Source organism: Eptatretus burgeri, chromosome 7 (genome assembly GCF_056783735.1).
Source record: "Eptatretus burgeri isolate ZD-2024b chromosome 7, Ebu_testis_v1, whole genome shotgun sequence".
NCBI lineage: Eukaryota > Metazoa > Chordata > Myxini > Myxiniformes > Myxinidae > Eptatretus > Eptatretus burgeri.
The window spans coordinates 16,511,782-16,583,870 of record NC_140967.1 but is presented as its reverse complement, the minus strand read 5'-3'; the positions used below and the strand labels follow the sequence as shown (position 1 = coordinate 16,583,870).

General features: G+C 44.5%; 1 protein-coding gene and 1 long non-coding RNA gene across 5 annotated transcripts; one reads left to right on the top strand and one right to left on the bottom strand.

The window, feature by feature from the left end:
* Positions 1-5,029: 5,029 nt before the first annotated feature.
* LOC147022741 (uncharacterized) lies at positions 5,030-11,655 on the top strand. 2 transcript variants are annotated; one of them, XR_015059888.1, is made up of 5 exons: positions 5,030-5,225; positions 6,035-6,177; positions 6,459-6,544; positions 10,344-11,002; positions 11,405-11,655. It is a non-coding gene; the product is annotated as an uncharacterized LOC147022741 (long non-coding RNA). The 2 variants fall into 2 exon arrangements; XR_015059887.1 differs by having other exon boundaries at positions 5,030-5,241.
* Positions 11,656-18,937: 7,282 nt separating this feature from the next.
* Positions 18,938-60,267, bottom strand: MOCS1 (molybdenum cofactor synthesis 1). Of its 3 annotated transcripts, XM_085887533.1 has the most exons (11): positions 60,024-60,267; positions 39,047-39,161; positions 38,500-38,667; positions 37,373-37,537; positions 37,214-37,275; positions 32,023-32,134; positions 27,234-27,346; positions 21,959-22,069; positions 20,682-20,802; positions 20,525-20,587; positions 20,376-20,414 (listed from the first exon to the last, which is right to left on the bottom strand). In XM_085887533.1, exons 1-10 carry the CDS (start codon positions 60,258-60,260, stop codon positions 20,532-20,534), a joined length of 1,260 nt encoding a protein of 419 aa, XP_085743659.1. In that variant the 5' UTR covers positions 60,261-60,267; the 3' UTR covers positions 20,376-20,414; positions 20,525-20,531. The 3 variants fall into 3 exon arrangements, with proteins under 3 accessions (XP_085743656.1, XP_085743657.1, XP_085743659.1); XM_085887530.1 differs by lacking the exon at positions 20,525-20,587 and having other exon boundaries at positions 18,938-20,414; positions 37,373-37,552; XM_085887531.1 differs by lacking the exon at positions 20,525-20,587 and having other exon boundaries at positions 18,938-20,414.
* Between the last annotated feature and the right edge of the window lie 11,822 nt (positions 60,268-72,089).

Here is a 72,089-nt window from a genome sequence, read left to right as displayed (position 1 = left end):
ATATCGAATTCGGCGAGTGACCCTATCTTGCGCGGTTAGACAATTGGCACGGCCGTGGTGGGGTTGAAGACCCACCCGTGACGGTTCTGGCGTTGTTCCAGAAAGTCATGACTGAATTGTCCGTCCGGTGGGCGACGCGGTCGCTATTAGTGGAAAGCTGCCGATCGCTCGCCGGGCAGGCGAGAATTCTACAACAATATAATGTTGTCTCACCTTCTTCAAATCCAACCTGCCCACCTCCTCCTCTTAGGTCACATCAGGTATGGGAGCATGCGCCAGAGCAGCGCGTCACTGCACCTACTTTATGCCGGTACTCCAGGGGCCTCCATCCGGCCATCCCCCAGGCAGATGCCCAGCCCATTCCCATCTTCTTGATATGCTGATCAACCTGATGCAACCATGAGGCACGTGGTCGGCCCATTGGCCTCCTCTGCTCACGAGGCTCCCTCGCTAAGAGAATCTGGTGATCAGGATCAGAGTCAGGAAAATGAACCACACGTCCATACAGCCACAGCTGACGCTCACGGACTGTGCAGGTAACAAATCTCATTTGTCTCTCTCTCTCAGCAACCGCTCGTTGGACACAAAGTCCGACCAGTGATCGCCAAGGATTCTCCGAAGAGACCTGGTACAAAAGGAATTAATTCTGAGTCTCAGCTCGCTGGTCAGAGTACAAGTCTCACATCCATAGAGCAAGACTGAAAGCACCAAGAACCTGAAGACTCGGACATTCATCCTCCCGCACAGGTACCGGCAGCACCACACCCCATGATCCAGTGGATCCATGACTCCCCAGCCCCGACCCAGACGTCTGTTGACATCTGCCTCACAGCCAGCAGAGACATGAATATCACTGTTGCCAAGGTGAGTGAATCTCTCCGTGACCTCTACATCCTCGCCACAAACAGGTACAGACAGGATAGCAGCATCCAAGATGTCAATGAAAGCCTGGATCTTTGTTTTGACCCAGGAAACCCGTAATCCCTGTGGCTCAGACTCCTCATTCAGCACCTTGAGGGCCCCCAAAAGGATATCTAAAGTCTCCGCAAAGGTGATTGCATCATCTGTGAAATCAAGGTTAGAGATCTTGACATTCTCAAATGATGCACCGCAGCTTGATCTCTCCGACACCCTCCCCAGAATCCAGTCCGTACAAGTGCTGAAAAGTGTGGGGGCCAGTACACACACCCTGACAAACTCCATTAAAAACTGGAAATAAGTCAGAGATGGTACCACCACATCTCACAGCACTCGCAGTACCAGAGTATAGTTCAGACATCAGATTGATCAGTTTTGGTCCAAGAAGAGTGACGACCAAGAAGAGTGACGACCACATGAAGACCAAGAAGACCAAGAATCCTGCAGAGGGCATCCCGATTCACTGAATCAAACACTTTGCAGAGATCAACATAGTCTGCAAGCGTGTGTGTGTGTGTGTGTGTGTGTGTGTGTGTGTGTGTGTGTGTGTGTGTGTGTGTGTGTGTGTCCGCACACACAGAGGAAGCACACTTACTTTCATTAAGCTGTCCAGTCCAGGTTAGATTCCCGAAACGACTGTAAACAGTCCGGATGGTGCTTTACAAGGAGGGTGTTGCAGCGCAGGTCGCGCAGACCCTCAGATGGTTGTGATGCCGGGTATCCCGTCTGCTAGCATTTATTTGCTTAGTTGGCATCTTTCTTGAAAATTTGATGAACGAAGATAAAGCTTTGGATCTGGATAAACATCTGAGAGTGTTGAAGTAAACGGCAGAGCAGAGAAGCATGATGGGATGGGAGAGACAGAGATGTCGAGGTAAAGATGTAGAGTTGCAGACTGTCAGGAATATTATGTAAAGTGTGAGGAAACAGAATGTGTAAAAGGTTTGTAAACATCAGTAAACACGTAAATTGGATGATAAATCAATGTGTCGGTCCTGTTCGGGGTCATACACAAAACATGTGACTCTCTTTTGACACACCCTCACGTGACGCTTTGCATGTGACCCCCTAAAAACACGTGACTCCAATAGAATACCTCCTCCTCCCTCCTCCAAAACACCTCAACCCAGATTATCCTTCCTCTCACGATGACGCAAAACATCTGGACTGGAACAGCACTCGGAAAAGAGCGCACACCTTCAGCAGACTGCGCCAGTACACCAATTACCTTTTGTATCCACTGACAGGCTGCATCTGTATCAGGACATGAAGCAACATCTCGTCGACTTGTTCTCGTCACACACTCAACCTGTCGACCAAGTTTCGTCCGAATCTGTCCATGTAGCGTTTTCAAATATGCTCACAGACAGACAGACAGACAGACAGACAGATAAACAGGGTTGAAAACATCAGACAACAATTATGAAATGTTTTCAATGTACAACGATTTATTCTGAATGAAAGCAATTTTCGACTGCAAATGTGTGAACAAAATCGAGATAAAAGGTCAAGTTCATCCTGATATTAATCCAGAATGCTCCTCCATCTTTCAAAGTGTGAATGGGAGTTCCACACGTAATGGACGCCATTTTGATTGATGGTGTCACGTGACCCTGGCACCGTCCTCTCCACACCCCCCCTCCCCTCCGTGACGCTTGGTGATGCTCAGGGAAACACCCACCACACAAAACGTCACGTGTTTTGTGTTCTACCCCTGATTGAATTGTTGAAATGGGGGTTTTCAGTCTGTTCACGAACGAGTTTGAAAAAAATTGGGTCTTTTTGTTATTTTCGTTGCCGACCCCTGATGAAGATAATCCTGCCAAACCGAACCACCAACACGAGGGCGGGAAATGAACTTTCGGGTTCACGGAGAATCAGCAAACACACCCAAACCATCACCACCACCATCACCACCACCACTGAGTTCAACTGTAGGGTTCATAGAACACAATACCCCACGCAGTGTTACTTTAATTCAAATAAAATGATATTTTTAACGATTGGTAAAAAAAAATTAAAAAAATCCGAAACTTTGTGGCCATTGGAGTCCTCCAGAAACAGTCCCGAACTTATACACCATCCCAATGAACGTTTATTTAATTTGAAGTAGGTCCTGTAAAAATGGATGTTCTTGAACTCTGATGACAGATGATTTGTGTAATTAAATTTAAATAAAATTAAGAATGTAAAAATCGTATTAATAAATAAATTCTCTCCAAGTGCTCAAGTGTGTTCAGTTTCCAAGCAGGCAGCAAGCGCTCGCCAAGCCTGCCGTTCCGTATTAACGGTTTCCAATGGAGTGCTTGCTTGAGTGCTTAAGCCACTTGGCGAGCGCTCCACAACAAACTCAGCAACTCAACACAACCTGCAAAACTGGAGGTTTTTGGAAGTACGATGGAAGTGATTTTTGTAATACAATTCAAATATATAATTATATTTAAATAAACGTTTAAAGAGGTTTAAATATGGATAAATAAATAATTTCAGGGTTTTACAGCCACGTTAACCAGCGTCTATTACACCACCCCAACGAGCATGTCACATGAGGTGTTCGTGCCTGTTATTTACGTCCTTCATGATCCCCTTATCAACAGTAAATTTGATTTTCCATTTTTTTGACTGTCACAGTAAAAATGTTATCTCACTGCTCTCTGCGCATGCGCGGTCGGGATGAAATGTAATCTGTGTTTTCATTAATGATTTCTCTGACTCTCTGGAAAATCCTCTTTATCTCTTTGCTGATGACTCCACCCTCTGCCATACCATCTGTCATCCCTCAGACCGGCAAGCAGCAGCTTCTTCACTCTCTGCAGATCTGGGTAAAATCACAAACTGGTCCAACATGTAAAACATGTCTTTCAATCCTGACAAATCTCACACTCTCACTATGTCTCTCCGAACGGACCGTTTGGAAACCCCCCCCTCTCCAAACCCTCATTTACTTTCTCAACAACTCTCTGGAAGAAGTCCTTTCTTTCAAGCTTCTGGGTCTCACTATCTACCATGATCTTTCCTCGGAAAGCCACATTTCCAACCTGGCCATTTCCATTTCCATTTCCAAAACCAGTCGCCGACGAGGAATCCTCCATCGTGCAAAGTCCTTCCTCGGACCACCTGAGCTCCTGACCGCATACAAAGCTTTTGTCCGCAGTCGGATGGAGTACTGCTCTCCCCTCTGGGCTGGTGCTCCTGCATACCACCTTTCTTGGCTTCACGCTGTGGAAACCAAGGCATTCAGGATCATTGGCATTAGGTTGAGTCTTTGGACCTCTCCCTCTCTCACCGCAGGCAGGTCGGTGGTCTTTCTGTCTACTGCCGTCTCCTCTCCGGTCTCGCCCGTCCCCCTCCCCCCGCTCTGTCTGCAATTTGTCTCCACCATATTTCCTCAGGGCGCTCAAGGTCCGCCAACAACCCTCTTCTGGTAAAACTACCAAAATCACAAATCACTGCTCACCTTCACTCTTTCATTCCTCTTTTTTCCCACCTTTGGAATAAACTTCCTCACTCTATTCAATCCCATTCTTCCCTCCAGACCTTCACAACAGCTGTTCACCACCACCTCTTATCGTCCCCCATCCAAATCCTCGATCTTTTCTACCCCCGTTAATCCACCCCAAACCCACCTCATTCAAATTCCCCGTTTTCCTTCCTGAAAGTCCCTGTGGCGTCCATCTTTTATTCCCCATGTTCCCCGCCCCATCCCTCTCCTTTCCACAGATCTAATGTCTCTGTTCCCCACTGTTTTGTCCTTCCCACTCCTGCCCCTCTTGTCTCATGCCCCCCTCGCTATGCGTTGTGTGTTAGTTCTCATACGAGCCTCAAAGTTATACAAAAAAACCCCCTCCATTCTTCTCCATACTTCTCACCAGTTGACCATTCCCTTTTCTTTATTTCCCTGTATTTACTTCCTAACCTTTTGGAAACTCTCAATTCACCTCCACATCACACACCTGAATCGTACATGTATATTTGTTCATTTATCAATCATCATGTATCACCAATTCTGAATATCGATGCTCCTGTGATTGTTCAAGTTTGTGGAGAGAAATAGTATATTTCCACACAAGTGTTCATCGACCATGAGTGATTTGTTTATTTTGCGATTACAGGTGGAATCAAACATAACAGAGAAGGAGAAAGAGCATCTGCAGAATCTCACCTGTTCCATTTTCCAAGACATCGCAGTTGCACCGCACAGGTGTCATCCCTGTGACCACTTTTTCTGTGTGTGGTGCCTGCGAGAAATGCACCGCCACGACTTTGGACAGATCCGCCGTGCGCTCTGTCAAAGTGACATTCAGCAGGTGATGTTCTGCCGAGGTAACCGTCAGTGATGGAGGATTACCAGTTGATGTAGTTACAAGTTCCTTGTTTTTATTATTACATTCATGAAAAGATAGCATGTTGTACTTCATAAACATATTGCACGGGTATCTGTGATTCTCAATGAGGATGTAAAATTAGGTGAAACGTGAAAAAAGGATCTTTGATAATGTGCAGTAGCTGTTGTTGTTGTTGTTGTTGTCATCGTGGCTGTGGTTGTTGTAGTTTGTGTGCTTCTGTACCCGCCACGCTTTATTTTAAAGGGTTCCTACCATCTTACCGTTGGAACTGCTGTGTTGAAGTTCCAAGTCATGCTTCTCCCTTTTCACTAACCGAAAGACAGGCTTTTAAAACAGACATTTTTAGAAATAAACGGATGCAAATCTTTGTTCCAAGAAAATAGATTTTTAGCTTTCTAACCAGTGGTACAAGTTATATCTTTTATTTTGACAGCAGGAACCCTTGAGAATGAAGTTTGATGCACACATGCACACACACACACACACACACTGCTGGAACACTATGTATAACACTATGGGATATAACAACAAGCATTACATAGGACTAACAGAGTATACAGGGGACTCTTCGGTACATTTTTAAGGGTACCTCATCATATTAGGACTTTTCCAGTGACGTCTTTTTAATTAATCTTTTCCAGGTTCTTTGATTTTCTCAGTGGTTATTCTTCTGTCATTTACTTGTGCTTCACAAGCACTCAGGTTTTTCTGAAATCAATATTCAGAGAACATTCGTGCCATGATTTATCGCCGCCTGTTTCCCACTTCAGACCTCGACGGAGAAGCTCGGGCAAGTTTCCCGGACGAGTACTTCGCCCGGTATGTTGAAGTCGCACAATCGACGCATCGCCTTGGAGGGGGATTCAGGGACGACCTGCACACGTTTCTTGCATATCGGTGGTATGTTCTCAAGGTGAGGTCCCATAAGAAAAAAAAAATGTTTGGATTATTTTACACAAGATACTTGTGGAGAAATAAGTTTGCTGATTGAGTTTTCATAATCTATTTGGTTGTTTCGGTAAGTAGAAAATCAGACTGTTAAGTGTACATATTAATGTGGAGATGAATAAGCATACCTGGGACAGACGATGTTCGTTATACAGATGAAACAAATGGGGGTGGGGGCACCAACAGCAGGGTTCATTTGTTCATTCCATCTCACGTATCCGCTATCATTTGTCTTTTGACCCACAGCGGACGGAATATCACAAGACGAAAACTACAAGATTGAAATACCAGTGAATGAGGTCAAGATGTAAGATGATTTTATCTCGTATGAGGTACGTTTTGGATATTTTTTGATTATTTTAAATCATTGAATTTTTCATCAGATTTGATACATTAGGAATGATGGAAGTATTTTTTGTACGAGTGTAAATACCAATCATGAACAAAGGAAGGTATTTGTGAAATCTTATTTTTACCCTCGCTGAGGTATCGTCCACCAGACGGCGGTCTCCTTGGGTTAACCTGAGGCGGTCCCTTCGGGTGGGTGCCTGGAATGTCCTATCCCTAAGAGAGGATGATCACCTGTCTCTGTTATCATCTGAGCTCAAGCGTTTGGACATCGGGATTGCAGCTCTCTCTGAGGTTCGGAGACCGGATTGCGGCGAGATAATGGTGGGTGGTTACACCTACTATTGGTCTGGTCGCTCTGATGGTTACCATACCCAAGGAGTTGCTGTAGCTGTGTCCAACAAGCTGACCCCAATGATAATTGAGGTAACACTGGTCAACAAGCGTATTATGAGATTAAGGATTCGTCACTCCTTAGGTGTCATTTCCCTGGTCTCTGTTTATGCTCCGACTGAGGCGAGTGATCTCACCGTGAAGGACACATTCTACGCCACACTCGAGTCTGTGGTTGATCAGTGCCCCAGACGAGATACACTTCTAGTCTTGGGGGATTTCAATGCATCGACTGTAACTGATAGGGACGGTTATGAGGTGTGTGTTGGTCCCCATGGGTCAGGAACTATGAACCAGAATAGCACTAAGTTCCTTGACTTTGCAAGAAGTCATGGACTTAGGGTGGCTGGTTCATGGTTTCAGCGCCCACAAGCTCATCGCTGGACTTGGTATTCCAACGCTGGCGGTGTGACAAAGGAGATTGACCATGTCCTCATTGCCGGTCGTTGGAGGATGATCCAGAACTGCAGGGTCTACCGGAGTGCTCAGTTCCTCAATACTGACCACAGGCTTGTTGTAGCAACTCTAAAGCTGCACCTTAAATCCTGGAGAATGGTACCATCCCAGCTGAGACTGGATGTTGCCAAGCTCAGGGATGAGAGAGTAGCTGAGGAGTTTGCGAACAGGCTGAGTGGACACTTGGGAGGTCTGGGTGCTTTGGGGGGTCCTGAAGAGTTGTGGAGCGCCTTCAAGACCACCGTCCTTGATGTTGCCGGTGGATGCCTTGGAGCTCACCGCAGGGCAAAGAAGAATTTTGTCTCTCAAGGGACACTGGATACCATTGACTAGAGTCGCAGGGCCAGGCTGAATGGCAGAGCTGAGCTGTTCAGGGAGCTGAGGCGTAAAACTGTACGTGCACTGAGGGTGGACAAGGAGGCCTATGTGCAAGGAATCTGTGAGGGCGTAGAGCATCACCTGTGGACAGGTGATTCTCGTCCCGCTTACAGGGGAATTCGCGCATTACGTTCATCCAAGCCCATCCCTCGGAGCACTACAGTTCGAGCAGAGAGTGGTAGGCTCTTGACAGAGGAGTCTGAAGTGAAGGCCCGCTGGGCCGGTTACTTTGAGCAGTTGTACCAGGCTGATCCCCCAACTGTCGAGTTCGACGTCAAGGGTGTTGCAATCCCTGTTGCTGACCCTCGAATCAACTGTGGTCCACCTACGCTTGTGGAAACACGGGCTGCGATGAACCAGTTGAAACGGGGCAAAGCTCTAGGGATCTGTGGCATCCATGCCGAACTTCTCAAGGCTGGTGGAAATGCTGCACTCGTGTTGTTGCATGCAGTTTTGTGCTCTGCCTGGAACACAGGCATCATCCCAACTGACTGGAAGAGGGGCCTTGTTGTCCCTCTCTGGAAAGGGAAGGGTGATCGCCAAGACTGCAACAACTACCGAGGGGTGACGCTGCTCTCAGTGCCGGGCAAGGTCTTTGCTCGGATAATTCCTGATAGGGTTCGCCACCATCTGCTTGAGCACCAGCATCCAGAGCAGTCAGGCTTTACACCAAAGAGGTCAACGATTGACCGTATCCTTGCACTTCGTGTCCTCACCGAACGCAGACGAGAGTTTCGGCAGGGGCTGCTTGCAGCCTATGTTGATCTCTGTAAAGCGTTCGATTCAGTGAATCGGGATGTCCTCTGGAGGATTCTTGGTCTTCGTGGGGTGCCACCAAAACTGATCGATCTGATGTCTGAACTCTACTCTGGTACGGAGAGTGCTGTGAAGTGTGGTGGTACCATCTCTGACTTATTTCCAGTTGTTACTGGAGTTCGTCAGGGATGTGTACTTGCCCCCACACTTTTCAGCACTTGTATGGACTGGATTCTAGGGAGGATGTCGGAGAGATCAAGTTGCGGTGCGTCATTTGGGAATGTCAAGATCTCGGACCTTGACTTTGCAGATGATGCAGTCATCTTTGCGGAGACTTTAGACATCCTCTTGGGGGCCCTCGAGGTGCTGAATGAGGAGTCGGAGCCGTTGGGATTACGGGTTTCTTGGGTCAAAACTAAGATCCAGGCTTTCGGTGACATCTTGGATGCTGCTGTCCTGTCTGTGTCTGTTTGTGGTGAGGATGTTGAGGTCGTGGAGAGATTCACTTACCTTGGCAGTGATATTCATGTCTCTGCTGGCTGCGAGTCAGAGGTCAATAGACGTCTGGGTCGGGCCTGGGGAGTCATGGATTCACTGGATCATGGGGTGTGGCGCTGCCGGTACCTGTGCGGGAGGACGAAAGTCCGAGTCTTCAGGTCCTTGGTACTTCCAGTCTTGCTCTATGGGTGCGAGACTTGGACTCTGACCAAGGATCTGAGACGGAGACTTAATTCCTTTGGTACCAGGTCTCTTCGGAGAATCCTTGGCTATCGCTGGTCGGATTTTGTGTCCAACGAGCGGTTGCTGAGAGAGACTCGGATGAGATTTGTTACCTGCATAGTCCGTGAGCGTCAGTTGCGGCTGTATGGACATGTGGCTCGTTTTCCTGACTCTGATCCTGCTCACCAGATTCTCTCAGCGAGGGAGTCTCATGAGTGGAGGAGGCCAGTGGGTCAACCACGTGCCTCATGGTTGCAACAGGTTGACCATCATCTCAAGGAGATGGGGATGGGCCTGGCATCTGCCTGGGGGATGGCCAGACGGAGGCCCCTGGAGTACCGGCGGAAAGTGGACGCAGCGACGTGCTGTTCTGGCACATGCTCCCATACCTGACCTGACCTGACCTCGCTAGAGGAGAGGACATTGCATTTGGGTCCTTTTGTCTGTTTGTTTGTTTTGTGGAAAAATAATTTTACCAAGTATGTGGGTCTGCAGGTTCTCTTTGTCTGTCTGATCAAGAACAGCAACACACATCTTTGGACAGGATCTGCATCCAGATCTGGACATTATAAATAAAGTGCTTCTTCAACATTGAGAAGCATGGCCAAAAATGATGAAGAGCACAATATCTCAAAAAGTTATGGATGGATTTGGTCAAAGCTTGGTGGACTGGTTGGTGTGCAACAAGGAATGATTGATTCAATTTTGGTGAAGATCCGAATCTGGATCCGGATGCGAGAATTAAAATTTTTTTCGTGATTCTTCACCATTGAGAGATGGGACCAAAAACAATGTGGAGTATTGTACAATAATCTCAAAAAGTTGTGGATGACTTGTGACAAAACTAGGTGGATCAGATGGTTTGGTGACAAGAACAAGGCGATTCGATTTTGGTTCAGATGCAGCCTTTCGATGGGATACAAAACGTCAACTGTTCAGTCTCATAGAAATAAGCGCTCCACCGAGTGCTGATTCAGTTTGTTCTCTTTCACGAGGTGTTGTTTTCCATTGGCCTGTTTATTTGTCTGTTTTTCACTTGTTTGTTTATTTTTCTGTTTGTTTGACTCCTTGCCTGCACAGAATGTGCTCCATAAGCTGCAATCGCCACCTCGTGGTAGTCAGGAGTACATGTTCTCCTGTTTTTTCAACCGACTCCATCTATAAAGTCTGTACAAGTCGAATGTGAGTACGTTTAGAAAGTATTACAATGAAAATATTAATAAATCTATGAAAATGTAAAGTATAACAATTATAATGTGAGTACATCTCTCAAGTATTGTTGCAGACGTTACCTCTGGATAACACCAAGAGGACGTTGTGTCTTGAGAGACAATGGATGCCGTCTGCAACCCTAAACTTTGGCCCGATCTTTGTGCCATCGGTCAGTTTATCATGACGGTGAAGGAAGTGAGGCAGAGGGGGAACCGTACCAACAACTACGCGGTGGTTATTTAATTGGTCGAGTGAACCAACGCACCGTGCCACATTTTGTAGGCTCCCATTACAATTGTGAACTCGGACCATTCGGTCCTGGGAATGCTATTTCTTTCAAGACCCAACACCAAGCAGGATAAATCAGGACATGAATCAACTCTTTATTGAATTTAACACACACAGGCAACGAAGCGAAAGAGCAGGAAACGTTGGGAGGAATGATGAAGATAAATCGAAGGAGAGAAAATGGCGGGAGAAATTGAAATACCAATAAATGGCGGGAGAAATCTTGACTTTCGAAAATGGTGAGAGAAACTACACACCGTGTTCCAAGCAATTCCAAACAAATAAAACACATGAGTACATTTTCCATTACTGCTACGTGAACATTATCACACATGAAAACTTGGAACATTCACTTTTGGAGGCTAAACAGCTTTGTCATTGTGAAACTTTATTTTTTTTTATCTTCAGGTTAAGGCTCATGAAGGAGCTTGTGCATTTATCACATGTTTACAAAATGGGAAGGTAGATGTTTGTTGGGAGTGTGTGAATGTCCCTGTCCGATCGGAGTGTTTACAGGCTCAATCACAAGCCTCGAGTCACTGTTAAATGATATTTTGAGACAGTAACTGAACTCGTCTGAAATATGTCGAATGTTAACCTAATTGATGGTCTTCATGTATGTGCATGGATTTTTGTTTCAGGATTTACAAGTATTCACTGCTGGAGAGGAAGAAATCGAATCTCCAGAGCTCGGTGTCCAAAGGAAGTACTTGATAACTTTGTTTGATTTTTCACGATAGTTTCATGGATAATTGATATCACCCAAACAGTGGAATCCATTTTTTTAGCTCATCAACAACGAAGTAAAGAAGAGCTGTTGAAGTTGTGACAATGACAGTCAGTCCCTTTAAAACCACAAAACCCACTCCTTCCCAATCTTCACCTGATGCAGCCCGACTACGCCTGATCTAAATCAGGAGACGAGAGTCTGTCCCACTTGGGACTATTCATTTTCATATTTATCAATTTATATGGATGATGGAAATAAAAGATCTTGAAAATGAAATTGAAGTCACGTCAAAACACTCAAGTAACACATCTAATATCCAGGCATATTTACCACGATAAGTGACATATGGTCGGCATTGTAATCGATGGCCGCACGTTTTGCATTTGCCAGCAGAGATTGGTGAGGGACCTGTTTGGGGCACGTGTTTTGAAATACGATGAGTCATGCAAATGTGAATGAATGGAAGTGTTGCTTCATTTGATCTGCCTGATCCAAAGGTTGGAAACCAGAATCAGTGTGCATTCCCTTTCCATTGCTTTGAGGAGGAGGAGGAGGAGGTGTAAGAAGAGGAGGTGGATGTTTGGCCAGCTCAAACGATACATAGAACCTTGTACCATCATTGAACCTTAAATTCAGTTTGAGTTGAGACACAACAAGTGGTTGATGATCTGTAAACCACCGATCGTAGTTTTCCCATCTTTGTTTTCCATATTATAAATTTTCCCATAAGAGGACTAAACCGTCTTCATCACTTTATCAAATGGAGGCACTTCAGCATTTTTCAACACTGTGTTCGTGGAAAGCAAACGTGTACTTGTACGCTTCATGGATAAATGAATGACAGGCTTTGGTCACACCTCTCTCTTTTGGGAATAATGATGACATTAATGAATTAATTCGTCCTGATTGCAATCCTTACCTTTCTCTGGGGAGAGAAGATTCTTATTGTCATGCTCATTAACATCAGCAGGGTCTTCACTGCTGTAACACCTCCAGCATTGTCATTCAACCTCACTGTTCGATCCAAGTTCCAATATCTGCAGATACAGCCCCTCACCACTCCCACATTGAGAAGGAGTCTGTGGTGTGTGACGGTGCAGCGCAGGCATGATGGGTCAAATGCCCTACTAATGCGTCAAAGTTCTTTGTTTTTTCATGTTAGTTTGTCAGCTGGAGAGTTCATTGAACACGATACCCCACACAGTGTTAATGTATATACAGAAGGGCCTTGCCATTCGTGGGAGTGACGTTCTTGAAAATCATCGTGAACTGCAAATCCACAAACTTTAGGGCTAATGTGGAAAATATCGTTCGCAACTTCGGCTTAAAGATTTGGTCAAACTGTACCCTTAATTATTGTGTTTGTGCATTGTTTTGTGCAATTTACTTTCATGAATAAAACAGTGAAGTACATAAAATAAAGTAGTATTATTATCTTGCCAAAACGAAGTTTGTGCAAGATATGTAAGTCAGCTTGTATGTTTTTTTTTTTGTTGGTTGTTTGTCTGTAATCACAAATAAAAAATTCTGCAGAGCACAGTTATCATTGGAAATTTTTGTAGCTTCGCATATCAGAGGCCTATAGAGGTCACTTTCAGTGCACAAAATTTTGAAGGTCAAGGTCAAAGGTCAAGGTAACTTTGTCGCAAATCAGGGGAGTCGACGAAACCCTTATTTTTTGAGCAATTTTGATCGGATCGTCTTCAAACTTCATGGGAATATAGTTCATGGTCTGGCGCTCAGCTGATTAATTTTGGTGGCGATTGGCCTTGACCTTCATGGTTAGCGCCTCAGGTCAAACATTTGACCCCAAGGTCAAATTTTCAAGTTTTAGGAACCATATCATGTAGTACCTCAAATTGAACACCTCGATGAGTGCTTTCTAGATAGGTCAAGCTTGAGACATTATGACGTCATTTGGTGACGTTATGAGGCAAACGCATATTTTTCATGGTTACTCTGTAGAACGATTCTCATCGGAATCTCTCGTAGGCAGATATTCCTCAAGGAGTCGCTCCTGGTGGATAGCAGCTCTGTTCACCTCAGTGTGACCTTAAAGAAGTCACACGTGGTCACCTTTTGGCAAACCTGTGGGTGACATTGGTTTATTTTGATTGCAGTCAGTGGCTGCTGATTGCATCATTGCTGAAAGAACAGCTGTGCTGCTGATGCAGTGCCCCGTTTCCAGGAAGCTGGTACTCATTTTGCCGACCTCGAAAGGATGATGGATTGAGTCAACCCACCTGGTGTTGTTTCGCGGCACAACAGGGGCTGAAACTCAAGACCTGAACCGTAAAGCCACCAACAGGCTCACTTTCATGAATGAAGAAGGTAAAATACAGTTTATTTTTTTTGTGTTATTAAGATCATGAAACTTACCTTTAAAAATAACGATGATAAACTTGATCCAATAATGTGATGACAATGTTGATGATGGCGACGATAAAGACGAGTTGATGGAGATGATGATGTTTGAGAGTGTTATTGTGTTCACAGCCCATTTTTCATTAATTCGGTGAATAAATCTGCAAACATTCCCTCAATAAATTCACCGTGACAGATAGAGAATCCACGAAGGCAAAACCCATGAATGTCAAGGCCATCTGCTGTACTTCAATTTTAATAAAATAATGATTTTAAAGAATGTTTAAAAAAATCAAGAAGTTTGGCGCTACTGAAGCAGTCTTTTACACCAACCACCCTGATACACTGTAATATGATGACGATGTTGGAATTTAGGATATGGAGGATTGATTGATCACCATAGAATGTAGTGTCAATCGGCATCGTACATCGCCACATTGATGGCCTTTTCTTCACTCGATGTGCAGACTCCCACATGCCACACCCTCTCATGCGATACATAGTATAACTGGATCAGATAGGTGACGAAAAATGGGCAGATTGTTCACTTCCAGAATAAATTATGGAATTTTTTAGATATAGCTCATACTGCCCTTGTACAAGAAAAGGAGACAGGAGTTTTGGACACCTGAACCCTATTTTTACCCACCCCAAATAGAGAGCCATTAAAACCATCGACGATACCCCCAGATTCATGCTAATCATGTGAAAGACAATTTTAACAGTGTCTGACCATTTATATTAGACATGCAGTACACACAGACAAACACATGAACAATGACATAATTTTGTTCAATAAACACACCTGTTTGGTTTTGCAGGGTGTTTGGACCAGATTTGGGGTCATTTGGAGGTTATCAACCTGAAAATGTAATAATATTAAATCCAGAGACGTTTTTTTCCAATTTCCATTTGATTTTTTTTAAATAATGGTTCGTGTGCTTTTTCAGTTTGAAGCTAAATTCTCTAGAACGAACATCACAAGTGACAAACACAATGAACAGATCCCAAGGATCCAGAAACGGTTTTCCACACATGTCTGCAGTGTGATATCTGCCATTGAAAAAAATTGGCAATCCGTTTATGGAGGATAGCAAGGAGCTATTAACATGACATACCGAGGTGATTATGCACCAGGAAATTATAATAGATGTGAAGATCGCTGCAGGGAAGGGGATGGAACAAAACAAAAAATTTGTGGAGAGGCCAACAAATGAATTCCATGCTGCAATTCGTCAGAATAGCCTCAATTTATTTGTCACAGGTCCCAAGAAGACACATCTCAAGAGTAAGTTCAAAGTTATCAGCAATGGAAGCGGATTTCAATCTCTTCTCATGAATGTATGTCTCCTGCCAGAATAGATGTGTTTTTCAGGCACGAAAACCACCCGTGGCCACCCTCGTTCGCAGAGAATGGCCACATGCGAGTCGCAGAAATCAAGGTGGAGATCTTGTCAATTGGAACCCATGTCCACAAAACCACAACTAGTACAGGAGATTGAAGTTAAAATTGTGGATGGCTCTGCTATTCTTGTGCCTGATGTTAACTCAACCTGGGAATTCTTCCACAAATCCTTCTCTATGTCATGCACATATTCATCACATCTCATGTTCATTCATCCTGACCATGGTACCCTGAATACTGGGGTGAGGCAGTTCTTCTGAAACAACTTGTCTTCTCTTCCTGGAAGGCGAATCTGAGTGAAGGCATTCTCAGTGCATTCCAAAAAGTCCACAAGAAGTCATCGTGGCCAAAAATGTTGACACCCTTGGACATTTTTCAAATAATGCACCATTTCAAGAAATTGTTGAAATTAAATGTATTTCTTTGGTTTGCAGTGGAACAAAACAAAAAAAAATGTGAAAAAAATTGTGAAATCCCAGCTTATTCCACACAGAAATCCTAAAATGGCGAGGACAATATGATTGGCACCTTTTAGAAGTTGTAAGAAATAATTAGATTTCAAGCAGGTGATTCTCCTTCACTTTGGAATTGAACTCACCTGTGGTGAGTTGCAGGTGCCTGCAATATAAAAAAAAATCACTTATTCAACCAGTTTGAACGGAGAAAAGGAGTCATTCTGCAATGTGTGTACCACAATGTGCATGGAGAAAAGAAAGAAAACCAGATAATTGTCTGAGGAGGTCAGACACAAGATGGTCGCCAAGCATGGACAATCTCAAGGCTACGAGTCCATCTCCAGAGACATTGACGTTCCTATGTCCACTGTACACAATGTTATCAGGAAGTTTCACGCCCATGGTACGGCAGACAACCTCCCTGGATCTGGTCGCAAGAGAAAACTTGATCGAAGATTGCAGAGGATTGTTCGAATGGTGGAGAAAGCACCTCGACCAACTGCCAAACAGATTCAAGCTGACCTTCAGACACAAGGTACGACAGTTGTAACTCGCATCATCCGTCACCAACTCAATGAAAAGGGGGTTTATGGTGGGAGACCCAGGAGGACCCCACTGGAGAGAGAGAGAGAGAGAGAGAGAGAGAGAGAGAGAGAGAGAGAGAGAGAGAGAGAGAGAGAGAGAGAGAGAGAGAGAGAGAGAGAGAGAGAGAGAGAGAGAGAGAGAGAGAGAGATATATATATATATATATATATATATATATATATATATATATATATATATATATATATATATATATATATATATATATATATATATAAGAAAGCCTGACTGGAGTTTGCCAAAACACACCTGAACAAGCCAAACTCCTTCTGGAAGAATGTCCTGTGGATAGATGAGACCAAATTAGAGCTTTTTGGTGAAGCATATCATCTCTGTTTACAGAAAACAAAATGAAGCCTTCAAAGAAAGGAACACCTTCCCCACATTCAAATATGGAGGAGGTTCAGTGATGTTTTGGGGTTGCTGTGCTGCCTCTGGCACTGGGTGCCTTGAATGTGTGCATGGCATCATGAAATCAGGAGATTATCAAGGCATTTTGGAGCACAATGTTCAACCCAGTGTCAGAAAGCTGGATTTTCCTTTGAAGGTCATGGGTCTTGCAGCAGAACAATGACCCCAAACACACTTCAAAAAGCACCCAGGAATGGTTCAAGACAAAACACTGGACTGTTCTGAAGTGGTCAGCAATGAGTGCAGATCTAACTCCCATTGAACACTTGTGGGGAGATGTGAAAACAGCAGTTGGGAGAAGGCACCCTTCAAATCTGGGAGAACTGGAGCAGTTTGCACAAGAGGAGTGGGCCAAACTGCCAGTAGAGAGGTGAAGGAAGCTCTTTCATAGCTGCAGGAAGTGCATGACTGCAGTTATTTTGTCCAAAGGTTGTGCTACCAAATATTAAGTCGAGGGTGTCGATAATTTTGTCAATGCCATTTCGTTTTATTTTCCCATTTAAAAGGATATTTAATTTCTGAATCAAAAACAAAGGCTCTGTAATATTAACACTGAAATAAAGAATTGTGGAGACCAAATACTTTCATCAACTTAAACTTTTTTTTTGAGAAAATTGTGAGTTATTTCAAAAAAATGCAAGGGAACCAATATTTTTGTCCATGATGACTGCATGTGTTCATGATCAGGACAGCCAGAAAACAACATCTGTCCAACCTCCAGAATGAACTTTCAAACTTGTCTCCCTCCTCCAAAACCTGGTAGTGCGTTAGAAAGTCTGTCTCTGGAGTGTACTCCCCTTCCATCACTTCCCTCTCTTCAAATGGCATCACAGCTGACTGCTCGTGAGAAGGGTGAATGCCAGAATCCGGTGTTTGCTTCAAAATCTTGTGTACCCAACCTCTCACTCTTGCTAATCATCCTTCCCTGATGTACGAAACTGCTCCGGACTCTGTGTCTTCTCCATATGAGAAGGTGGAGAACGTTCTTTCAACCCTCGACTCTTGACTCTGCAACTGGACCGGATTGCATCAGCTCATGTGTCCAAAAATCCTGCTCTGCTGCTCTTTCACTTCCTGTCATTTGCCCGAGGTCATCTTTTATCGACTTGGAAATCGGCCTGCATCACTGCATGACATAAAAAAAAATGCAAAAAACGGATCCCCTTCACCACAGACTGTCAGCCTACTTCCAATCATCAGCAAGGTCATGGAATCCATCATCGGAGTAGAGATGAAATCCTTCATTTTCTCCAACAACCTCATCTCAGATCACCAATTTGGTTTCAGACCAAGTTACTCTACCTTGGACACGTTGCTTCGATTCACTCAACAATGGATGGAGGCCCTCAATGTCAGATATGAGATCACAGCAGTCTCTCTGGACATATCTCGTGCTTTTCATGCAGTCTGGCATCGTGTCATATTCCCAGAACACTGCCATCCTGTCGTACATATTTTGCCTATGGCATCAAAGGCCAACTCCACATGTGGCTTCCTGACTTCCTCTCCTCTCGTCATCAACGTGTGGCTCTCAACAGATCCTTTAATCTCTTCTTGTTAAGGCTTTTGTGCCCCAAGGCAGTTTTCTGCACCTCCACCTTATTCCAAATCTTCATAAATGATATCTCTGACTGGAAAATCCTCCATATTCATTTACTAATGATTCCTCCCCCCCCCCCCCCCACCGTCTTTCCTCTCTTCAGACCTTGGACAAAATCACAAGATGGTCAAACACTCGGAATATGTTTTTCAATCGTGACTAATCTCATATTCTCATGATCTCTCTCTGAAAGAACTGTTTGGTAACCGTCCAACCCCCCCCCCCCCCCACTACATCATCTACTTTCTTCACAATCCTGTTGAGGAAGTTCAGTCACTGAAACTGCTGGGACTGGGCATCCTCCATCATTCTTCTTCTTCTGCATCCTTTCTGGTCTTGTACCCTCTGCTCTTTCATGCTTTAACCTCAACCACCCCCCCCCTCCCCATGTTTCTGCAGGGCACACACTGTCCATCAACAACCCCTTCTGTTGAGACTACCTAAATCCAGGATCATTGCTCACCTCCAATCATTTGTTCATTTTTTTCCCCCACCTGTGGAATCAACTTGCAAATTCTCTTCAATCTCATGCTTCCCTTCAACACCATCTTGTTTTTTTGTGTCATTGCTTCCCACCGTGCTGAAGACCCTTCAGGGATCAAATGATGCAAGTGTAACATTTTATTAATCTCGAACTTGAAGAAATCAGGGAATATCAACGATGTACAAAGAGGCTTTGACACAGGATTAATGTATGTATTGTGCTTTCCAAGAGAACAAATGTTCCAGTTCGGAGTGGGCAAAGCATCATCCCAGAGTGCAACAAACAACCAGCAAAAGGTTTTAAAGAAACTTAAACAAAATAAGAAATGTTAAAATCACAGCATTTCAGATTACGGATTGTTCTCACATTCGTTTGGGATCACATGTAATCAGATGCGGCTGGAAGGATGTCCTCAAGGGACGTACACTCGCCTCTCAGCTGGCCAGCCTGGGATTGAATCCCAACAAAGCTAAAAACTGTCATTCCGGTGTTTCACAGGTAGGGTGATTCATCAACGTGTGCGCCATCCTTGGATGGTGGTCCATCTGCTGCCATTATTTGGTGGACCTCAAAGATCCCACGGTGTCCTTTGCGAGGAGTCAGAGAAAACAAATTCGAAATTTGTGCCCGAAAAACTTTGGGGAAAGGGATGGCAAACCACCCAGCAAGACCCTGGTCTATAAACTGCTTCAGTCGATCCAACACTCTGTGACACAGAGTATGATACATCAGATCAGATAATCAATGGATTTATTAAGTGAAGGAAAAGGTGAGTTGAAGTGACATGGCAGAATTGAGGTCTAACGAGCTAGCTCATACGGTGATAATCACCTCCCTGTCCACCTGTCTTCTTGCAAAGCTGCACATCTCGTATGACAATGTCACGTGACACCGCTTTGCACATGTCATACAAAGCTAAGGCAGCAACGCTCACTGCCACCAGTGCCTCCATCTCAACACCGGTGCGAGCGCATGCCTGGCACTCTGCAGTCACCAAAACGGTGTGTGTGTTCGGCTCCGTGGTTAGCTGTACGTGGACAGAATTCAAAGGCACAGAATGACAAAGTGGAATAAGATCGCTCGTACGCTTTGCAGCCATGAGCCCAGCGAGCCGAGCCACGGCGACAGCATCTCCCTTGGGAAGGCCCCCGGTGCAAAGCCGTGAAAATGCCGTCTCACCGAGTTGAACCCTTGCTTGAGCGACGGCACATCGCTCAGATTCTGTCTTGCTGCTCACATCTACCATCCGTGCTTGCCCGTGTTGATCTAAATGTGTCAATTCGCCGAGGAGATCACTTGCAGCCCTTTTATCGAAGCATATATTGTTATGTTCGGCACTCTTTGGAGGTGTGTTGTTCGAATCACCTTTCTCATTTTGGGATCTCGTACAAAACAGCCTTCGTGATAACAAACGACCACGTCCTCCGGGAGTTGCAATGGCCTCATGTTGCAGGCCCGGCAAAAAGCGTTCGGTAAATTCAGAGCCTTTCTTATAGCGAGCAGTCATTTGTAAAAAGTGTAAAAGGGATGTTCTCAATGAAGGTGTTCGGATGGAAGTCGTGTTGCTTTCCGACAAGCCTTTCAATGTGAGATCCTTTCCTGAAATGTGAGAAAAGGAAACGCATTGCTTGAAACAAGTCGTTTATCAAACATGCGGAGATGTAAACTTGTGAAAGGATGACGTTTGTGATGAAAGAAGAAATACGTACATAATAATTAACCGCCAATAAGGATCATTGGTCTGTTCTTCAGCTTCGAAATGTTAAACATTCCTGTTTTATGAAACACAATACCATTCTTCAGAAACACTTTTAAATATAAAACAACACCGGTTACTTGTGCTACGTGGAAGGGAGGTGTAAGTACCAGCATGCTGTTTCTTCTTCTTCTTAACAGCCGCATCGATTACGACCAATAGATCTTCTTCATTGGCGCCTGAGCGGAGGGCGTCTCGAAGAGAGACTTCGGAACTTCCAAACAGGCAAGCCTGTGGACGGCACAGTCATTAAGCACCCTCTACCTTACCCCAGTCAACGAGGCTTCAGACAACACAGCCATCATTTGTTTGGTTGGAGTGTTCTCCGGTGATGTCATATTGGGTGTGCATTTGTAATGGGGGTGTTGATCAGGTGTGGGTGAGATGGGCAGAACAAACACCTTTTATGGCACCTCCAAACCAACTCTTCTTCTTCGTTCACATGCAGCACAAGGCTGTCGGGTCGCATCATTGGCTGAGGGTGTGCCTGTGCTGCTGATGCAATCCCTTCTACTGGTTGAGGCAGGAATTTGTAATTTGTTCAGGGTGCCGGAGATGGCTCGCCGACTCTTTGCGAAGGACATCACAGGATTTTTAACACCCACCAACAAATGCTGGCAGAGAGGAATCCCATTTAACGTCCATGCGATGGACGGCATACACATTGATGAATCATCCTGCATGTGAAACACCGGGATGACTTTGTGGGTGGGTTTAACGTTTGGAAGCAGGTCACTCAGAGGAGATCAGAAAAGCCACCACCATGGAAACCGGAAATCAATGTTGAACAGGTGCACGCTGAACCAAACTTTGTATTAACCCATTAATTGTAACTCCCAATGTCTTTATGCCTGGTGTTGGCTTAATGGTTATGGCGGCGGGCTTTGGATCCTACGGTCCTGAGTTCAAATCCCACTCAGCTGTTGAATTAACACCAGGTGGGGTTGACTCTGCCTGTCATCCTTCCGAGGTCGGCAAAATGAGTGCCAGCATGCTGGTATACTGTGTCGGAGTGGCGATCCATCCAGGATTGTTCCCAATAGCCAAGGAGACTGCTTCGGCGGCACCAACGCTCTGCACAGAGTATGGTCCTAATGGATGGATGGATGGGGCTAACTCGACCTGTCATCCTTCCGAGGTCGGCAAAATGAGTGCCAGCGTGCTGGTATACAGTGACGGAGTGGCGACCCATCCAGAATTGTGCCCAATAACCAAGGAGACTGCTGAAGCAGCAGCAACGATCTGCACAGAGTCTGGTCCCAATCTCCTCGTCCTCCAATGTCTTTGTCCTCTAGGTCGTACAAGGACAGCATGTTCCATAGTTCTTGTATAGCGAGCAGAAAATTTGACATGGGACAAGTATCCTGAAGATAAATACACGAAGTACCTTGAGGTTCCCGTCGGCGGTTAAGCGCAGCCTGTTGCAGGAGTTGCAGAAGTGCTGAGACATCGAAGTGATGAAGGCAATTTGACCAACGAAACCAGGAATTTTATAGGCCTGAAATACAATAGAGGTGATGTAAGAATATTTTTCAATTTGCCATATCACATGAAAATGTGTGACCCTAAATTAAAAAAAGATAAAATAAACACAGCAGGTACTTGGAATGTTTTAATTGGCTTCATTTATCTTTTGTAATTTGGCTCCTTCATTCTTAATTTTTAGTGTTTTGAAGTGTTCGTTGGTATTCAGTTTGTGGAAGCTTCCATACTCTCCCTCCTTCCCCCAATTGCTCCTGTGAATGGTACCAGGCCGAAGGCACTGCTGGGCTGAGCTGAGCTAAAGATCACAAACAGAATGCATTGTGGTCCCAAATCCCCCCCCCCAAAAAAAAATTGTGTGGGTTTGGGGTGGATTAACGGGGGAAGAAAAGATCGAGGTTTTGGATGGGGGAAGATAACAGGTGGTGGTGAACAACTGTTTTGAAGGCCTGGAGGGAAGAGTGGGATTGAACAGAGTGTGGGAGTTTATTCCAAAGGCGGGAAAAAAGAGGAATAAAAGAGTGAAGGTGATTCGTGATTTTTGTAGTTTTACCAGAAGGGGGTTGCTGGCGGACCTTAAGCACCCTACAGAAATATGGTGGGGGGGGGGGGCGAGAACGGAGAGGAGATGCTAGAAGATAGAAAGACCACCGACCTGTGGTGAGAGAGTGAGAGACCCAAAGACTCAGCCTCACTGCGGAAGATGCCAATTATCCTAAATGCCTTGGTTTCCACAGCGTGAAGCCGAGAAATGTGAGAGGCAGGAGCACCAGCCCAGAGGGGAGAGCAGTACTCCATCAGGTTGCGGACGAAAGCTTGGTATGTGGTCAGGAGCTCAGGTGGGCCAAGGAAGGACTTTGCATGACGGAGGATTCCCAGTAGGCGACTGGCTCTGGAGGCCAGGTTGGAAATGTGGCTTTCCCAGAAAAGATCATGGCAGATAGAGACCCAGAAACTTGAATGAAAGGACTTCTTCCAACAGATTGTTGACAAAGTAATTGGGGATGGAGAGGGGGGATCCAAACAGTCCGTTTGGAGAGACAAAGTGGGAGTGTGAGATTTGTCCGGATTGAAAGACATGTTCCACGTGTTGGACCAGTTTGTGATTTTATCCAGATCTGCAGAGAGCGAAGAAGCTGCTGCTTGCCAGTCTGAGGGATGACAGATGGTACAGCAGAGGGTGGAGTCATCAGCAAAGAGATAAAGAGGATTTTCCAGAGAGTCAGAGAGATCATTGATGAAAACCAGAAAAAGAACAGGGCCCAGAACGCTGCTTTGAGGAACTCCATCCTGGACAGGAAGAGGGGATGAGAGAACTCCATTTAGGGCCACACGTTGACTGCGACAGGAGAGGAAGTCTGTGAGCCATGAGTGGAGACGGCCTTGGATACCATAAGAAGAGAGTTTATTGAGCAGGGCAGGGTGCCAAACTGTGACAAAAGCACGTGACAAAGTATATGGCTCTGATTTCATGTCTGGCATTGAGGACCTCCATCCATTGTTGGGAGAGCAGAAGCAGCATATCCACGGTAGAGTGACCTGGTCTGAAACCAAATTGATGATCGGAAATCAAGCCATTGGAGAAGAGGAAGAATTTAATTTCTGAAGCGATGATGGATTCCATAACCTTGCTGATGATTGGGAGAAGGCTGATTGGTCTGTAGTTGCAGGGATCTGTTTTTGCACCTTTTTTATGCAGGGTGGTAATGTTTGCTGATTTCCAAGCAGATGGCAGATGGCAGATGACCTTGAGCAAATGAGAGGGTGACTAGAACAGAGAGACAGTAAGCAAGAGCAGAGGAGCAGGTTTTCAGGCCACATGGGCTGATGCCGTCTGGACCGGTGGCAGAATCTGAGTCGAGGTTTGACAGCAAACTCTCCACCTTGTCAGGAGAAAAGGACACAGAGTCCAGGGACAGTTGGGTGCGACTGGGTAAGGTGGGTACAGAAGGCGATGGGTTTCTGACACAAGATTTCGATGCAAACACCGAGTTTAGGCATTCACCCTTTTCACGTGCGGTATCAGCAGTGTGGCCATTTGAGGTAAGGGAGGGGATGGAGGGGGAACATACGAGGTGTGTTCAAAAAGTATCCAACCTTAATTTTTTGTGCGTAAACAAATGAAGCTAGGGAGGCGTGGTTTGATGCACGTATGTAGGCGATCCTAATCCGTATGAGTGAATATTTTCCCGCCTGCAGAATAGAAGCTGTCAGTTGCCGACAGACCGCCGATGAGTGAGGAAGTGTAAGTGAGCGCCGTCGGATTTTCGTTTTTGACAAAATAACGGATCACTGTGTTCTCATCGCCAGTGATCACTGTGTTGAAGAAGTTGGGATCGCTGTTCACAGTCTCCAGCATGTCCTGTGCGATCTCCAAACGGAGTTGCTTCTGCTCGATCGTTAGCAGCTTTGGCACGAACTTCGCTGAGATTCTCCTTCAGCCCAAATCCTCAGTCACAATGGAATGAACGGATCCAATGCTGACGCCCGCCTCGTCTGCAAGTTCTCTGATCGTGATTCGACGATCCTGCATCAGCAGGGTCCTCACTTGGTCAATGACTATCTCATTTCGGGATGTTGAGGGCCTACCAGAACGTGCTTCACTTTCCACTGATGTGCGACCATCTTTGAAACGGTTGTACCATTCTTTTATCCGTGTGGTGCCCATTGCTTCGTTCCCGAAGGCCTGTTGTATTTTGTGGATCGTTTCCACTTGGGAATCGCCAAGCTTTACACAAAATTTGATGCAGTGGCGTTGTTCAAGTTTTTCTGTCATTTTGTCAAAAAACGAAAATCCTACGGCGCTCACTTACACTTCCTCACTCATCGGCGGTCTGTCGGCGACTGACAGCTTCTGCAGGCGGGAAAATATTCACTCATACGGATTAGGATCGCCTACATACGTGCACCAAACCACGCCTCCCTAGCTTCATTTGTTTACGCACGAAAAATTAAGGTTGGATACTTTTTGAACACACCTCGTACACCAGAAACAGATTTGATTCGACATCAGCATTTGGAGGAGGGAGAGAGGTTTGAGAGTTTAGTCTCGAGATTGGAAAGATGTTGTTTTCTGGCTCTCCTGTGGGTAGATACACACTTGTTCTGAGCTTTATGGAAGGAATTGAGAGTACCCTCAGTTTGGTTTGCTTTCCATGAGGCAAAGGGAAGTTTTTTCAGGACAACTGCCTCACCACAAGCTTCAGTAAACCAAGGGCGGGAGGAAGGGTAGGACAACTGACGACGAGAAAGGATACATCTGTGTATGAGGGAGAGCAAGTTTCTTTGAAAGAATTCCCAGGATGAGTTGATGTTTGAGAAAGTAGCGATAGGAGACCAGTCTGTAAGTTTGATAGCTGCTCGGAGACCCTGCCAGTCGGCCTGAGTGAAATGCCAGACTCGACGGCGGTGAGGAGGTTCTCTGATAACAGCCAGAGAGATGTCCACTTTGTCAAGCATGTGGTCAGAAGAACCGATTGGAGCGGAGAAAGAACAGATATTTTCAGGGGAATTTGTCAAAATTAGATCCAGAAGAGATAGAGCAGCATTGGTTGAGATCCAGGTCAGGAAGTTGACCAAATGAGTCAGTCCCAAAGAGTCGCAGAAGTTTTTGCTGAAGTGCCATGATAGGTGAGAGAGGTACCCACACCGAGCCAACTGGCATGACGACAATTGAAGTCACCACATATGAGGAAGAGAGAGTTTGGATGAGAAGATAGAAGTTGGTCCATGTTTTCGGATAGTGAGGTGTAGATTGAGTCATTACTGTTCGATGGACGGTACAGTACACATATAAACATGAGGTGGGAGTGGAGGGGAAGCCGTAGCCAGATATATTCCTGGGGGAGTGGGGGAGTGAGGGCAGTGCATGGTGAGTGAGGAATAGAGTCTTTGATGAAGAGAGCAACTCCTCCACCAGGACGAGGCTCAGGTCTGTCATACCGGAGGAGGGAGTAACCAGCGAGAGATATTTGGGAGTCAGAGACGTCTTGAGGGAGGAAAGTTTCTGTTCGGCAGATTATGTCTGGTTTGTCAGTGGCAAACTGTATGGAAAGATCTGTAAGGTTTGAGCGAAGGCCCCGGATATTTGAGGTCCACACTGTTAATGAAGAGGGAGGGGAGGAGGCTTTGGGTGCAGGGGGTGGGAGGGGAGGGGGACGGTAGGAATAGGGAGGAGGGGGGGTAAGGAGAGTTGTTGAAAGAGTGTGGGGGATTGCAGAATAGCTCGGAGAGGGGGCCGGATGAGGAGGAGAAAGGCTCAGTGGTGATGGATTGACGTTCAGTGGGGAATAATAAGAGAGGGAGCAGAAGGCAGTTGAGCATTTGAGGAGGTGGAGTGATGAGATGGAGGTGAGAGTGCAGGGGAAGGAGGCAGCTTTGTGGATGTGAGGGGGGGCAACTTTGAGAAGGGTGAGTGAGGGGATGAATGGAAGGAGAAGCGTGAGTGGGGAGAGTTGAAGGAGAAAGGTGAGGGGGGAGTTTTTGAGAGAGGTGAGAGGGAAGCTTGGAGGGAGAAGAGTGTGACAGCTGCTTTGAGAGGGAGGGGTGAGAGGGGTGAGTTGGCACTGAAGTTGGAAAAAACAGAATGGTTGATGGAAAGTGAACAAGCAGAGCAAACTGGAGTTTTAAACATTTCAGTTCAGAAATGTGATTTAAGACATTTCTATGGGGATGCAATGTAGACGAATTAAGAGAATGGAGAGAAGAAACGTTGTAACAGTTGGACTTTTTGGACAAGGTATGGAGGAAAGGTCGAATTGAAAGCAGTCTGTGGAAGTAGAAAAAGACTGGTGAATGATGATACAGCAAAGAGAACCATATGTGGGAAAAAGGAAGATGAAGCATTATAAGAGATCGTTTTTATTATTATTATTATTATTATTATTATTATTTTTTTTTTTTTGAGAGAGTTTTCATCAGATTAGGTAAAGTAAAGGTTGAAGAAAACATCGTGAGGTGAATGGTGAATTTGGATCGGTAAACGGAGAGGGTGGAAACAGATCACGAGGTTATAGGAGAAGCACGCGGTTAAGGGAGGTGAGTAATCGAAAGTGAATTTATTTATTTATTCATTTTTAATAAGGATTGCATAAGATTCGGAAAAGGAAAGGTTGAAGTAAAATAAGTTGTCGCATTGTTTTTCCTTTTGCTAAAAAAAAAAATCTGTTCAAAAGTCACACCTTTGAAGTCCCTTTTTCTTCATCCGGTAACCGAGTGAGATTTGGCCACTTTCGCTTTATGGAATCCAGCATTTCCTGGTAGCTCACCATCTTTTTGAAATCCCAACGATTGCCTGAAAACAAACAGGATACCAACGTTTTCACAGTTATCTGATGATCAACAATGTTATTTACAATAGTGGAAGGACAAGTACAAGCCAACTTCCTGAGCATATACCAAGTCGCATAATAGCTTTGCATGTAATGGACTTGGCTTTCCCTCACGGAGAAGGTTTGCAAAACGACTCTTATGAACACAACACTCTTGATGCCATCAAACCTAAAGATGGAAGTTTGTATATGATGGCCAATGGCCTTTCATATTGCAAATAAGCCAGGTGTTGGCTTAATGGTTAGGGTGGAGGGCTTTGGATCCTAGGGTCCTGAGTTCAAATCCCGCTCAGCTGTTGAATTAATACCAGGTGGGGTTAACTCGACCTGTCATCCTTCTGAGGTCGGCAAAATGAGTGCCAGCATGTTGGTATCCTGTGTCGGAGTGGCGACCCGTCCAGGATTGTGCCCAATAGCCAAGGATGTGCCCAATAGCCAAGGAGGACTATTATGTCACTTCAATATATTTGAAAAAAAATGAAAATGGCGCACAATTGGACATGGCAATTGAAAACAAGAAAAAGAGCAATCAGAGATTGCAAACCCTCACCAGGATTTCTTTTGAGTGAAGTGTTTTTAAAGGTTTAAGGGTAAATCCAATATGGCTGCAAAACCATGTGACCAATGTCATTATATGTGTGACCCTTTTGTTCCTCATAGATAGGCCATCATATGTGTAAAGTTTCACCTCAATCTTTTCAGCCATTTCAGATGTTTTTGAAGATTAAAAAAAACAAACAATATGGCTGCCGAAAAAAAATGTAATGATGTCATAAAAAAATTTGGGAGGAGCATTGTATCCATAGATGACCCTCAAATTTTTTTATACTGATCGGGTGCAGCGTTCTACCTATGCAATTATGACGTCATAAAAATACCACATTCATTCCCCATGAGGAGTACTTGCTATGTGCCACTTGTACACCCATGGCTTGGGGAACACTTGTGTGAAGTTTCCCCTTGATTTGTCCAACCGTTCTGGAGAAGATTTTTTTTTACAATTTATAGGGTAAATCCAATATGGCTGCCAAACCATGTGACCAATGACATCATCTGTGTGAACCTTATATTCCTCAAAGAGAGGCGGTCATACGTGTAAAGTTTTGCCTCGATCTTTTCAGCCACTTCAGAGAAGAAGATTTTTGAAGGTCATATTTTTTTAAGCAATATGGCTGCCGAATCACGTGACCGACGACGTCATTAATTTTTTTTTTGGTGGACCATTTTATCTCTAGATTACCCTCAAAAATTTTCATACTGATCAGATGTGGCGTTCTACATATGTATTTATGACATCATAATGAGGGCACCTGTGACGTCAAAAAAAAATCACTCATTCCCCATGAGGAGTACTTGCAACATGCCAAGTTTAAATTTTTTCCTTGGTGCAGTTTCAGATAGAGGTCCAAAGTTTTTCCGTTTTCCCAATATGGCTACCTATGTCCCAATATGGCTACCCAATGTTTGTGTGTTAGCTCTCATACGAGCCTCGACAAGGTATACAAAAAAAAAAATGGCTGCCACACCACATGACCTATGACGTCGTAATTATCATCAAACATTCTACATGAGTAGCCGCACCAATGGTGAAAATTTCGTCTCAATCCGACAAGCGGTTGCAGAGAAAAACAAGAAAGTTCTGTGCGGACAAACAAACAAACAAACAAACAAACAAACAAATGGACCCAACGTCGAGGGTAATAAAAATAAACAAGGAAAAAAAGACATAAAATGTCATCGTTCCTGTTGTGTTAGTAATTATGCTGTATGGAGTTAAAGGGCTAACCTGTATGTACTTACAACTAAAATGGCCACCAGGTTACCATTCGGTGGCCAGGTTACCATCTTTAATCAGATCACAAAATAAAGTTAGGTGCAAGAGTATGCCAACATGTACTGTGTTTGTGCCAAGTTTGAACAAATTTGGACCATACATGTCCGAGAAATGGTTGGGGACACATTAAAGTAACAAAATGGCCGCCAGTCGGCCACCTTGGATCTGATCTCAAAAAAAAAGTGACGGACGTATGTAAGCCACCATTCGTTATCTGTGTACCAAGTTTGAACAAGATGAGTAAATACATGTCCGAGTAATAGTTGAGGATGTGTTCGATACCAGGTTGTTGTTTTTTACAACTAAAATGGCAGCCAGTATCCCAGAGGCATGTATAAACCATCATGTGCTGTGGTTTTGCCAAGTTTGAGCAAGATCAGACCATGCATGTCTGAGAAATTGTTGGGGACACATTCACATACCAAAATGGCCGCCAGTCGGGCATCTTGGATCTGATCTCAAAAAGAAATGACCTGCATTTGGATAAGCAACGATTCATTATCTGTGTGCTAAGTTTGAACAATATCGTCAAATACATGTCCGAGCAATGGTTGAGGGAGAGTTCAACATCGGCGGGTTTTTTTTAACAACAAAAACGGCCGATAGTTGGCCATATTGGATCTGATCTCAAAAAAAAAAATGATGTGCACATGTAAGCCATCATTCATTATCTGGTTGCAAAGTTTGAACAACATGGGTAAATGCATGTCCGAGAAATGGTTGAGGACGTGTTCAACATCCGTTTTTTTTTTTACAACGAAAATGGCCACCAGTCGGCCATGTTGGATCTGATCAAAAAAAAAAATTACATGTATTATATGTGAGCCATCTTTCATTATAACTGTGTGCCAAGTTTGATGAACATCGGTAAATGCATGTCCGAGGAATGGTTGAGGATGTGTTCAACATCAGATGTTAAGCTCCTGTACTTGCTCTCGATTTTCGTGTGTGTGTGTGTGTGTGTGTGTGTGTGTGTGTGTGTGTGTGTGTTTGCACGCATCCACAACCATATCTCGGACATGTGTGGACCGATTTTATTCGTACTTGACTCAAAAACAACAAATGATGGTGTACATATGCATGACATTTTTTTCCGACTCCAGATCCAAGATGGCCGACTGGCGGATATTTTAGTTGTAAAAAAACAAAACAAACAACCTGGTGTCGAACACATCTTCAATCATTTCTTGGAGATGCATTTACCGATGTTGTTCAAACGTGGCATACAGATAATGAATGATGGCTTACATAAGCACGTCATTACTTTTCGAGATCAGAGCCAAGATGGCCGACTGGCGACCATTTAAGTTGTATAAAATCCGATGTTGAACACGTCCTCAATCATTCTCAGACATGCATTTACCGATGTTATTCAAACTTTGCAACCTGATAGAAAATGATGGCTTACATAAGCATGTAATGTTTTTTTTTTTCCGAGATGAGATCCAATATGGCCGAATGGCAGCCAATTTGTTACTGATTACTGCTGCCAATTCCCCAACCATTTCTCCAACATGCATGGTCCGATTTTGTTCAAACTTGGCACACGCACAGTACACAATGGTATACACTTGCACTTGAATATATTTTGCGATTTGTTCAAAGATCGCCAACTGGTAGACTGGTGGCCATTTCAGTGGCAAAAAAAACACGATGTTGAACACGTCCTCAACCATTTCTCGAACGTATGCATTTACTGATGTTGCTCAAACTTGGCACACAGATAATGAATGATGGTTTACATGTACACGTCTTTTTTTTCCCCCAAGATCATATCAAAAATGCTAACTGGCAGCCATTTTGTTACTTGAACGTGTCCCCAACCATTTATCCGACATGCACGGTCAGATTTTGTTCAATCTTGGCACAAGCACAGTCCACAATGGCTTACAAATGTCCCAAACCATATGTTGCAATCTGATCAATGATGGCCAAATGGTAGACTGGCGGCCATTTTAGTTGTAAGAAACCTGATGTTGAACAAGTCCTCAACCATTTCTCGGACAAGCATTTACCCATGTTGTTTAAACTTGGCAAACAGATAATGAAAGATGGCTTACATATGCACGTCATTTTTTTTTTGCAGATTAGATCAAAGATGGCCATCTGGTGGCCATTTTGTTACTTCAATGTGTCCCCCGCAACCATTTCTCAGATATCTCAGATATCTCATACATGGTCATATTTTGTTCAAGCTTGGCAAAAGCCCAGTACATGATGGCATACACATCTCCCTCACTTTATTTTGTGATGTTATCACAGATATCCGACTGATAGACTTGCGGCCATTTTAGTTGCACATAAATGTGGGTTAGCCCTTCAGCTCCACAAAGCAAAACTTCTAAAACCATGGTAACTATGACATTTTATGTCTTTTTTACTTGCTTGCAACTAAAATGGCCATTGTTCCACCATCTTGGATCTGATGTCGAAGAAAAAATGACACACATATGTAAGCCATCATTCATTATCTGTGTGTCACGTTTGAACATCGGTCAATGCATGTCCAATAAATGTATGAGGACGTGTTTGATACATGTTTTTGTTTTTTTCAACTAAAACGGCTGCCAGTCAGCCATCTTCGATCACATCGTGAAACAAAATGATGGAGCATATGTATACCATCATGTGATGTCTTTGTGCCAAGTACGAATAAAATTGGTCCATACATGTCCGAGATATGGTTGCGGACGCACGCACGCGAAAAATCGAGAACAAACCCATAAGCTTCCGTTTTGGACTTAGTCCAATGGGGGCTAATAATAACAAGAAAACACAACCGATAACACTGAAATTGATACGGACCGTCGAACGGCATGTACTCGATGAAACGAACATCCAAAGGCCTTTCCGAAGTCATGGATACAAAGTTGAGAATCTCATCTTCGTTGAAGCCACGCATAACGACGCAGTTCACCTGCAACACAGAGTTCATCGCCCATTTAACAACAAAAGCACATTTGCAACTTCAGAAAAATTCACCCATATGAGTTCCTCATGCAATGAGTGCCAATGTTAATTAATGGAGGCAGCCTCGTAAAACAATAAAGAATAAAAACTGGTTCAATTTGGAAACATCCATATTCGAAAGTAAAAACAATACAAATGAGCCAAGTTGCCCAATTAGGCTCAGGACTGACATTATGGTCACTGACCAGTCTTCAATCAGGGACTGCAAGGGGCATCATGTACTCTACCACTCCCACAACCACACATTACCTGATGAAGAAGACATTTAACACCTGGCATCTTGTGCTCGGCACTAAGTATCCTCCGAAAGGGATGGGGCAAGGGGCATCAAGTGAAAGGCAATATGCAGAAGGTGAGACCTTCGGTCGTTTTCCTCATCAGCTGTGTTATCATGCTTTGAAGATAAGTGCAGAGATGCCAACTTTTGGAAATCAGAATTAGGGAGGATTTGCAACCGACACCAAATAATGTGCGCGAAGCGCACATCTCGAGCGCGGAGCGCTCGACCCTTGCGGCAGGGTCCAGGGCCCGCCTTAGGGCCCTTTAAGCTCTGGGGTTCTAGACGCTCTCTAGTGCCCTCTGAGCCCTATTTATTTTGGAGCATTTAACATGTTAAGAATTCCCACTTTTTGAACAACAAAAGGGGAAAATTGTGCACTTTTTAATGTTACATGTATGTTAATATTAGTAAGTTAGGGGACAATCAAAGATTAACAAAAAGCACAAAAGAAGCAATATTTTTCTTACCTTACTGGCTGGTACTACTGATGCTTGCTTTTTCCATGGCAGCTTTGCTGAGTGACAGCTGTGTGGCTCTTTTAGCCCTTCTGATTATGTCTTTGCTGTATTCTCTCTGGTAGCAAGGGGTGCTATGAGCTAGTTTTTCAATTAAGAGAGCTTCCAGGGTTTTGACACTCAAATTGGGACGAAATTCAGTATGATTCTTCCGTACAAGACTGAGTGCCCGCTCACATGATGCGTTCGAATGAGGAATGACCAAGATTCCCTTCATCACTTTGCTCAAATTAGGATACTTCTTGGCACCAGTGCAGGGATCTGTGAGCTGTGAAATCCGATGCCACTGCTCATCCAATCTCACTGTCTCAGTAGCAATTGTAGCTATGGAGGCGTCTGCCTGGTAGTGAGCGAATTCACTCTCAAGACTGTCTATGTCACTATCACCGCCACTGAACAGACAGGGGAATTTCTTGATGAAAAACTCCACACAGTCAAACCCCACTTCTTGGTGTAGCTTAACATCCAGCACCTGAGCATGCTTGGCTAATTCATCATCTAGCAGCCAGGTTTTGAAGATGTAATTGCAGGCTTTCACATAATATGAGCGAACTGCACTGAAGAAACCTTGGATGTCTGACTCACTCAGAGTGAAGGTGGATTTCTTGAGACTCCTTTGTTCCCTTATATACAGTTTGGCATCGTTCCCAATCATGAGGTCCTCATCATTCTTCTGATGATTTCTGTCAGAGAAGGGTACATTTACCAGAGCAACCGATGACACCGATGGTTTCAAAAACCGTACGAAGATATCTTTCAGAAGACCATTCAATTCTCCGTGCAGGAGATGAATACAGGGTTCGTCTCTTTGGAGCAGAAGATTCCCCTTCTCAAAAAGCTTGTTAGCATATCGAAGGAAGAAACAATAGAGTTTTGTTTGTGGAGACAAGAACATCCTGTTGACACGTTTTTCTCTAGATTCCTGCACAGTGTTTGAGGAAGATGCGGTTTTAGTTGTAGAACTCGTAGTACACTTAGCCGCAGGGCGATCACACTTGCGTTTACTGCCAGCAGAAGAGGTCAGACTCATAGTACCAGATCCAATTTTACGTTTGAGGAGAGAGCTTGAGGTAGGTGCAGCCAAGGAAGAAGACCTCTGATTCGAAGGTTTTGCTGAGCTTCTATCAAGTGATTTGGCAAAAGCAGAACTTAACTTGGGTCCTTTTTTGCCTGTAGATGGGACTATCACAGTCTTTCTCGACTCTGAAGGGATCTGCTTTGTAGATGACCGTGATGAAGGGCCGGTGATGCTACCTGCTCTCAGCATTGGTTTTGGTGCTGTCCCTGCTGTCTTCTTTCTGCAGCAGATACTGCAGTGGTAGTGGTGAATGCTGCTCCACTAGTGCTTGATCCTGCAGTGCCAGTACTGGCAGTAGATACAGTGCCGTCCTTCTTGCTCGTTGTTAGAGTCTTGGCTACAGTTGGTTGCATTTTTCTTCGTACTTCTTCTTTGAAGAAGAGGCGAAGTGGCTCCCACTGTTCAATCAGCCTGTCTAGGCACTGACCAAGGGACAGCCACCTTGTTGCGACATGCTTCAGAATCTTGTGTGTCGGGGCATCACAGAGTTCTTGCAGTGCTTTCACTCCTTTGACGCGTTTACTACTTTTGTCCAAGTAGTAGTAAATATCAATGAGAAAGTCATCTAATTCAATGGGTAAGGCCTGAGCCGCCTTCTTGGCCGTATTGTGCATCATATGGCAAGGGCATCCCATGATGTAGCACTCTGGATTTTGTTTGTGGATATAAGCAGCGACTCCTTTGTGCTTGCCCACCATGACAGAGGCATTATCAGCACAAAAGGAAACACAATTTCCCCAGGGAATTTTCCTGTCACTGAACTCATGATCAAGCAGTTTGAAAATGTTTTCTCCAGTGGAATCTTGTTTGCACGCAGGCAAACTTAGCAAACCTTGCTTCACAATCCCAGCACTGTTGTCATAGTACGAAATCAGGACAGGATATAGCTGGGCCTCACCACTGTCATTGCTACCGTCTGTAGCTAGGCTAAATGGAGCTAGTCTAGCAATATCGGCAATAGATGAAGCAGTAACATTTGACAACTCACCAATTATTGCTGAAGTTTTTGTTCTTGCACATCCATACTTTGAAGCAACTTTTGAATCTGGAAACATCTTTTGAAATAGAGGTCCAGCATGATCTGAGACTGATATGGGCAAGTTATGTTCCACAATAAATCCACTAAAGAGAAGTTCCGCTAGGGTAACATCCTCTTCCTCGCTTGTCCCTTGTTTGGTGAAATAATTCAGAAGTGTACCGGTACTCGTGCTCGAAGATCTCTCCTTTGCAATGTCTGTGTGCCGTTTGCTTCCAACGTGCTTCCGAATATCATCGCGACCTCCGTGCTCAACTGAAATATCAACGCTGCATACTGTACAATACGCATGATGAATTCCTCTTTCAGACTTTCGAATACACGGGTATTGGAGACTGTATTCGATCTTGTACTTCTGAGACCATTTCTTGGTCTTCGTAAGCTTCTTTTCTGCCATTTCGTAATCAACATCGAGGGCTTGAAGCATCGGTAACTTCGAAGTCGATGTTCCACAGCTGCAGCGCGACTCGTAGAACTCTAGCGGCTGTTAAACACCGCACGGTGGTCGCGACCGCCGGGCTGGTATGGGGCCCAGCTGCATGCAGTGAGCGTATCGCATGCATATACACTGTGCATACATACCGCATGCACTGTATTGCACACATACCGCATGCACTAAATCTCAGTGCATGATCGCATAAGCGAGATCCAGACCCAATGTTTCGCTGCTCCTCATTTGAATTTGCAATTTTTTACGTACAATTTGGTAGCAGCGAACGTTATGGAGTTACCACATGCTATACGTAGCAGACGATGCTTTTCATTCAATTCTCATACTAGTACATTCTGATTAGTGAACAGTGCAAAAATATCAAAATTTCGGGAGGATAAGGATAGTGATCGTAAGGGCGGGAGTTTGGGTGAATTTTCGGAAGCCTCCCGATGAAATCGGGAGGGTTGGCATCTGTGTAAGTGGTTATCTTATTGACTAATCCTGAAACCTTTGACTTTGGAAATGAAAAAGAGAATTCCTCCACCAAAACGAACCTACAGAGATGCACACTTACTCATGCCTACATCTCCTTCCCCCGAACATTGGAAATGAGGGATTCAACCTACAGTAAGCAGCACTCAGAGGACTTGCACCCCTTGGACAGAGCGCTTTACCCTAGAATGACTTTTATTCCCAATAAGTTACATTAAAAAGTGCAAACGATTCAAATTCCAAAGTCAGAGAAACACTCAGGTACGTGTGCTTCTTCCAATTCTTCGACGTCTGTATGAACTTACCTTTATCTCACTAGTACGTGCCCGTAAAAAAATAAAATAAAAAAGAAATAAAAAAATGAAAAAATATTCAAACGGCAAGCAACAAACAACAACCACGTAGGCCGTTTCTTCGCTCTCGAGTGCCCGTACGTGCGTGGCCCGGAAGTTCGAATATTATTCGCAGTTACGATTATTCGCAATTTAGTTTTAATACCCAATTGTTCAATTAGCGCCAACGTATTTCACCTTTTCGCAATGTCGTGGTAAGGAAAAACAAAAAGAGAAGAGAGAAAAAAATTTACTTCCTGGTTCGGAGCATACCAGCACTCTGATGTTACCGAAATTTATACACCGTCTAATATGAAAACGATTATAACTTGGGGCATTGTGTTTATCTATAAATGCGCATAAGAAATTGAGAAATTATTAGAATGCACGAAGTCATCATTATCCGGAAGTCCGTACGTTGTAACCCGTAATGGATCCGGAAGTCCGTACGTTGTAATCTGTAATGGCGAACGCGGCTGAGCTTCCCTTCCCCATCAGCCACGCCCACGCAACAACGTGTCTTCTCATTGGTTTGGTAAATAAATGGCCATAACTTGGGAAGCACTTGTCCGATTAATATCAAACCTTGAAAAGGCACATCCTCAGGTCCCCAGCAATATACCTGGCAAGTTTCAATTAGATCGGACCAGTGGTTGTCGAGAAACAGCGGTCACAGACACACACACACACACACACACACACACACACACACACACACACACACACACACACACACACACACACACACACACACACACACACACACACACACACACACACTGCTGGAATTATAGATAGATACATCATCACCATAAAAATGAAAACGATAAAGTATAAGTGCACTGGACACTTGTGTTTACCTTCACTGGTTTGTATCCCAAATCGATGGCCTTCTCAATCCCTTCCATCACTTTATGCCAACCTAGCAAATTCCAAAAAACATCACACAAACCATGAAGCCGTAATGATGATGGAACTGTAGAAAGCTCGATAAACAAACAAATAAACCAAACAAACACCTTTCCTGCGCGAAACGAATTCAAACTTCTGAGGCACCAGCGTGTCCAAGCTGACGTTAAGATGACCAAGTCCGGCATGCTTGAGTGATGGCAGCATCCGTGCCAGGTTTATGCCGTTCGTTGTCATGGCAACAGTACCGAGGCCTTCAAGCTTGCAAAGATTTTCTGCAAGGAAGAATTCTTCACCGAAATAAGCATTTACTGACTTGTCACAAATGAAGGTGACAGCACGAGAGATGCATTTACAGGCAGTCGGAGGTAGAAAACACAAAAGATTAGCGAGTGAGAATCGCGATCCGACTTAAACTCCGACTCCGACACGTCGCAAAGCTCTCCGAGTTCTGCTCACAACGATGACTGTGGGAACGTTTTATAAAACACAGATGATGCTGAGGTTTGTGTAGGAACTAAACAGTAACAATGTCGAACTAGTGGAAGAGATGAATGAAAAACAAATTTGGAGAGAAGGAAAAGACCTCAGCAGATGGCAGCATGCCGGGACCTTGATTATATATTGGATACCTGCAGGGACAGGGGACACAGCTTATAGGTAAGTAGCGCATACTGTACCTCTCTAAGCTATCCTGCCAAATCACATGAATATCGCAATATTAAAAGTTAACTTCAAACTATAAACTACAGAATGTTGAAATCGCTCAATGTGCATCACCATTTTCGCTGCGAGTCCATCCATCCATCCATTTGTGTGCAGCATGTGGCTGCTGGTTTCATCATTGCCAGGATGGTGGCTTTGCCACTGATGTTGCAATTTTAGGCCAGGATACGAATTTTTAATGACTGTAGTCGATAACTTGCCGACCCTTCATTGCAAGACACGGTGGGATCTCCAACGTCCACCAACTGCTAGTAGACTGGACTCCTAGCTAAACAACTACCTGAGTGATGACACCCTTATTGATTTTGCATGTGCTCTGCCAGCAAAACACCGAATCCGACAGATTCTTGTTGGGCTGAGAATCAAAGCAATTCAGGCACCGGAGAGGTGAGTATGCTACCTCTGCACCCTTCTGCCTGACAAGCTGTCGGTGATAAATGGAAATTATCCGATTAATTCAAATTTACTCCAAATGATTCAGAATAATTGATAAGATTTTGGATCAGCTCACCAACAATGGACGTTACATCTGGCCTGATGAGGGGTTCCCCTCCTGTTAAGCGGACCTTTGTAACACCGGCTTTCACAAAGAGTCGTGCCAGAGTCACAATCTCATGGCTCGTGAGCAACGACGCCTTGGGAGTGAGTTGGACACCCTCTGTAGGCATGCAGTAGCGACCTGCAAATGAAGGCACAGCGATGGAATGCAGCAGTTAATACGAAACGGCAGAGTTATTTTCAAAGTCCGAAGCAACCGCGCAAACAAACATCTCAACTCTCTGCAACAGAAGCTCCAAAATCCTTTGAGGATTACGAAGGTATTCCTACATTCAGTAAACAATTTAATACAAAATATATCTGCGTTTGCAATTCAAATGCACAATTTTAGTGCCAAGCACCATGGTGAAACTGCTTTGGCGAAAGGTATCCTTCGGGTCATGGGTACAAGGAACTTTAACACAGGAGGAGGCCCCGCAGTGCCTGCACAGTTAAACAAACACCACATTACTCCGATGAATTAAATCATCATTCCAATCACCACAGTATGGAACACATACAGCGCAGGTTGCATTTCTCAGTAATGGAAACACGCAGGTAGGTGTGCTTCCTTCCAAACGTGTCGGTGAGTGGGAACTTGTTTGACATCTGTCCATGCATCACGTTGTTCACATCCTAGGAGGAAGAACCCATTGATAGAACCAGCAAGTTGAACAACGGGATGTTATTCACAACAACGTCCACTTCTTAGTGGCAAATAAACAGCAAGTTTTGATGGCTAAATCGCAAATGCATGAAGTTCAAGCACATTAAAATTCAGTAATTCTATGTATGTATGTATGTATGTATGTATGTATGTATGTATGTATGTATGTATGTATGTATGTATGTATTACGGTTCTAGGAACCGTATGCATACAAACATACAGTTGTCCCAAAGTCAGTTATTCTGTTAAGTATATGTGCAGATAGATCCCTACCTTGTGTGTAGTGGGAAGACACTAGAGTGCGTTGCGATGTTTTTTTAGTTTGATTAATAAATCTTTATATCCCCTCCATTATGAACCACAGTACCTTCTTCTCGCCTTCCGAGGCAAAATCTTTGTGCGGTACCTTTTTGGTGAGTCCGGACACGCGTGGAGTGGGCGCGCTTCCCGGTATGGCCGAAACCCACCCAGAAAGGGCGGACCCATGGAAGCCCCGTCCAATCAGGGTGGACTAACGTCAGCTTCACCAAGGCCCCTCCCCGCTGAGGAAGATCTACAAATTTCGAAGCAACCCTGAGAGTGAGGAGCGTTGGAGTGAGGAGCATCTTGAGCGGAGCGTTGGAGTGAGACAGTCTGTCGGCGCATAGCGAAAGAAAGGAGGAAGGTCGTGGAGTGGTTGCGCTCTTTGGGGGTCATTCATTTCGAGTGTGAGAGAGCTGGGAAGACCTCGACCCAACCTTGACCGGGTCTCTCGTTGGGTCCTGTTCAGCCCTGATCCCCGCCTCGGACTCCGCTCTACTCGACCCAGACTCCCTCGCAGACACGGTCTCCACGCGTGCGGCCGTGGACCACGCCGCACGACCATTGACAGGTGCCGCACCACGGAGCATCCCTTCCCTCCAACGTTCAGGTACCCAAAAGAACTGCGACCTCAGCTCACCTCCCTCTCTGGCTGCGGGGGTCCTTTGCCATACATCTGGGTTTATTTTTGTCCGAGTGTGCGTCTGAGTGTGTGGCGCCGTCTTTAAGTATAATTGCATAAGTGTTTTTATTTGATCATTGTAAATCTTGCCTGTTTTATTCCCGCATAAGTCTGCTCTGTGTCCTTCTTTTGTAAGTTGATTGTAAATAAATTATTGTAGAAATGTTCCCAGTTCGTTTTTGTCTTTTCCTTCATTGGTCCAGCATGGTTCGGATCCAAGTTTAGCCGGGTCTTTATCCCAGATAATCTGTTCATTCTTGCCGGTACGTTCTTGTCAGGTCCGCTCGGCTGCATCCGAACCGGAAAGGTAGTTGGAAGTTGGTAGAGTGATCCGGTTCGAGCAAGGCATACCGAGGGCATGGTTCCCTGGTAGTCGAAACCGCGTGGTTAATTAGGTAAATTGATTCTGGACAAAAAGACCCTACGCTACGGGGTGGAGGTATTGGTGTCTACGGTCGGTTGACTCGCCGCATCACGGAATTATCCGTGAGCGACGGCCTACAATTCCGGGAGTCTGGTGGGAGACGACGTAACTTCCCCCACCTTGAGGTCGTTCTCGCCACCGGACCCCGGCCCGCAACAGTTTGCATGTATGGTTGTCACAGACACTCCACAAATTTAATACAACACTAATACTCGAAAAAAATCCACCAAGATACAAACCTATTAACCTACCAGTCATATGTGGAGGATTTCACATCCAATAACCCTGATTAAACTTTTGGACAGCATTGCTGAGCTAAAAAAACTGACCGACTCAAACTAGCCCGATTGTAATTCTTCATGTTATTCTTTTCAGTTTGCATAATTCAAAATTGGTTTCAGCTAAGGACTTGGTTTAAACACAAATCGACTGCATTTTATAGAGGGAAAGTCCATGACAACTCAAATTTTTCACAACTTGAAAGGATTCCACAAAAAAAGTAGGCATAACTGCTTAATTACGCATAGGAATATGAAGGGAAACAATGGGGTGGGCAGGTCAATCAGCCTGATGGGGGCAGGGCCGTAGTGACACAATTGCCCAAGGGCCAATTACACCGAAATGGATGTGGTCAACTGCGTAAAATGATGTACGGTCCGACAGTCGCAGCAACAGAAAACTACTTTTAAAGACAGGTATGGTTATTGTTGGAATATTACGGACAGTCTGACAACCATTGTTACCGGACATATGATATATACAGGTAGCGGACGTAAAAAAATGGAAACACTAATGTAAAGTCCCTTAATAGGGCATTGGGCCACCACGTACGGCCAGTGCGGCCTGTATGCACTGTGGCATAGAGTGCACCAGTGTCTGGAATTCTGCAGGAGGGATGCACCACCATTCTTCCATGAGAAAGTCAATCAACACACCCCTCTTTGATGGACGTGGAAAATGCTGTCTCAGGTGTCATTCCAGAATATCCCATAAATGCTCGAGTGAGTTCTGGTAACTGAGACATATGGATATGAATTTCAAAAAAAATACAATATGGATAACATCAGTGTCATGCTCATCAAACCACTGGGCAATCACACGTGCTGTGTTGATGAGGGCATTGTCATCCTGGAATACTCCCCTCCCGGCAGGAAATAAATACTGCAACATAGGGTGAAGATGATCACTCGGTACCATTAAGTAGCAATTGGCATTGACCTTTCCTTCCAAGGGAATGACTGCACTCAAACCATGCCAGGAATATGCACCCCCATGGCATTACAGAACCACCGGAACCCTTCACTATTTGAACCAAGCACCCAGGGTTGTAGAGTTCTTTAGGTTAGTGCCACACGTGCAGTCATCTGTTTGTCGAGAACATGGTGAAGGATGACTCATATGACCACATCGCATTTCTCCACTGCATGGTACTCCATTGCCTGTGCTCTTTACATCACTGGACTCGCAAACGTGCATTGCCAGGTGTGATGAGCGGTTTATGCACTGCAACCTGACTATGGAATACCACGGAGTTCTCTGTGGCGTTCTCGGCAGACCATTTTTGATGAAACTGATTGCTCACGCCCCAGGTTGAAATTTACAATTAATTGATCTGCAATTGCTCGCCTGCTTTGCCTTGAATTCAAATTAATGCACGGATATCACGATCCTGGAGTATGCACTTCCACTCACCGTTTCCCTTTGTTGATGATGTCTTACCCTCACGGTTCCATGCTGACTTCACCTTAGACACCATTGCTCGTGAAACATCAGCAAGTTGAGCTGTCTTTGAAACTGAAGCTGCTGCCAAATGCACCCCAAAAACCACTCCTCTTTCAAAGTCACTGTCGTCTCCTCTTGCAGCCATGGTAGCCATTTTTATAGGTAATCAGGCTTGTGCAACATTTTTATACATGACCGTAAGCATGCTGGGATGTTATTTGCTTAATTACTGCAGGTGCCACACCTGTGTGGAAGCCATTTCATTCAATATACTTGGTGTCCCTCATTTACCTATGCGTTTCCATTTGTTTGTCCACTACCTGCAAATGTATGTGTGTGTATTCAGTGCCTATCAAAAGTCTAAACCCCCTTGCAAAATGTTCACCATTTGTTGCCTTATACCCTGGAATTAAATTGCATTAAAACAGACTTTTTCAACCGTTATTTACACATCGTAACCCACAACTTCCTAGTGAAAAAAAAATTCAACAAATTTCGGAAAATTAAGAAAAATACAAAAGAACAATATCATGGTTGGATAAGTGTCGACACCCCCCCCTCACCCCCAACCCCCTTTCAGTTAATACTTGGTGGAAGCACGTTTGACAGCCATTACAGCTGTGAGTCTGTTAGGATAGGTCTCTACCAACTTTACACACCTTGACTGAGCAATATTTGCTCATTCTTCTGTACAAAACTGTTCAAGCTCAGTCATATTGTTGTAGGGCCAGGTATTGGTGGCGAGCACGACCGCTAGAGGGGGCGGTAGAGTCAGCTCCACCGAACACACCGGAATTTAGGTCGTGACCCTCAGATAAGTCCGGAAGGCACGGGTCCCTTACAGGACCATGAATCACCAATAATTCGACCGCGTGGGGTAGGGTAAATTGCCAAACTTCAATATACCTAAGTACCCATGCGGCAAAGCTACCGGGGAATTCACACCCTCGACAGACCTCGAGCGGGACGAGCCGTTACCGTGCCCGAACCGTGTGCAACCCGAGCAGATGGTTACCGAGGCCTGTCGGTCCAAATGAACAATTTACTGCCTCGCTATTTCTCAACACACACACCGTGCTAAGCCAATGAAAGAAATGACAGGAAACGAGCTGGGACATTCAGAGGAATTTATTTCCAATAATCGGGGGACGAGGGGAGCACGTAAGGGCAGAGTTATCCGAATAAAGAATGGAATCAAATGTACAAGCAATTTCTTAAACAATTCTACTTAGAGACAGGGCCCACAGACACACACACGCACAAACAAATACCCCAGAAAGAGATGGACCTCGAGGTCTTTATTGCCCCTTCAGCTCAGGAGGGAAGACGAGCTGAGGGAAGAGGACGTGGCGGGTTCGCACGGTTGGACGGCCGCACCTTCCCGGAGCACCAGGCGCCAAAGAACGGACCAGGGCAGCCGAACCCAGAGGAGGCGAGACGAGGTGGTCTCCTTTGATGAGATGGTCGAATGCTTGTTGGAATGTGCCAGACGAGACGCCTCAGATGCGCGGGATGCAGTCAGCCGCAGACCCAGACAGAAGATCCTTGAGCAGACGGGACGCAATAATCAATCAATTCCATCGTTTTTGGGGCCGGGTCCGCTCTCCCGTCACCTGCTCCCATTGGGTGGACGGTGTGTCGTGGCTCCGTCTTCTTGAAAAGGACCGCCCCGGCCTTGGTCCGCGCGTCGCCCATTGGGCGGAAAATGACGCATACCACCCTTATTTGGCGAGAAGCCAGAACAAAGTGCTTTGTGCTCATATTTGGGGCCAAGCCAGAGCGAAACGCTTCGTGACCATATTTGGTGTGAAATCCACACCGCCTGGGGCATGGAATTCCGCCCACGCCCGCATGCCGGCGAGCGCGCGAAGAGCGCGGACAATGCCATGAGCAGAGGGTTGTTGTTGGGGAAAAATCCTATCTATAAAATAACGGCAGCGCACGTACACATTAATTCCCATTAGACATAGGGGAAAGGGAGCTATCTATCCACATTTACTTAACGAAATAACTGAGCTACGGGGACCTAAATGTTGAGTGCTCATGGCTGCCAGATTCGTAACAATTTACGTGGGGAACATTGATGAACAGCAATCTTCATTCAAGTCATGCCACAGATTTTCGATTGGATTGAGGTCAGGGCTCTGACTGGGCCATTCAAGGACATTTATCTTTTTGCTCCTAAGCCACTCAAGAGTAGCTTTGGCTGTGTGCTTCGGGTCGTTGTCACACTGAAAGGTGAACTTCCGTCCCAATTTCAGCTTTCTTGCAGAGGGCAGCAGGTTTTCTTCTTGGAATTTTCTGTATTTTGCTCTATCCATTTTCCTTTTTATCCTGACAATTGCCCCAGTTTTTGCTGATGAGAATCCCATCCCCAAAATCCCATCCCCAATTTTTGCATCCCCAAAACATTATGTTGCCACCACCGTGCCTCACAGTAGGGATGGTGTGCTTTGGGTAATGTGCTGTGTTGGGTTTGTGCCAAACGTAATGTTTTGCATTGAGGCCAAAAAGTTCCATCTTGGTTTTGTCAGACCACAAAGCATTTTGCCACGTGGCTGCAGAATCTCTGGAGTGTATTTTTGCATTCCTCAAATGGGACACAAGGTGGGCTTTTTTGAGTAATGGCTTCCTCTTGCCACTGTACCGTACAGGCCAGACTTGTGGAGTGCTTGGGATATTGTTGTCACATGCACACAGTGTCTTTGCCATAAAATGCCTGGAACTCTTTCAAAGTTGTCATTGGCCTCTTGGAGACCACTTTGATCAGTCTCCTCCATACTTAGACATCCAGTCGGAGGGATGGCCTGATCGAGGCAGAGTCTTGGTGATACCATCAGCCTTCCACTTCTTAATGATTGTTTCAGGCCCGTCGCTAAGGGGGGCGGGATTTGGGTGCAATTCCCCCCCATGGCACATCTGGTGCCCCCCCCCCACTTGTACGCCATCCATTTATGCCCTGTTGCACCCTGTGAACGACTTAGTGTTTAAGGACGAGCGCCCACTGTGAACTCCTTTCTGTTTAAGAGTTCACCTGTGTGAACTAAAACCCTTATTCCAGATGTTCAACGTGGTGAATAATGAGGCCTTCTTGGATAAACTGTTTTTTAATAATATCCTTCTTTGAATAACAGTCAAGAGATAAGTAAATGCTTGCCAGTGCATCTCCAAAAGTAATTGGCAAAACAATACAGTCCAAGCCCACAAGATATAAGATAATAACGCAAGCACCAACGCCAGCAGCCAAGACGACAGACAGCCGCAAGACCTCGTGTCGAATGTTGATGCTGTAGGTGGTTATATATATCGTGGATCATTTAGTTTTAAGGAATAGCCAATCAGAGTATTCGATATGGAGGTTCTATTAAGCAGGTTACCTGATTGGTTGGAAGTTAGGTATAAATGTAAAAAAGTCATACTATGATAATATGAATAAGGAAAAGACATAAATTTACATAATTAAAGATGAAGTGCACCGCGTGACCTTCACAACCCTCCATCTTACAAAAGTAATTTTCTAATAAAAATTAAAAATGTGTGTTTGCAATCATGCTTACATTTGAAATTACTAGTGCAGGCCCGTAGGTGCGGCTTCGTTCCTTCACTCTCGTAAACGACGACTGGATTGGGGCATTATTTCAATTAGATCGGACCAACCGTGTCATAAATGGCCATAACTTGGGAAACACCTGGGAAACATACTCAGGTCCCCAGCGTCAATTGTGACGTCATATCAAACGAAGAAGAAGAATTGTGACGCCCCCCCTCTCTCCCCCCCTCTCTCCCCCCCTCTCTCATCCCCTCTCTCATCCCCTCTCTCCCCCATAGTCTCACCCCTCCTCTCTCCTCCCTCGCTCCACTCTCACCCCCTCTCACACCCCCTCTCGCCCCCTCCTCTCTCGAATTGTGACGCCCCCTCTCTCTCGTCCCTTCTCTCTCTGACCCCCCCAAACCTTGGGATTAATTAATAATTTGAACAATTAATTCAAACCTTGGGAAAACACAGCTTTCAAACCTTGGGAAACAGCTGAAACGGATGAAGAACGATATCAAACCTAGAAAAGGCACATTTTTCCCAGCGTCAATTGTCCCCAGCGTCAATTGTGACATAGCAAACGAAGAAGAAGAATTGTGACATCAATCGTGCAAAAAAAAAAAAAAATTGTGACGTCATTCTTGACGTCATAGCACCGTGCCTTGTCATTGTTGACAGATAAATGGCCGTAACTTGGGAACCGCTTGTCTGATTAATATCAAACCTTGAAAAGGCACATACTAAGGTCCCCAGCGTCGATTGTGACGTCATTTGTGACGTCATAGCACCGTGTCTTGTCATTGGTTGACAGATAAATGGCCATAACTTAGGAACCGCTTGTCCGATTAATATCAAACCTTGAAAATGCACATACTAAGGTCCCCAGCGTCGATTGTGACGTCATACCAAACGAAGAAGAAGAAGAATTGTGGCGTCAATCGTGCAAAAACAAACAAAAAAACCCCATTAATTGTGATGTCATTCGTGACGTCATAGCACCGTGTCCTGTCATTGGTTGATAGATAAATGGCCGTAACTTGGGAACCGCTCGTCCGATTAATATCAAACCTTGAAAAGGCACATCCGCGGGTCCCCAGCAATATTCTTGTCGTTTCAATCAGATCGGACTGTCAATCGTGCAAAAATAAATAAAGAAATAAATACACAAACATTAATTGTGATGTCATTCGTGACGTCATAGCACCGTGTCTTGTCATTAGTCGACAGATAAATAGCCGTAACTTGGGAACTGCTTGTCCGATTGATATCAAACCTCGAAAAGGCACATCCTCGGGGCCCCGGCAATATTCCTGGCAAGTTTCAATCCGATCGGACTGGCGGTCATCGAGAAACTGCGGTCGCATACAGACAGACAGACAGACACACAGACAGACACACAGACAGACAGACACACATACAGACAGACAGACAGACACACACATTGCTGGAATTATAGATAGATGCAGATAAAACCTGTTTTTGGTACATGCATCATTTAATAAATAAAACCTTCAACCGTCTAACCTAGCGAGTCGCGACATTAGTGACACAAGTCACGAGGGACGAGTCACGGAGAGCGCGAGTTAGCAGCAGTAGAAAAAGACATGGATATACGAAAATGGCTAAGAAAAGGTTGCGGTTGTGGTTCTGGTTGTGGTCAGCACCCGCCGTGGTCGGCTGCTTTGTCCTTCTGATGTTTAAGTTAAATGTTGTGTTTGGTGCTTTGCATATCCCATATCTAGTGCTTTGTGCATAACCTTACCTCTGTGTAATTGACTGTTTTAAATGCGGACCTTGTGGTATCTTCAGGCTGGTCGTATTTGCTGTTGATAGTTTAACGTGATGATCGCAGGTCATAGCCAACTGTATCTTATTTCAAAGTGCACTGATTCTGGTGCCAACCTCCCCCGTTTACTCATTGTATCTCTGGTATATTAATTTTCTAATGCCAATTCTTGACAACACCTTGTGTAAGTTCACCTGAATTGGTGCCAATTGTCTAATCATTGAATATCTGCATTGTGAATGTGCCAGTTTGTTGCGACTCTTCTGCATTCGAATAATTTTAGGCCAAAAACATCGGAACATATTAAATGTAGCTGAGATCAATTTGGTTAGTATGCGACGGCAACCTCAGTATAGATGCGTCAATGCTGCATGCATACAATAGTACACCGGGTTATCAAAAATATTAAATATAATAATTGTGCCCCCCCCCCCATCCAGTTCATATGCCCCTCTTAATACTGAGCCCTGGTGACGGGCCTGGATTGTCTCGACTGTGCTCCAAGGGTTAATTATTATCATTGCGCCAGATGCTAACCATTAATGACTCCAGATTGTGTTTGGTAAAGTGGGAGATAATGTCCCACATGGCAGGCAGCACTTATCACTCCCGGCATTGTGCAGCAAGGACTGTATGAGACTTGGTGCCAGTGATCTCACCACACATGGTTTGGAGTCGCACATTGTCTGGTTTATAATCGAAAGGTTTTCAGTCACAAGTGTATGGAAGCTTGCTATGTTGCCCCGATGATGCCCAAATAAGGGCGAAACTGGTTGCTAACTGCATTTTCCATGTAGTTATGACGGTATACGAAATAACACATTGGGAATTAGCGCTGCGAGATAGCTCTTCCGGGAGCCACAGACAGTCCATGCATTGTGACGGTGACATCACGACGTACGTCTCAGGTTGGAGAATGACATTAATTATATGTATGTAAGCAACTCACGACTTTCAAGTTAGCAACTTATCTTATCTATCCAGTTCTTTCTATGACCCCAGCAAGGCATGAATCTATATTAAAGGTCGGATGTGTTCACGTCCAAAGCAGGCTATGTTGCCCCAAAAAGTGCACATAAAGTGATGTCTAACTGTCCACTCAATTTGCGAGTCCCCAGAGGGTGACCTTCATACCACCGTGGCCAGCAGATGAACCCGAGTCCACTGCTCGCCATTAAGGACCATGCTGCGCCCAGTGCTGAGGAATGAGAAATAAGGAACTTGCCTTTTGCCTTTTCGAAATGCCCAGAGAGGATTCGTTTGCTTTGATGTTGGCTCTATGACACCAGCAAGGTAGTCGTCTGCTTGGATGTCGTCTCCACGACTGCAGCAGGATAGTATGGGTTTGTCGAGAACCAGACCGGCCAGCAGACAAGATCGACCAGCATCCGCAGCAATGCAAACGGTTCAAGAGTAGGGGCTGTGGTCAGCATGCCACCTTCAGCACCCTCATTGCTGTTATATAGCTCGGTCTGTAAAATGATCTTCAGCTTGGATGTGCCTTGCACTGCACTGTCGCTTCTCTCTGATTACATCGTGTTCCCTTCCTACTTCGTATGGCTCCGTGTCGCTTTTTTATTGTGTTGTACAAGGTTACTCTAATGCCTGATGTCAAAATGCCTGCCTTGCCTTGCCTTTGATGACGTGCGTGTGCATGGTCTGGAACAGCGTTTCCCAAAACAATTTTTTCATGTGGGAATGCAGCTTGGACGGATTCATCTAAATTCTAAACACTGCATTCCTTTTAACTCATGAGCCAGAACATGGCACGAGTGGCAGCTTTATTCACACGGTGCAAACTTATTATCTCCGCCACCGAAGGGGAAGGAGGTTATGTTTTCACCCTTTTCTGTTGTTACTTACAAAATCTAAAGATTTCGTAAGTATATTGATGACTTCCGTTTCTGTTTGTTTGTTTGTTATCTTGCCAAAACAAAGTTTTTGCAAGATATGTTAGTCAGCTTGTATGTTTTTTTTTTTGTTTGTTTGTCTGTAATCACGTATATTTTTTTTTGTAACTTCGCATATCAGAGGCCTATAGAGGTCCCTTTCAGTGCACAAAATTTTGGTCAAGGTCAAAGGTCAAGGTCACTTTGTCGCAAATCAGGGGAGTCGATGAAACCCTTATTTTTGAGTAATTTTGATCGGATCGTCTTCAAACTTCATGGTCTGGCGCTCAGCTGATTAATCTTGGTGGCGATTGGCCTTGACCTTCATGGTTAGCACCTAAGGTCAAACATATTTGACCCCAAGATCAAATTTTCAAGTTTTAGGAACCATATCGTGTAGTACCTCAAATTGAACACCTCAATGAGTGCTTTCGAGATATGTCAAGCTTGAGACATTATGACGTCATTTGGTGACATTATGAGGCAAACGCATATTTTTCATGGTGACTCTAGAACGATTCTCATCGGAATCTCTCGTAGGCAGATATTCCTCAAGGAGTCGCTCCTGGTGGATAGCAGCTCTTTTCACCTCAGTGTGACCACATGTGGTCACCTTTTGGCAAGATACGGGTCACCCTGCGGGTGACATTGGTTTATTACTAACGAAATCTAAAGATTTCGTAAGTATATTGATCACTTCCGTTTCTGCTAGTTTGTTTGTGTGTTTGTTTGTTTGTTTGTAGGCACGATAACTCGAGAACGGCAGAAGCGACCAATGTCAAATTACACCACGTGATTTAGGAGGGTGATGGCAAGCACTGATTAGATTTTGGTCAAAATCGGTCAAAGGTCAAGGTCATAGTGAGGTCAAACATAATTCCGTAAATTCCTGTGGAGAAATGGAGTATTTTTGCTTCGCTCGACGTTACGAGTTTGTTTTAACTTCGATTTTAATTTTGTCTTCGGTTTTTGCGATCGCTTCGGATGCTTAAAACTCGGTTGTCGAAATTGTGGTAAAAATCGGATGTTTTGGAGACGTTTTAAGATTGTATAAAAATATTTCACTCGACGCGTCACGGGTCGTCACATGATGCAGTGCGCTCGAGCAGACGCGTCGTTGAGTCACGTAAAGCTTTTCCGTGTGCGCGCTGATGGTGTTTTCGATAAAGATGGTGTTTAAAAGTCATTTTTTATCCCAATAAAGGTTATCGTCGCATGCCTTACTCGCTGAGCTGTCGGATTATGTAAAGATTGTTGGTGGATTGCCGGATATTACGGTTCTGTGATTTTGATAAATAATATAAAATAATTGCGTGGAGAAATGGAGTTTTTTGCTTCGGTCGACGTTACGATTTTTGATGGTTTGGTACAGAATCATCTTAGAAACTTCTGGTGTGCATCGCTACCTTTTCGAGAGACAGCTTTTATTAGACAAGGTCAGAGGTCAAGTTGACGATTTCGTAAGTACCAGTCTATGACAGCTTGTTTGTTTGTTTGTTTGTTTGTAGGCACGATAACTCGAGAACGGAAGAAGCTACCAAAGTCAAATTACACCACGTGATTCAGGAGGGTGATGGCTCGCGCTGATTAGATTTTGGTCAAAATCGGTCAAAGGTCAAGGTCACAGTGAGGTCAAACATCCAAAACATTCGATTTTTGATGGTTTGGTGCAGAATCATCGTAGAAACTTCTGGTTTGCATCGCTACCTTCTCTCGAGAGACAGCTTTTATTAGACAAGATCAGAGGTCAAGTTGACGATTTCGTAAGTGCCCGTCTATGACAGCTTGTTTGTTTGTTTGTAGGCACGATACCTCAAGAACAAAAGAAGCGACCAATGTCAAATTACACCATGTGATTCAGCAGGGTGATGGCTAGTGCTGATTAGATTTTGGTCAAAATCGGTCAAAGGTCAAGGTCACAGTGAGGTCAAACATCCAAAAAAAAGTTATAACTCGAGAACGGAAGAAGCTACCAATGTCAAATTACATCACATGATTCAGGAGGGTGATGGCTAGCGCTGATTAGATTTTGGTCAAAATCGGTCAACGGTCAAGGTCACAGTGAGGTCAAACACTGGATTTTTGATGGTTTGGTACAGAATCATCATAGAAACTTCTGGTTTGTGTCGCTACCTTCCCAAGAGACAGCTTTTATTAGACAAGGTCAGAGGTCAAGTTGACGATTTCGTAAGTACCAGTCTATGACTGCTTGTTTGTTTGTTTGCAGGATATCTCAAAAAGTTGTGGACGAATTTGAATGAAATTTTGTGGACAGGTTGGGTGTGTGACAAGGAGGAACTGATTCGATTTTGGTGAAGATCCGGATCTGGATCCGACTACTCAAATTTTTAAAGTGATTCTTCACCATTGAGAGATAGAGCTAAACCGACATACTGTTACGAATCTGGCAGCCATGAGCACATAACAGCCAGAGTCCTTATAGATCAGTTATCTCGATAAGTATGTGTTTCTAGTTAGGGTCCCCTCCCTTGTATAGTGGGTAATTAAGTGTACGTGCACTACAAAGTTATTTTATAGATAGGATTTTTACCCCAACAACAACACTCTGCTCGCGGCATTCTTCATGTGCTCGCCGGCATGCGGCGTGTGTGTGGGCAGAATTCCTTTGGAATGGAATTCCATTCCAAATATGGACACAAAGTGTTTCGCTCTGGCTGCGCGCCAAATAAGGGTATGCGTCATTTTCCACCTAATGGGCGACGAGCAGACCAGAGCCAGGGCGGTCCTTGGCAAGAAGGCGGAGCCAGGACACACCATCCACCCAATGGGAGCAGGCCACGGGGGAGTGGACCGCGCCCCAAAGGACGGAAGAAAGGATTGATAATTACGTCCCATCTGGACCAGCGCGCTTCTGTCTTGGTCTGCGGCGGACTGCATCCCGCGCATCGGAGGTGTCACGTCTGGTGCATTACAGCGAGCGGTCGACCATCTCATCAAGGGAGACCACCTCGTCTCGCCTCCTCTGGGTTCGGCTGCCCTGGTCCGTGCTTTTGGCTACTGGAGCTCCAGGAAGGTGTGGACGTCGAGCCGCGCGAACGCGGCCAGGTAGCCAACACGTTCTCTCCCCTCAGCTCGTCTTCCCTCCGAGCTGAAGGGGGCAATAAAAGACCCGACGGCGTCCATTTCTTTGGGTGTGTGTCTGAGTGTAGGCCCGTCTCTAAGTAGAATTATGAAGTGATTTTGTTGTACATTATTTGCATTGCTTAGTAGGATAACTCTGCCCTTACGTGCTCTCCTCGTTCCCCAATTATTGTTGTAAATAAATTCCCCTCTTGTTGAATGTACCAGCTCGTTCTTTGTCATTTCTTTGCCACGGTGCGTATTGTGGATTAGGAAAGCCGTTGCCGTAGTTGTACATTTGGACCGACGGGCCTCAGTAACCATCCATTCAGGTTACACACGGTTCGAGCACGGTAACGGATCGTTCTGCTCAAGGCCTGCCGAGGGTGTGAATTCCCCGGTAAGCTTTGCCGTGTGGATACTTAGGTATATTGAAGTTGGCAATTAACCCTACTCCACACGGTCAAATTATTGGCGATTCATGGTCCTGAAAGGGACCCGTACCTTTGGACTTATCCGAGGGTCACGACCTAAATTCCGGTGTGTTCAGTGGAGCCGACTCTACTGCTCCCCCTCGCGGTCGTGCTCGCCACCGAGACCCGGCCCCACAACAACACAACACGATATCTCAAAAAGTTGTAAACTGATTTGGATGAAACTTGGTGGACACGTTGGGTGTGTGGCAAGGCCGAATTTGTTCGATTTTGGTGAAGATCTGAATCCAAATTTGGATATGAGAATGATTTAAATTAAAAAGTGATTCTTCACCATTGAGAGATCGGGCCAAAATTATATATGGCATGGTCTTTCAAAAATGTGTTGGTCCTGATATATTCTCCTGGATCAGGCATTGGGTGGCGGAGGTGTGCTCTCTCCCGAGTGCTTTTCCAGTTATATTTAAGTTGCTTTTGCCACAGTCTATACCTTTTCAACATTTCCAATTATGTGGTATATACCACTGATCCGTAACAATATTTATATTTATACATCTACATCAACAACAAAAAAAACATGGCGAAGCCTCGGTCGACAAATGTGAGTGCGTCTATTAATTACGTACCGTTTAAACGTGCGTAGCACTGCATTGTACTTCTATGAACATTTAAACTTCATGGTACTGGAACATGAGTACTGTACATCTATTAATTACATCTCATTGACAACTTACAGATACAACCTATTGCATCACTGATGATGGGATGGGGGGGGGGGAGAGAAAGAGGGAGGGAGAGAGAGGAGGGATGGGAGGGAGGCAGGAGTGTTGGGAGGAGGGAGCGAAAAGGGGGTAATGGAGGGGGAGCTAGGAAGGGGGAGGGAGGGAAGGAAGAGCGAGGAAAGGAGGGGGATTGGAAAGAGCGACGCCTCACCAAACATCGCTCTACACTCCGGGAGGCGGTGAGAGCGAGGAAGATAGGGGAGAGGGGGATGGGGGAGTGAGTTTGAGAGCAGATAAGCATGAGGGAAGGGATCTCGATTTGCGTTTGGTAGTCGGACTTGTGGAGAAGGTTGAGGGGGGGGTGGAGGGTGGTGGGGATTACAAGATTGAACAAAATGGGGTACGTTAAAACAGCACGTCGAGACCTCCTTGACATGTCCATGGGGGAGGTGGAGAGGGGAGAGGGTTTGGGAGGAGGTAAGCATGAGGGTAGGGGGAGGGAAGGCAACATGAGGGGAAGGGAAGGGAAGACAGTGTGATGGAAAGGGAAGGGAAGGCAGCGTGAGGGCAAGGAGAAGGAAAGCAGCATGAGGGCAAGGGAAGGCAGCATGAGGGGAATGGGAGACAGCATGAGGGGAAGGGAAGGCAGCATGAGGGGAAGGGAATTGAAGGCAGCATGAGGGGAAGGGAAGGCAGCATGAGGGGAATGGAAGGAAGCATGAGGGGAAGGGAAGGCAGTGTGACGGCAAGGGAAGGGAAAGCAGCGTGAGGGGAAGAGAAGGGAAGGCATCATGAGGGCAAGGAAAAGGAAGGCAGTGTGAGGGGAAGGGAAAGGAAGGCGGTGTGAGGGGAAGGGAAGGGCGATAAAACGTGCCCAAACAGCAACATTTTCGATATAAAACCGGGCAGAAGCATCTAAAACCCATGCTATCTACCTGGCAAATTCAAAACTAAACTGTCAGTCCTTCACAATCCCCATTAACAGAAGGAGAAGGGGGAGCAGGAGGAGAGAGTGATGGGAGACAAAGAGAGAGGGGTGGGGGGGGGAGATAGAGAGAGAGAGAGAGAGAGAGAGAGAGAGAGAGAGAGAGAGAGAGAGAGAGAGAGAGAGAGAGAGAGAGAGAGAGAGAGAGAGAGAGAGAGAGAGAGAGAGAGAGAGAGAGAGAGAGAGAGAGAGAGAGAGAGAGAGAGAGAGAGAGAGAGAGAGAGAGAGAGAGAGAGAGAGAGAGAGAGAGAGAGAGAGAGAGAGAGAGAGAGAGAGAGAGAGAGAGAGAGAGAGAGAGAGAGAGAGAGAGAGAGAGAGAGAGAGAGAGACAGAAAGGGTGAGAGATAGAGTGAGAGAGAGAAAGTGAGAGAGAGAAAGTGAGAGAGAGAAAGTGAGAGAGAGAAAGTGAGAGAGAGAAAGTGAGAGAGAGAGAGAGAGAGAGAGTGAGAGAGAGAGAGAGAAAGTGAGAGAGAGAGAGAAAGTGAGAGAGACACCACGAGGATGTGGACACTGCGGTACGTCGTTTGGGAATGTCAAGATCCCTAACCTTGATTTCACAGATGATGCAGCCATAATTGCGGAGACTCTGGAGATCCTATTGGAAGTCCTCAAGGTGCTGAATGAGGAGTCAGTGCCGCTAGGATAATGGGTTTCCTGGGAAAAAAAAAACTAAGATCCAGGCTTTCAATGACATCTTGGATGCTGCTATCTTGTCTGTGCCCGTTTGTGGTGAGGATGTTGAGGTCACGGAGAGATTCACTTACCTTGGCAGTGATATTCATGTCTCTGCTGGCTGTCAGCCAGAGGTCAATAGACATCTGGGTCGGGCCTGGGTAGTCATGAATTCACTGGATAATGGGGTGTGACACTGCCGGTACGTCTGCAGGAGGCCGAAAGTCTGAGTCTTCAGGTCCTTGGTGCTTCCACAGTCTTGCTCTATGGATGTGAGACTTGGAATCTGACCAACGATCTGAGACGGAGACTTAATTCCTTTGGTACCATGTCTCTTCGGAGAATCCTTGGCTATCGCTGGTCAGACTTTGTATCCAACGAGCGGTTGCTGAGAGAGACTCAAATGAGATTTGTTCACTGTATAGTCAGTGAGCATCAGCTGCGGCTCTTTTTCCTGATGCTGATCCTGCTCACCAGATTCTCTTAGCGAGGGAGTTTCGTGAGTGGAGGAGGCCAATGGGCCGACCACGTTCCTCGTGGTTGCAGCAGGTTGACCATCATCTCAAGGAGATGGGGATGGGCCTGGCATCTGCCTGGGGATGGCCAGACGGAGGCCCCTGGAGTACCGGCGGAAAGTTGATGCAGCAACGCGCAGCTCCGGCGCATGCTCCCATACCTGACCTGACCTGACCACATAAGCAAGCACTTAACGAAACAGTTGAAGAAACTTTTAAAAATAAAATGTTCATTTTTTTTAATAGCGTTCTGTCTATGCTGAAATGACGGGTTGCATTATGAAAGAAGATCATACAAAAAAGGGAAACGTGGTGTGAAATAAAATTGTACATTTTCAGCAAGCGTACCACTGCCAGATGCACCACTTGAGGCACGGTACAGCCAAACGTCGACGAATGCGCCCTGAACTTTGTTCAAGTCGATGAATATATTCATTGATAGTGTGAATATTGTAGAGTGCTCGCCAAGTGGCTTAAGCACTCAAGCAAGCACTCCAACAAATCCGGTTGATAAGGAACAGCTGGCTTGGCAAGCGATTAGCGATCGCCAATCGGTCGTATAAACCCATTCATGCACCTGGAAACACCCAAGCAATGTCTAAATTGGACATGTGAGCAATGTTTTTTATAGTAGTCGGAACTGCTGCTGGAGTAAATAAGGACTTATAAATTTTGAAATCCGGCTGAGATGAAAAGATTCTCGAGGTTATGGCATGTGCGGAAATGAAATAAAGCCACGAAAGCTGGTGTCTCCAGGCGTTTATAAGCATTGCAATGTATCCAGCAATTCGTAGACATGATGATCAGGCATTCAATAATATGAGTGAGGAAAGTGAAACACAAACTTTGGCGTGAAGAAACCATTTGCGGCCTGTTCCAAGTCAAGGCATTGCTGAGGAGGCCAAATTAAAATGGCGAATTAAGACCCCAGGAAGCTGATAGGGAGCAGACCAAGAATGACACCTTGAGAAAGGATAATTAAATAAGGCCATTATTTATCTTCAAAAGGGGTGTTTTAATTAAAGGCCCGGTCACACCTTGACGTTTTAGCCAGCGATGGCAACGTATTAAAATGTATCTAAAACGCTGGCTTACGTTGAACTTTTGATGTTTTTTTTTAAAGATTCGGACGTATTCATAGCGACTTGGTCTTATGTATAACTTATTGGTAACGGACACAGAACGTTTCGTTGTGTTATAGATAACTTATACCAACGAATGCTGAACCTGTTGTCGGCCTTCACAACCGATGCCCAACGATAGTCTAACTTAGGCATAGCGCGTTGCACGCATCGCCGACGATGTCGTGACGTAGCCTATTAAAAGGCTGACGCACAACGATTCAAATCATAACTGCCGTAGAAATGGAAGTGACAACATCGCAGTGACACCTTGGCGATCTTGCCAGTGTATGCCGACCTAAGAAAAATATGTCTAAAACGTTGGGGCACGTCAAATACGGTACGAGTAAGTTTGGTATACGTGAGTAGAACACTAAAGTACGCTATCATACGTCGTAGTAAGTAGAGTACGTCAAGAAATTTTAAACATGTTCAAAATTTTACGACGTACTCGGCGTATGACACACGTTCCGCATGCGATGGGGATACGTTTTACACACGATATGTGGATGCTTACACACGTCCACAAAGGCTACTTATAAGCTACTCATAAGTCGAAACACGTCGCGGTAATGTCTTTTTTACGCGAAACTTATTTCTAACTGATGTTTGACGTGCTTTGAACCAATTCTTTACATAGTCCCAACACACATCGACGTATGTCGACGTATTCCAATAACGTCTTCCGGTCGACAAAAAAAAAAAAATGAACGTGTTTCTAGCTTACAACTGCCATATAAAGACGTGTTCCCAGCGGTTTTGGGAATTGTTAAATAAAAATGCTGCTCATAAAAGGGGAACCCAACAGTGTTTTCGAGTCCTTTTTGAGTCGATGTCCATGTCAGCAGTATCAGTATTAGTATTAGTAGTAGTTTGTTCATGTTGGCAGTAGTAGGTGAGTGTGAGGGGGAGGGTGTGGGTTATGATGGATCGTCCTTGCGTCCGCGTGTCCATGGGTAGGAGACATCTTTTCACCATTGTTCGAAGTTCTTCGCGGCTAATTTTTTATGGGGCTTTTTCAACAATGAGGTATGGCTTGTTTTTACGATTTAGTCTATTCATAACGGGTTGGACAAATGCACAATGAACTAATAATGTGCATAGAGCGCTTTGATTACTTATAGATACGATATACCAACGAATAATTATCGTGAAGCCGGCGTTCACAAACTATGCCCAACGATAGCCTAACTTATCCATATCGTGCAGCAGTTTATCTTTGCCGGTGACGTAGGGTTTGCTATTCATAGGCTGCCACTCAACGATTTAAATGGCTGCATCTCCACTATTGAAAGTAGATGCTTGCGCTCAACAATTGGATTTTTTTTACACTCAACAACTTTTAAACGGTACCACTCAGCTATTTTCATTGTTTACAATGAACGATTTAAATTGCTGTCACTCGCCTTTGTTTTTTGACGCTGGGGTTTGGAAATTTGAAGCGTTTCTTCTGAACGTGTTAAAACGCTCAAACTCGACTATTTTAAATAGACGCTGCCGATGGACAATTGTAATCATAGCCAAGCTAGACATCGAAGTGTGAACATCCTCGTCATGCCGAAGAAAAGTTTGAAGAATGCTGCAAATAAGTGTCCTGGCCGTGGCCGTGGACGCTGACGCAAGGATGATCCATTATACCGACGTCTTTCAGCCTATGAGTAACTTAAAAGTAACGTCTGTCGATGTGTGGCAACGATCGCGTAACGTGCCAACAACACGTTAATCATAGGTTAGAAATAAGTTTCGGGTACGCTAAACATTACCTCGGCGTGTCTCAACTTATGATTAACTTACAAGTAGCATGTGTTGACGTCTGTCAACGATCGCAGACCGTCCATACAACTTGTGGCCAGCGTAGCGGAACGTGTGTCATACGCCGGCATACGTCGTGAAATTTCAAGCATGAAAAAATTTGAGGACAACCGAAAAGTACAACGTTTAAAGCCAGCGTACATCGACGTATGGCAGTGTTTTTCAGCGTGCTCTCAATGTTATCAAAACTTACCCATAACGTATTCAACGTGTGCCAGCGTTTTAGAAAAAAAATTCAAAAATCGGCATACGTTGGCTAAAACGTCAAGGTGTGACCGGGCCTTAACCCAAACAACCAATTTTCACTCATGCACTTCCTTGGAGTCCCTTTAGTATGCATGCAAAGTTTCAGGCTGATAGGTTTCATGGTTTTGAGTTATGGAGGAGACACACTGACACACACACACACACACACACACACACACACACACACACACACACACACACACACACACACACCTAAATAAATACATGACCCCAACAAAGTTAGAGTCCCTAACATACCAAGACTACTCGGAGTAGCAATAACTTGTAATTTGAAGCCATTTTGTTCCCAAAACCACACAAAAGTTCACTCGAGGTTCTGCAATCTCTGATTGGGCTTTTTATTTCGGAAACAGACATTTTCGACTGCACATCGAAATGGGGACAAAGTCCAGTTCATACTCATTCTCCCAGAGAGTGTGTGTGTGTGTGTGTGTGTGTGTGTGTGTGTGTGTGTGTGTGTGTGTGTGTGTGTGTGTGTGTGTGTGTGTGTGTGTCATGCGAAGTGTCATCGAGCGTCACAGGGGTGAGGGTGTCATGAACATGCTGAAAATGTCACGTGGTTTATTTACGTACGACCCCCGAACTCGAAGGAGACACACAGACTCCGGAAGTCGAGTTTTTGTATAAAGTTTAACAAGGTTGTGCAGCTGCACCGCACATCGACATCAGTACGGAATCGCGGTGGTTGGTGGTAACATGACAACGGCACAACCACAACAACATGGTGATAAAGCAACTACAGAGGTAGTAAAAGCACAGCGGTTACACAATAAATAACCACAGCAGCGCTCGGCAGTTACATTTTGATCAATAAGGTGGTGGTGGTGGTGGTGGTAAAAGTGGTTGATACAAGTCCGAGTATAACCGCAAACCGCATACTCACGCTGGGAGAGCGAATCGCCCATGGGTTTTCAATTCCAGCGGCGCATGATCGGTGGACTCTGCCTTGAGGAGTAAACAGAGCGCAAAGCGGGCCAACTACACGACGACCCCATGACATGACACAGCTTACAGTGAACAAGCGATGACGGAGCGACCGTATAAACATGGGACGGAGTTGGTGGAACGTGGAGAGAGGCGGCACATCGAGAGGGAGGAGACATGGATAGGGAGGACACATGGGCGTGGCGTAGAGAGGGAGGAGACATGGGCGTGGCGTAGAGAGGGAGGAGACATGGGCGTGGCGTAGAGAGGGAGGAGACATGGGCGTGGCATAGAGAGGGAGGAGACATGGGCGTGGCGTAGAGAGGGAGGAGACATGGGCGTGGCGTATAGAGGGAGGAGACATGGGCGTGGCGTAGAGAGGGAGGAGACATGGGCATGGCATAGAGAGGGAGGAGACATGGGCGTGGCATATAGAGGGAGGAGACATGGGCGTGGCATATAGAGGGAGGAGACATGGGCGTGGCATATAGAGGGAGGAGACATGGGCGTGGCATATAGAGGGAGGAGACATGGGCGTGGCATATAGAGGGAGGAGACATGGGCGTGGCATTCGGTAAATATGCTCAGTGAAGTACAATCACAAGGTGACGTCACGAGAACCTGTCATGGGAGATCGTTGACGGAAAGTAAACCGGTACCTGTAATTCAGACACCGGTAAAAATGGTACAGGTATTAACGAGGCTGTTCATTGTGAACCATCAGGTTAATATTTCATACGTTCAATGCAAATGCAAAAAGGGTTTGATGGCTGATGCGATGCAAACACTCCGTTTCCGTCATAATTGTCAAGGTTTCATTTTTGAATTACCAGGTGATGTATAACTTGTAGTTGGGTTGATGGGGGTGGGAGAGTAGGTGGAAGGTACAAACTCCAAACTCAGGGTAGAGATACAACTTTTTTTCGTGAAGTAACACGGAAGATGTGCCCATGGCCTCAGAGGCTGTTTTGAGTCCATAAAGTAATGGTCAAGTGACCAATATGGCATTTTTTGACAAACAGAATGACTCATTGGTCTATCAACAAAGCCAGGGCCGGATTTAGGCATGGACAAGCTGGGAAGTTTCCCAGGGGCCTCCACAACCAGGGGGCCTCCACATATTTCATGAAAAAAACATTGTAAGGAAAAATGTATTTGTGAGTGCCTGAATGGTAGTTGGTAGTTAGTAGAACAGATATAAGATATTCATCTATGACAGATATAAGATATTCATCTATGACAGATAAAAGATATTCATCTACAACAGATATAAGAAATTCATCTATAACAGATATAACATATTCATCTATAACAGATATAACATATTAATCTATAACAGATATAACATATTCATCTATAACAGAGATAAGATATTCATCTATGACAGATATAAGATATTCATCTATGACAGATATAAGATATTCATCTATGACAGATATAAGATATTCATCTATAACAGATATAACATATTCATCTATAACAGATATAAAATATTCATCTATAACAGATATAAGACATTCATCTATAACAGATATATGAAATTCATCTATTACAGATATAAGAAATTCATCTATAACAGATATAACATATTCATCTATAACAGAGATAAGATATTCATCTATGACAGATATAAGATATTCATCTATGACAGATATAACATATTAATCTATAACAGATATAACATATTCATCTATAACAGATATAAAATATTCATCTATAACAGATATAAGACATTCATCTATAACAGATATATGAAATTCATCTATTACAGATATAAGAAATTCATCTATAACAGATATAACATATTCATCTATAACAGAGATAAGATATTCATCTATGACAGATATAAGATATTCATCTATGACAGAGATAAGATATTCATCTATGACAGATATAAGATATTCATCTATAACAGATATAACATATTCATCTATAACAGATATAAAATATTCATCTATAACAGATATAAGACATTCATCTATAACAGATATATGAAATTCATCTATTACAGATATAAGAAATTCATCTATAACAGATATAACATATTCATCTATAACAGAGATAAGATATTCATCTATGACAGATATAAGATATTCATCTATGACAGATATAACATATTAATCTATAACAGATATAACATATTCATCTATAACAGATATAAAATATTCATCTATAACAGATATAAGACATTCATCTATAACAGATATATGAAATTCATCTATTACAGATATAAGAAATTCATCTATAACAGATATAACATATTCATCTATAACAGAGATAAGATATTCATCTATGACAGATATAAGATATTCATCTATGACAGAGATAAGATATTCATCTATGACAGATATAAGATATTCATCTATGACAGATATAACATATTAATCTATAACAGATATAACATATTCATCTATGACAGATATAAGATAGTCATCTATGACAGATATAAGATATTCATCTATAACAGAGATAAGATATTCATCTATGACAGATATAAGATATTCATCTATGACAGATATAAGATATTGTTACGAATCTACACCCGCCCGGCGTGCGAGTGACCGCGCGAACTAATTGCGGCTGCTCGCCCACCGAACAGTCGTGACTTTTCTGGAACAACGCCAGAAACCAGTCACGGGTGGGTTTTTAATCCCACCACGGCCCAGTCCGTATTCAACCCGCGCGACAGGGTCAATCGCCAAATATCGATATACCTAAGTATTCACACGGGTAACCTACCGAGGGACCGTGCCTCGGCGAAGGCCTGTTTGGACACGAACCGCTTAAGCGGTTCGTTCCGTTCTGGGATAACCGAGCAGGTATTATCGCCAGACCTCGCTGGACCCGATTCTATGATTGGTATTCAAAAACCAACTCGTATTCCGAAAAACAATACGGCGGTTCAATGGGAGAAAACGACATGACGAACGGGGTACATTTAAATAAGCACATTTATTATACAACACATATACAAACAATCATGCAGTCATGCAGGTAAGCAATGATGGAAAAACACGCATGCAGTTATTTGTTGAAGACTGCGGGACGGGGACAAAGACACGGGCAAGGCGAAAACACTACAACCGACTATGGTTATTATGTACATTTACTTTTACTTACGGACTCTTTATGGACTTACAGACTTTTACCGTAAGTAAAACACGTTTTACTTACGGACTCGGCGCCACATCATGCATTCAAAGAAAAACCTCAAAAAAAAGACCCCCTCAAAGACAAGGGAGTCAGACTGAGCCCGTGGCCCTTTATGACGTGGGGCCTTGGTGACTGAAAGGGCCCCACGAGACCGTTGCAGGTTACCTGCACCCTCATGGTGCCTTGGTGGGGCGAGTTGCGACGTCCCGTCCCCACGGCAGCTAGCGTAGCCGCGGGTGCGCCCAGGCCTTGCCAAGGGGCAGGCGAGCTCTCTCCGGCTCTCCCCACACGCACGCGCAGGTTCGCATGACACAGCAGCGCTGCACCTCCACCCCGCGTCTCCCTCGTAACGCCCGGACCTCCACCGAACGACCACTCCAAGCTCCTGACTCGGACACGAGCCCAGATCTTCGTGCAACTCTGGCAGAAGCAACCCAGGTCCTTCCGCGGTGTCCAGCGGCAGTGACAACTGAGAGAGAGAGAGAGAGAGAGAGAGAGAGAGAGAGAGAGAGAGAGAGAGAGAGAGAGAGAGAGAGAGAGAGAGAGAGAGAGAGAGAGAGAGAGAGAGAGAGAGAGAGAGAGAGAGAGAGAGAGAGAGAGAGAGAGAGAGAGAGAGAGAGAGAGAGAGAGAGAGAGAGAGAGAGAGAGAGAGAGAGAGAGAGAGAGAGAGAGAGAGAGAGAGAGAGAGAGAGAGAGAGAGAGAGAGAGAGAGAGAGAGAGAGAGAGAGAGAGAGAGAGAGAGAGAGAGAGAGAGAGAGAGAGAGAGAGAGAGAGAGAGAGAGAGAGAGAGAGAGAGAGAGAGAGAGAGAGAGAGAGAGAGAGAGAGAGAGAGAGAGAGAGAGAGAGAGAGAGAGAGAGAGAGAGAGAGAGAGAGAGAGAGAGAGAGAGAGAGAGAGAGAGAGAGAGAGAGAGAGAGAGAGAGAGAGAGAGAGAGAGAGAGAGAGAGAGAGAGAGAGAGAGAGCACTCCGTGCGCCCTTTTTATTACCCATGCTCCGCCCCTCCGCTCTCGCCCTGCCTTCCTTCCAGAACATGCGGGAAACCTCCAGAACATGGCGGACCCTTCTTGAAGGAAGCATTTTCCTGCCAAATCGGGGACGCTCCCTCGCCGATGTATTTGTCTTCTTCCACACGCCGGGTGGAATTCACCGTGGAGACGCCATTCATCCGGGGTAGGGGGGAACGGGGGCTGCCTGCTTTCCCCTGACAAAGGCCAGGCCTCTGGCAACCGTGTGCCGAGGTGGAAACGCGGTGGTGTGGTTATGAGGGTTGTGGTTAAGTTGGTTGTGTGAAGCGGTTGGTCCAAAATAACGATAGTAAAGAAAAACGGCTAACTCAAAGATCACAGCCCGGGTGACACGAATAAATCCCATTAAACAACGGTGGGGAAATCTAACTGAACACGGACTGAGCAATATAACTGAACTAAGGACCTTTATAGTGTTCTGCTAATTTCCACAGCCATAACAATATTCATCTATCACAGATATAAGATATTAATCTATAACAGATATAAGATATTCATCTTGTCTCATTCTCTATTTTATATAGAAGTTCAGATTCTTTGTTCTTGAAAAATATACTTTATGGATGACTGTAAATATGTCTTGTCACCTTTTAGTATTCTAAGGTAGGGCGGGCCTCCACTACTGAAGGCTGCCCAGGGGCCACCACATGGCCCTGAGCGAAGCGACAGGTAGGCTCTGCTCGCAAGTCGATATAAATCTATATCCTTCCTCAGATGTGGTGACTAAATCTGTAAGCAAAATTAATGAATGAAACAAAACATTTTGCTGATCAATATGTCATTAACTAGAACGGAACTCGGTAGAGCACATACCTCCACCAGGCTGACCAGTTTGTATCCCACTGATAGGCCAGATCTGGATCTGGATCTGGATCTGGATCTAGATCTGGATCTGAACCAAAATCCAATCCGCTTGCTCTTGTAACCTAACCAACTCATCCACATAGTTTTGTCATAACTCATCCACTACTTTGTTGCAATATCCTGCGATATATCGTTTTTGGCCCCATTTCTAAATGGTGAAAAATCACTTCGAAAATTAAAAAATTCTGTCGTCCGGATCCAGATTGGTATCTTCATCAAAATCGAATCAATTCGTCCTTCTCACACACCCAACCTGTCTACCAAGTTTCGGCCGAATCCGTCCATAATTTTTTGAGATATCCTGCTCACAGACAAACAAACAAAAAATGAAATTGCTCGTTGAGCAAGGAATTGCCAGAATAACTTTGTCATATCTCCATGATCTCTGAAAAAACAAAAACCTGGAAATCAAGTTGGTTCTTATAAGTTGATAGTGCTCCTGTTTAATGAGTTATAACACTTAGTTTGGTCATGATCATAACTTGGAAGTCAATCGGACTTGAAATGGCGTTTTTATCGTAATTTGAAAGTTTTGACCCGACCCCCCTGACATTCGACCCCCGACCGCTAAGAAGGGTGTTGGGGTGACACCCCAATGAGACATATAGTTGGATGCAGAATTGGAATGTGCACATTTTGGATTTCGTTTGAAGTCGATACGACCATTTTAGCGGACGTTATTGTGAAAATAAGAATTTCGGTTTTTCGGTGACCTTGACCTTGACCTTGACCTTTGACCGAGATTCACCAAAAACGACAAGTGTCTAAGTTGGACCATGGTCGACGTCTCTACCCAGTTTGGTCATGATCGCTGAAACGCTGTGGCTGCTCCAGGGTAAAGAAACACACAAACACAACATAACCTCCGTCTACCTTTAGTGGTGAAGGTAAAGATTTCACACCTCTTGTGCAAACGTTAGAACTGAAACCAAATATCAGGAAAACAAATGGAATTTCAAAAAACAAATGTAATCATTGGGGAGAAATATATGTCTACCATGTTTGATACAAATAAATGGATGACCCCTTAATTGCTGCTCACCTCGTCGTCCCCTTTTCGCCTCAACTGCTTCCGATTTACCAACACCGTCTTCCACACAATGAGTCATAAGTTTTTCATTGCAAAGTTGCTTTCTTCATTCCCTAGTGAAAGTCTGAATACATTTCTTGCTTTTCCAAACTCAAAATACCTGCAGAGGTTAGTCTTGGTCCTTCGGAGGGATGAAAATAACTGTTCAGATGCTGCATCGATCACACACAAAGTCAGGACAACTTTCAGAACCATAATCTGTGGGGGGGAAGTGCTAGCTGGAGAGGCTGCAGAATGTACACAACATCTCACACACAGTTTTTAGAATCTCTGAGCTTAAAAAAGAAAAAAAAAAAGAGGAAGTTCCACGATGAGATGCTCCTCAACAATTTCAAAGTGATCAATGATTGGTTTTCGGGTAACAACGTGAAGAAAGCTAGCAGAGTTGGAGAGCACGCTTGTCCATGTCTCATTATCGACTTGTTCAAATGAGCATACCATGCATCATACTCCGTTATCATCTTATCCAGTACTGGGTAATACGCATGAGTACGAAAGTACCGTTTGGACTCATCATCGCTGTGAAGACAAAATCCAATAAATACACTTTCACCACCACGGTAAGCATAAAGGTATCCATCCGTAAGCCTCTTCCATGAGCCTCGACTTCACATACAAATAATTTAAATATATAATCTATTTATTTTGTAATCCGATGAGGGAGGATACACACAGATGGTGGACACAGAAAAGGGAAAACGAGGCAACACGGGCCATACAACACAAATGCAAAGTATGGGTTGCTCCACATACTGTATGCGAGTGGCGTGTAAGATATGAAAATCTCAGTCCGGCAGTCCTCTAATCATGTGTACATGTACAAACAAGCAGGTTGTGCCTCGAGTCCAGTATTAAGAGCCAGTATGGTCGCAAGAGGACACCTCGGTGACATTGAAAGGGGTGTAATTGTTGACCAGTGCGTGCTTGGCAGACACTTCAGTGGCATAGCCTGCAGCAATTGCTCACACGTCATGAAGAACTGTCTTGAAGGTGATGTCAGCTTGGGAAAAAGAGGAGAACATGTTCTCTTACACATGAGTGATGCTCAAAGCAGGCTCTTGCTTGAGATGGTGTGTCAAAAAAGCACACACAGTGCTGAGAGAAAGTCCACACCCGCTTTCAAAATGTTCACCTTTTTTTGCTGCCTGAAAGCCTGGAATTAAAGTGCATTAAATTAGACTTTTTCCGCCTTTATTTACACATCGTAACACACAACTTCCAGATTCTACAAATTTCAGAAAATTAATTAAAAATACAAAACTGGAATATCTTGATTGGATAAGTGTCCACCCCCCACCCCCCCCCCCCCAGAGTTAATACTTGGTGGAAGCACGTTTTACAGCAATTACAGCTGTGAGTCTGTTAGGATAGGTCTCTACTAGCTTTTCACACCTTGATTGGACAATACTTTGCCATTCTTCTGTACAAAACCGTTCAAGCTCAGTCAAGTTGCATGGAGAGCATTGATGGATAGCAATGTTCAAGTGATGCCACAGATTTTCGATTGGGTTTATGTCAGGACTCTGACCGGGCCCCTCATGGACATTTATCTTCTGGTTCCTTAGCCACTCCATTGTAGCTTTGGCTGTGTGCTTAGGGTCGTTGTCATGTTGAAAGGTGAACTTCCATCCCAATTTCAGCTTTCTTGTAGATGACGGTGAGTTTTCCTCCAGGATTTTTCTGTATTTTGCTCCATCCATTTTCCTTTCTATTCTGATAAGCGCTCCAGTTATCCTGTATTGGAGTGATGACCTGTCCAGGATTGTCCACAATAGCCAAGGAGACTGCTTCGGCAGCAGCAATGCTCTGCAGAGTATGGTCTTCATGGATGGATGGTTACACCATAGCTCATTTACAATTGCTATTATAAAAGAGATGGACACTTATCCAACCAAGATATTCTAGTTTTGTATTTTTATTTAATTTTCTGAAATTTGTACAATTTGTTTTTCACTTGGAAGTTGTGGGTTGTGATGTTTAAATCCATCCATCCATTAGGACCATATTCTATGCTGAATGTTGGTGCAGCCTAAGCAGCCTTCTTGGCTATTGGGCACAATCCTGGGCAGGTCGCCACTCCGACACAGGATACCAGCAAGCTGACATTCATTTTGCCGACCTCGGAAGGATGACAAGTAGAGTCAACCCCACTTGGTTTTACTTCAACAGCCGAGTGGGATTTAAACTCAGGATCCTAGGATCCCAAGGCCACCACCCTAACCATTAAGATGCTTCATTAAATGTGGAAAAAGTCTGATTTTAATGCAATTTAATTCCAGATTACAAGGCAACAATAGGTGAAAATTTTTTGAAAGAGGGTGTAGACTTTCGAAAGGCACTGTAGGAGTATGGCAGGGGAGTTAAAGGGGTGTGCATTGAGCATGCAAGGAAATGGGTTGGGGCATGGCAGCTGTGAAGCCTGTTGTTGGCTTAATGGTTAAGGTGGCTGGTTTATGATCTTAGGGTGGTGTTGGCTTAATAGTTAGGGTGTTGTTGGCTTAATAGTTATGGTGGCTGACTTAAGCTATTAGGGTGGTGTTGGCTTAATGGTTAAGGTGGCTGCTTTAAGATCTTAGGGTCTTGAGTATGAAGCCTCTGTTGTGCTGTTGAAATAACACCGGGTGGGTTGACTCAGCCTGTCGTCCTTCCAAGGTGGGTAAAATGAGTACCAGCTTACTGGAGGTTATAAGCAATTAAAGTATGCTGTGTCAGAGTGGTGACCCAACTCGGACTGTACTCCTTAATCAAATGAAACTACCACACAAACCCTATGTGCCTCATGGTGTGAAAGGAATGGTTATTTATTTTATGGTGGTAATATGTATGTAATAAATAGATATGACATATAAACATGTCACAGAATCTCAGCTCTGGAACTTATATCCGTACCAGAAGTACCGAAAAACTATGCAACCAAGCGAGATTGCTTGCCAACACCAAAGTGCGAGTAGAATGTGTGGTGGTGACTGCACTTCTGTACTCAGTGGAAGCCATGACTCTCTCCAGGAACTACATAAAGAAGCTCACAAGATTGTAACTGAGACACCTGTGGAAGCTTCTGGGAATATAATAGCATGACTGTGTCCCCAATACCACAGTCCCAAGGAGAGCTGGGATACCCAGTGTTGAGGAAATTATATCTGCTCAACTTCGATGGACAGGTCACGTCATTCATATTCCAGAGCATTGGCTCCCAAACATTTATTTTATGGTGACCTGAAGGAGGGCAAATGTGCACCTGGAGGACAAAAGTTATGTTACAAAGACATTGTGAATAAGCATCTGAGGAAAGCAAACATTAACATAGAGAATTGAGAAGAACTTGCCAGATTAAAAACACACAACAAACAGTCGAGAACTGTTGTCCATGACTCAGTTGAGATGGTTGAGCAACAAAGAGAGGATGAATGTCAGCGCCGTCATCTCCAGCGGCAGAAAGTTGGCAATTAAAGCCAACCAATTAACACATCCAATGCTGGTCTCGCTTCCCATGGTCGCGTAGGCAAGTGGGAACCCAGAATGGCTCCATGGTCATCATCGTTCACGGAATCGCGACGGACATCCGAAAAAAAATCTATGCTAATAAATATCAGTGTGTGTGCCAGTGTGTCTCCTCCATAACTGCAAAACCATGAAACCTCACAGCCTGAATCTTTGCATGCAGACTAAGAAACCTCCAAGGAAGTGCATGACTGAAAACTGGGTGTTTGGGTTAAATAAACACCCCTTTTGAAGATAATTAACGGTCTTCTTTAATTATATCCTTTATCAGGTGCATCCTCAGCCACCTCACTCTCTGAGGTCTTAAGGCGTTTCCTGGGTTACTTCGCTGGGATCTGAAGCCACCATATGTTTTGGCCCGCTCAACCATGCCATTACATGGAATAGGCCGCAACGATTTCTCAAAGATAAAGTTTTTTGGGTTTTTAAAATACTTTCCTCACTCATATTATTGAATGCCTGTTCATCATAGCTACGAATCATTGTATGCATCGCTTTTGTAAGTACTATAGTTTTCAAATTAGGAGCTTGGAGCGATTTCATGCATTATATGATTGGATTTTCCATGATCAACACTCACGGACTAACTAAAGTCTATCATCAAAATACTATTTCAGTTTTCAGGATTGGATATCGTCCGGACTAAATAAGTGTCGAAATCTGGAGTGAAATCTGATAATTTAAAGAAATTACGAGTCTTATAACTAAGCCGATATAACTATTTACTTTAAGCAAGTAAGGCTACATTTTCTTCTTCTCCACAGATACACAAGAAAAATGTGCAATTTCCAAAGCATTAAACTTATCTTTTTCTCCTGTTTGGAGAATTATATTGAGTGAACAAAAGCTTTAGGAACGTGCAAAAATTAACCAGCTTCATTCAGCTCTGATTTAAAGCATTCAATACTTGACCTCACGCCCTGTCCCCCGGCGGGACTGCTTATCCATTGCGTCTGCCAGGTCTGTGTATTTTTGGAGGTATCGTGAGGTGCTCTGCAGGGAATCAAAGCAAATCTGGTGAAAAACGGACGTTTTAAAATCAAGTTATAACATACTTGTGGACTGCAAACTGATGTATCATGGGAAGCGTGCACAGACGAGTTAACAATGTTGCGGATGATCTGCAATGTTTATTTGATGGGCGATTAAACTGTGCGATGTCTCCAGGGTTGTTCTAAGTTAAAAAAAGAACTCTTTTGTGGATAAAGTCATTATTCGAACAAATTCATTTAATTTCTTTAACTGCTGTAGACAAGGTGAAGACTGGCTTGAAAGTTAAAGGGATGTTATATGGTACTAGATGACCCATGAACCCATTGGGTTCCCGTTGTGACAGCGGTTGATGAAAAAAATCATTTCAAGAAAAAAAAGAAAATAGATAGCTCCAGCGAACTATACCGCTGAGGTTGTTTGCATTGATCAAATTCTCCCGGAGTACTTGACTGAATCGGGAATTGATTTTTTAATAATTTTTTCGTTTCCCGATTTGAACGAAACTTGATACTGCACACCGCAGGAGAATGGTGAGTAAGGTGGCTCTAAAATTTTTGCGCTTTCGTGTACCGTTTTATCTGTATTTCGGGAACATATATACATCCATACATACCTACATACATACATACATACAACATGAGAAGTTTAGTAATATATAGATAGATAGATGTAGTGACAGCCAGGCCCATCCGTTCCTTATCAACCATTTAATTGGAGTGCTTGCTTGAGTGCGAAGCCACTTGTTGAGAACCCCAAAGTCGACCATGGTGGAGTTCATGTCCCGATCGGGATGTACAGTCAGCAGTTGCTACAAGGTAGAGGTACATGATTTTTTAAGGTTATATGGTTTCTCTTTGTGAGTTTCAAAGCAAAATATATTTGATAACACTCCATTTCCAAGCTGTTTGCCGTATTAACGTGTTTTCTAAATTTCTGAGCCAAAGTTTTTTTTTCCACCCGTTACATGACGATTGGCAGCTGTTTATAAAGATTAATGTTTATGGACATCTTCCTGAAACATCTCACATTCAACGTTGTTTTTATTATATGTTTATTGAAATTCCCACAAAACAAGGATGAAAACTACTCAAGGTTTTTGCGTTGTATACTGTCCGTATTGTAGTCGGTAATCGCATGGACTCCAATCTGCCGATTCCTGAACAATTACCGACATTGGCCAAGCACTACGTGTGTGTGTTTCATCAATTATATGAGCACACACACACACACACACACACACACACACACACACACACACACACACACACACACACACACACACACACACACACACACACACACACACACACACACACACACACACACACACACACACACACACACACACACACACACACACACACACACACACACACACACGTATTGATAGTATGTCCTG

What these genes read in the sequence shown, in the direction of transcription:
- MOCS1 (XM_085887530.1), bottom strand. Translation starts at nt 60,260, where the DNA reads ATGTGTCCTCCCTATCCATGTCTCCTCCCTCTCGATGTGCCGCCTCTC. An exon ending in GGGCGATTCGCTCTCCCAGC is followed by an intron (nt 39,162 to 60,023) that starts GTGAGTATGCGG and finishes TCTTCCTCCTAG; the next exon opens with GATGTGAACAACGTGATGCA. An exon ending in GAAGAAGAAACAGCATGCTG is followed by an intron (nt 20,415 to 20,681) that starts GTACTTACACCT and finishes CTCACATTTCAG; the next exon opens with GAAAGGATCTCACATTGAAA.